The sequence below is a fragment of the Phyllobates terribilis genome, unplaced genomic scaffold (assembly GCF_046119375.1).
Source record: "Phyllobates terribilis strain yellow unplaced genomic scaffold, ASM4611937v1 Scaffold_12__6_contigs__length_324123572, whole genome shotgun sequence".
Lineage (NCBI taxonomy): Eukaryota > Metazoa > Chordata > Amphibia > Anura > Dendrobatidae > Phyllobates > Phyllobates terribilis.
In genome coordinates this window covers 242,806,029-242,865,232 of record NW_027362772.1, presented here as the reverse complement: position 1 = coordinate 242,865,232, position 59,204 = coordinate 242,806,029, and the positions used below count along the sequence as shown (strand labels likewise).

At 45.8% G+C, this 59,204-nt stretch overlaps 2 protein-coding genes across 2 annotated transcripts; both read right to left on the bottom strand.

Moving 5' to 3' along the window:
• Positions 1-5,317: 5,317 nt before the first annotated feature.
• Positions 5,318-13,814, bottom strand: LOC141171769 (arylacetamide deacetylase-like 4). Its single transcript, XM_073655413.1, has 5 exons — positions 13,617-13,814; positions 11,723-11,942; positions 11,250-11,381; positions 8,980-9,052; positions 5,318-6,408 (listed from the first exon to the last, which is right to left on the bottom strand). Exons 1-5 carry the CDS (start codon positions 13,791-13,793, stop codon positions 5,661-5,663), a joined length of 1,350 nt encoding a protein of 449 aa, XP_073511514.1. The 5' UTR covers positions 13,794-13,814; the 3' UTR covers positions 5,318-5,660.
• A 7,655-nt stretch (positions 13,815-21,469) lies between these two features.
• LOC141172486 (arylacetamide deacetylase-like 4) lies at positions 21,470-41,036 on the bottom strand. The gene is made up of 4 exons (XM_073656748.1): positions 40,780-41,036; positions 38,718-38,940; positions 36,277-36,340; positions 21,470-22,458 (listed from the first exon to the last, which is right to left on the bottom strand). The coding sequence occupies exons 1-4, from the start codon at positions 40,954-40,956 to the stop codon at positions 21,702-21,704; spliced, it is 1,221 nt and encodes a 406-aa protein (XP_073512849.1). The 5' UTR covers positions 40,957-41,036; the 3' UTR covers positions 21,470-21,701.
• Positions 41,037-59,204: the final 18,168 nt, after the last annotated feature.

Genomic DNA, 59,204 nt, shown 5'->3' with positions numbered 1-59,204 from the left:
CCGACTACGCCACCCGTGGATTGCGGTTATTAGGAACTGCCGCTGCATGCAGACCGCTGGGGCTGATGAGGTGTGCAGCTAGGGTAGTGTGACTCCCCACGGGAAGAGTGCGGCCCCAGGGCAGTATAATGGATGGTGGGAGTGATGGTAGTGAGAGTCCCAGTGCTGATAGTGCTGGAGGAGCAAGGAGCACACAGACAACAGGTTGCAGTCCAGGGTCTTTACTAGAACAGGTAAATTGACCCACAAACAGTCCCAGCTAGGAGGGAACCTGGATGTCTGAGAGCAACGGGGAAATTGGCCCTGGTCAGGGTGAGGGTGTAGGCCTACCGTGCTTTCTGTGCTCCTTCTGGCTATCTCCTCCTTATAGGGTAACAGCCCACGTTTTCGAGCTTTCCGTGTATTCTCGCCTGTATGGCCTGCGACGTGGGTTCCTTTCTGCTCCCAGCCTGGTACGGCTTTACTGGTCCCTTCTGTTGTGGCAGGGCCTCCAGGCTTCTTAGGCCAAGGAATATGCAGTCCCTTGCGGACTGGTTCTCTGCTGGGGGATGTAGAATCCTCCCAGCCTCAGACACCAAAGTCTGGTAAAGTAAGTCTTTTATCTGCCAAGACAGGCTCTTTTCGCCTCTTGTCTCTGGCTTGTCGCTCTCCTCCTGCCACACTTCCTCTTAGGTGCAGTGCAACTGTCTGTCCCTGCTCTGCTCTGGGACAAGTCTCAGTGCTGAGACAGGCCATCAAGTTCTCTCTAACCCTGCCCCCAGCACCAGCTTTTATAGGGGCAGCCAGCTCCCCCTACTGGCCTGAGACAGGAGGCATTGCATGCTAATGTTCCCCTGACCAGAGAACCTCCCCCTTGCTCTCAGACACAGCTTTAATACATTTTGTGGCATCCAGGCCAGGGTGACACAATATAACTGCAGCTTGTGCAATGTCAGGTAAGATAAATCCTTCTGAACAATAAATGTAAGGTGTGAGGCACGACCCGGATCGTATACGAGGGACGTTATATATCCCCCAGAATGTGTACAGAGACCTATTAAAACCATTGGAGTGCATTGCAGTCACAAACTCACCTGCGGCTGCAATGCAGGAATGAAGGTGAGCATTGACCTGGTCAGGCTATCTGGCTAAGGCAGATTAAGTAAAACCCGGCAGGGCCTTCATTTCTTGGAGGAGGCTACAGGAAGGTAGTGGGGCGGCCTCCTCCCTCCAACCCGGGTTTTCCAGTGGCTCTTGCCACAGGTCCTTTAAAAACCCTGCAGTAAGGATTAGTGTTGTTCAGTGTTGAGACCTGCTAGGAGCATAGCAGGAAAGCTCAGCAGGATTGAGTGTGGCTGAACCCACGCCTGGGAAGGCTCTGCACCTGTCAGGCTCTGAGCGGCCCAGCTCGGCCGTTACCCACAGCAACCATTGTTATGGACTTATGTTAACCCGGCTTTGAAACTTTCTGTTTACCCGTAAGTTGCTGAATAAAAGCTGTTTATGTTGGACTTGCTTGGGTTACTGCCTCAGTTACTGCACGGTGTGAACACCGCCGCCTTACAAAGGTCAAATTTTAGCAAAGAGGGATCTGCGTAAGCCCCATCTTACCACTATTGCAGCATAATTAACAAGCGGTGCTGGTAAAATGCCTCCAAGCTAAGTCACTGAGAGAAGGCGGCAGAAAGATTGCCCAAAGCGTGTTGCCAACAAGTGGCTTCCTCAGGGGCTTGTCACATGGTTCTGATGTCCAAGTTATTTATATGGTGATCCCTGTTTCCATGTTTTCTTTTTTCTTCTGTTTGAAGCTGCTTAGCACTGCTTTCAGATCACTGCTCTTTTTATTCAATTGTCGTCTCTTGACGTGTTACCTCGTTTAAGATTCATCAGGGGAGGATAACTTCTTAGGCTTTATCATGAGCTTACATAGTACTAGCCTAGGTCCAGGCAGTACCATACTTTTTTCCTCCCCTGATGAATCTTAACCTAGGAAACACATCAGCAGACGACAATTAGACCCTCGGATATAAGGGAACTTTGGGTTTGGACTTGCCCCTTCCTCTATGCACATGAGAGATTGCCAGGGAACAACCCAGGATGTATCTTCATATTCTGGTGAGATTATTACTTATCTATACTGAATAATATAATGATATTTATTTGAGTTATCCTCTTTATATGCACACCTTCCCTATTTAGCTTAAGCATTAATACACTGACTGGCGTTTTGTGACTTTGGGGTGCAGCTTAACAGGGTGTTTTTACTATTTATAGGTTGTATGTTAGTTTATGGTGTGTTTTAGTTCTTGGCCAGTACCTCTTATATTTATTTTAGACTTTACCTAATAAAGTTTGTTTTTATCCCACTATTTGCTACTACTGCAATTTATTGACAGTAGGAATACCAAAAAAATGGTATCATGCACAGATTTAAGAAAATATTCTCCAGAGTTGGACTTAAGTACAATACAAGTATTTACTAACACAGACATGTCAGCAAAGCCGACACATCCGCTTTAAACAGGCAAAATTATTGTCACATGAATCTACATTATGGACCCATGGCAGGTGGTATAAGACCCTACTACATGAGTATGATATGCTGATAAGGAGGGGAGATATCCCTGGATATATGGGCTGCCAATTAAATGTTAATTTTCCTAGAAATATGTAAAAATATTGACATCTACAGTGCTGCTCACCATTATTGGCACCCCTTTATTTTTTTCATAGACTGTACGATATCTTCATAAATAAATGGAAATGTACCAAAGTTACATATAGCCTGATGAATTTTAAATTGTTAGTCCAAAGTAATACAACAATAAAACATTGTTTTTCAACTTCCATGTTGCAATTTCAAAGAAAAAACAGAATAAACAGCATGTGCAGCCATAACGGCACCCCTAATTAATACTTGGTTGCATACCCTTTGGCATTGATGGCAGCCTCCAAACATATCTTGTAGCCGTCTATAAGCTTCTTGCACTTTTCAGCTGGAATTTTCTCCCACTCTTCCTTTGCAGTTTGTTCAAGCTCTTGAATGTTTGCAGGTTCTTTTGCTCAATGGCAGATTTCAGCTCACCCCAAAGATTTTCAATGGGATGGAGGTCAGGACTCATTGCTGGCCATTTTAAAACAGCCCATTATTTCCTTTTTCAACCATTCCTGTGTACTTTTGAATGTGTGGTTTGGGTCATTGTCTTGCTGGATGAACCATGACCTTCAACTCAAACCAAGCTTTCTTACACTGGGTAGGACATTTCGCTATAAAATCTCTTCATAATTCTCTGATTTCATGATTCCTGTGATACGATCAAGGCCTCCACTACCAGACGCAGCAAAGCAACCCCACAGCATTATTGATCCTCCATCATGCTTAACTGTTGGTAAGGTGTTCTTTTCCTTATAAGCTTTATTGCGCTGTCTGTAAACAAACTGTTGCTTTGCATTGCCAAAAAGCTCTATTTTTGTTTCATCTGTCCACAGAACATCTTCCCAGAAGGATTGTGGTTTGTCAATATACTCTTTGGCAAAGATCAAAGGTTCCTTTTAATGTCTTTTCTTTAGCAATGGCTTCTTCATTGGCCTTCGCCCATAAAGCTCTGCTTGGTTAAGTGTGCGGCACATGGTACTTGTTCAAACCATGACCCCAGTCTGTTCCAGGTTGGCCTTCAGGTCTTTGGATGTTTGACGTGTTATTTTTTCCACCATTCGCACCAACCTTCAAAGACATCTCTTGTCAATTTTCCTTTTTCCATGGAGGTTCTTGATGGTTACATGCTTGGCAAACTTCTTAATAACATTGCGCACTGTTGAAACTGGGATACCAAGGTCTTTGGAGATGGCATTATACCGTTTGGAAGTCTTGTGTTTGCTAATAATAGCAGGATAAAGACTCCAGGCGGCAGAAGAACAGTAAAGTTACAGGACCTGCAACTAGGACATGTTATCTGTATGGATAACAATTGAATTAGATGTCAGCCCATTCCTTTAAGCCTCTTAATGAACCTAAAATGACTGAGGGGAAAAGCATTGAGGTCATTCAGACAGTACAGGACACAGATGAGTGCACAGCTTCATAATATGCTTTATGATTCGGCATTTCTTGATATCTGCTAAGTGGTATGCACTTTTTCATCTGGCGGTTATGCACCATTTGGCGTTTGACCTCCATTTTGGGTAAATAGGGAGAAATAACTTTATCGTTCTTCGACCGCCTGGAGCCTTTATCCTGTAAGGACTGTTTCGTCCACTAAATTTGCTAATTATTAGTCATAAGCGTACATCTGTGATATGCTGTGTGCACGTGCTAAGGTCTGTACTCTCTGTCCCATGTATCTGCAACACTGAGTTAATGATTAACATCTTAACTGGATATCTGTTGAATTAGATTGCATTTTCATGGACAACCTTGTGTATACTCCTTTGGAATTAACTTTGTTTGGCTATACTCTGGTATGTTATTAACTAGATTTGGTTTTGTCTATCATTGTTGTGTGTCATCACCTTAGCTAACGGTCAACAGATTCAGGTAGGGCAAGCCATCATGGAGGGGGGGGGGCACCGTTTGCGATTATCAATAGGGTGCCAACCTCCGCTATGAGATATCATCCAGCCTGTCAGGGATACATAGGGAGAGCTAGCTACACACAAATATATACTTAACTGTTTGATTATAAAAGCTAAATGTTATAAGGGTAATTTTTTTTTCTTTTTTGTAAACGCAGGTTCCTTTAAACTTTGGCTTGGAGGATTATTGTGTTGGGGCAGGTATCCCTGTTTCATAGAGTGGAAGTTAACAAAGATCTGTTCCATCCTGTCTTCTATTGATGCCCAGTTTCCTATCAATCAGTAATAGGGTTTCAACCCTATGGGCATTATAAAAGTCCCCCTCCCATTGGGGGACAGTTGTACTAAAATAACGGATTTGAGGGCCCCATAGAATTTACTTATGTATATAAGACCGTAAGAAAGCTCTATAAGATCAAAGACCATATTAATGAATCACCTATGGTGAACACTATCACACCTGAAAGATCACTTAATTGTGAGTAACTGAACACAAACTAATCAGTAGTTCAGAGAAATTCCTTTTATTAGGCGTTTACAGGCTTCAACTGTAGTGGGTTATCAAATGTTCTGGATTAATAGACAGTTGGGGAATGCAGTAAGGCTCTATGGTATGAAGAATCCAAAAAATACATGCCCCATATGAGGAAATCATAACTAAATGCATGATAGATAGTGGCTCTAGTACAGATTTTTATTGCTGATAAATTCATAATGGTTCAGATGTCAAGAACTTTTCTAGTTCTCCTCCTTTAAGTACTGTGCCAAACATTGACATATCAAATGAAGAGGTATAGACGTATAATACAGGTGTTGGGGAAAAGTAATTCCATACTCTTGGAGAATTTCAAGTAGTTTTTTATTGCCGCATTTCAGATTTGGATCAAACCCTTTTTCAAAACATACTACAGATTACATAACATTGACACATGTCATCATGTATGGACCTCATCTATCAAAACTTTAGTGAGATAAACGCCTTAGTAAAAGGTTACAATTTTGTAATTGGCCTGAAAACAAACTAAAGTCCATCTTTTGATACAGAATATGATTTTGGGTTATCTTATCTAAAACACCAATTTTTCACTTGTACAAATTTTCAAAGGTTTTTAATTATAAGTAATAACATTATCCATAGCTAGCTTTTCGGCCACACCATCAGGTTGGTCAAAAAAGCTGATAACTCCATGGTAGCCATTTTTAACATGATACCATGTGACTGGGACTCCATTGTCCTCCAGCCGTTTCTTGTAGAGTATCCCATCGTCGCGGAGAACATCAAACTCACATGTTAGTATGTAGGCCTGTGGCAGCTGCCGAATCAGAGCATCATCAGAGAACAATGGAGAACATGGACCATCAAGAACTTTCCTAACTTTCTCATAAACGTCTTTATTAAAAGGCGCCATGATGTGAGGTTTGTAGCCTTTGACCTTAAATTCTTCAGAACTCAACCATTTACTTAATTTTTGTCTTACTTCGGGAGGAACATGGCTGCCCTTCATCATTTCTTTTGATAAAGAGAGATCACCACCTATATAGGTCAGTGAGTAGTATAACGCATCTTCTCGGAGTAACAATGGGACCATCTTGTTTTGTTGGTATGAAGGTAAATTGAAGTCCGCCATCTGGACCGCTGGGTATATCATCACCTGGGCAAGTGGCTTTGGAACATTTGATCTACCCACAAGAGCTTGACAAACCCCAGCTGTAAGATTGCTCCCGGCACTGTCTCCACATATTATAACAGAAGAAGGATCGACTCCAAGTTCTTCTGCCATCGTCAGAAAGTGAACTGTGGCCAAGACACAGTCATCTAATGCAGCTGGGCATTTGTGTTTTGGTGCCAGACGGTACCTAAAATTATTAATCAAAATTTTTTATTGAAACAAGGATAAATGCCTAAATATTATAACATACTCACAGGAATTGATTGCTACCTCTACCAAGTCTGAAGGTACTATGCTTAATGTATTATTAATTACCCCTGAATTGGTACACCATGACTGTTGACAAAAAGCCATGGTCAGCCTATTTCCTCCAGAGAGAGATATTTCAGCTAATCTGAGCCCTAAGAATTAGAGTTGGGTCCCCAGTTGCGGACCCTCTCAATGATCAAAATGTTTCCGCCACCTGGACAGAAGTTGGATTAAGCATATTACAACTTTAATACCATTATTTTATGGAATTTTCAGGACATTGATTATGCAACAAATCATGTAGCAGCCTCTTTTTTCAAAAATAAGAGTTAATAGATAAGTGATTGCCATGGGCAGCTTCTCCTCCCCAACTTGTGCTATAGCCAACACCTACCTGTAACTGCAGTGATCAGAGCTAGATCCAATCATTACAGTTTACATCCACCATCTTCCACCCATTTGCCTCCCCCTTTTTATTTAACATTTCATGGTAAATTATATGATGGCATTCAAAACTGTAATTAATTTATGGCCTTTGGAAAAGTGGAATGAAAAACGATCGAAAAAAACCCCAGAAAATTGTTGCAAAGAAAAAGCAGTTATAGAGAATTTGTCAGCAGGATTTTACACCCCAAAACTATTTATAAGCACATGTAGCTCTTTCAAAGAGAAGTCCAGCAATACCTTAACATGGCCGGTCCGTTCCTCCGTTATTAAGAAATCAGCGTTCGAATTGATATGCAAATGAGGCTGAAGAGCTATAGTAGAAGAGCTACTGGAGGAGAAAGGACCCTGCCCCTTGAGGGCCCACAATCTAGAAGGGGGGGGGGTGAGGATACAGTAGGTGAGGGAACAGCTGGTTGTGCAGCGGTATGGTGGAGAGAGGGTTACTGTAGATTGTAGGCTTGTCGGAAGAGGTGGGTCTTCAGGTTCTTTTTGAAGGTTTCCACGGTAGGCGAGAGTCTCACGTGTTGGGGTAGAGAGTTCCAGAGTTAGGGGGGATGCACGGGAGAAATCTGGTATGCGATTGTGGGAAGAGGAGATAAGAGGGGAGTAGAGAGGGAGATCCTGTGAGGATCGGAGGTTGCGTGCAGGTAGGTACCGTGAGACTAGATCACAGATGTATGGAGGAGACAGTTTGTGGATGGCTTTGTATGTCAAGGTTAGGGCCTTGAACTTAAGTCTCTGGGCAATGGGAAGCCAGGGATTGACAGAGGGGAGAGGCCGGGGAATAGCGGGGGGACAGGTGGATTAGTCGGGCAGCAGAGTTTAGGATAGATTGCAGGGGTGCGAGAGTGTTAGAGGGGAGGCCACAGAGCATGAGGCTGCAGTAGTCGAGGCGAGAGATGAGGAGGGAATGCACTAGTGTTTTTGCGCATTCATGCTTGAGGAATGTACGGATCCGGGAAATATTTTTGAGTTGGAGTCGGCATGAAGTGTAAAGGGCTTGAATATAAGGTTTGAAGGAGAGATCAGAGTCAAGGATTACCCAGAGGCAGCGAGTTTGTGGGACTGAGGAGAGTGGACAGCCATTGACTTTGATAGATAGGTCAAGTGGGGGGGTTGAATGAGATGGTGGAAAGATGATGAATTCAGTTTTATCCATATTAAGCTTTAGGAATCTAGCAGAGAAGAAAGATGAACTAGCGGGCAGACATTGTGGGATTCTGGTTAGTAAGGAGGTGATATCAGGTCCAAGAGAGGTAGATCTGTGTGTTATCAGCATACAGGTGATACTGAAAGCTGTGAGACTCTATGAGCTGTCCCAGGCCGAAAGTGTAGATGGAGAAGAAAAGGGTCCTAGAACTGAACCTTTGGGGACACCAAAATATAGGGGGCGAGATAAGGAGGTGGTGTGTGAGTGGGAGACGCTGAATGTCTGGTCTGTTAGGTATGAGGAGATCCAAGATAGGGCCAAGTCTGTGATGATGAGAGAGTCTGTAGTAAGAGGGAATGGTCCACTGTGTCAAAAGCAGAGGACAGGTCCAGGAGGAGGAGGACAGAGTAGTGTGGTTTGGATTTAGTGGTCAGTAGGTCGTTGGTGACTTTAGTCAGGGCAGTTTCAGTGGAGGGATGCGGTCAGAAGCCAGATTGTAAGCGGTCAAAGAGGGAGTAGGAGGACAGGTGGGAGGACAGTTCAAAATGGACGTGTTGTTCCAGTAGTTTTGAGGCATAGGGAAGAAGTGAGATGGGGCGATAACTAGACAGAGAGGATGGGTCAAGGGAGGGCTTTTTGAGGATGGGTGTGATCAAGGCATGTTTGAAGCATGAGGGGAAGATGCCAGTTGTTAGTGACAGGTTTAAGAGGTGGGCTGGGGTTGGGATGAAAACTGCTGTGAGGTTTAAGATGATGTGGGACAGGATTGGGTCAAGTTCACCGGTGGTGAGATGTGACTTGGAGAGTAAAGAGGAAAGTTGATCTTCTGTGATGGCGGGAAAGCTGGTTTTGGAGGCGGAGAGATGAGTAGTTATGAGAAGGGGCTATGGGGACTTATGGCCAAAGCTTTGCCTTATGTTGTCAATCATCTGCTTCAAGAATGAGGCAAAGTCTTCAGCTGAAATGAGTGGGGAGGGCGGGGGAGCTGGGGGACGGAGGAGAATTGAAAGTACTGAATAGCTGTTTAGGGTTGTGAGACATGGAGGATATTAGCGATGAGAAGTAGGTTTGTTTTGCTGCAGTTAGTGTGGACTTGAAAGTAGTGAGGGACTGTTTGAATGCGATGAAGTGCTCGTTGGAGTGGGATCTTTTCCATCTCCGTTCAGCAACTCTGGAAGCCCGTCTCAGTTCTTTAGTCAGGCTGGTGTGCCAGGGTTGCCTGTTGATTGTGCGAGCTTTGGTATGTGTGAGGGGGGCGACCAGATTGAGAGCTGCAGCTGTCGTGGTGTTATATAAAGCAGCAGCATCTGCATCGTGTAAGGAATTTATGTCTGTAAGAGGAAGAAGGGATTCAGAGAGTGAGTGTAGGTCAAAGTGTTTGAGATTTCTGCGAGGGCGTGTAAGTTTCTGGATGGGGGACTGTGGACCTGGAGAGATGAGGGAAGAGAATGTGAATAAGTTGTGATCAGAAAGAGGGAGAGGTGAGTTAGAGAGGTTAGATAGGGAACAGAGGTGGATGAAGATGAGGTCCAATGTGTGTCCATCTTTGTGAGTGGCTGCGGAAGACCATTGAGCGAGGCCAAAGGAGGAAGTGAGGGATAGAAGCTTAGGGACAGATGAATGGGAAGTGTCAATGGGTATGTTGAAGTCACCCATGATGGTGGTGGGGATGTCAGCGGAAAGGAAATGGAGTAGCCAGATGGTGAAGTGGTCTAAGAAGGTGGTAGCTGGCCCTGGGGGTCGGTAAATGACAGCCAGTTGGAGGGGAGTATGTGCGCACACAGTGCACTTCAAAAGAGGGGAGGGGTGTGTGGGGCAGGTGGAATCTGCCATATAAAAGTGCAGCTGGAGAGGCTGTGTCAGAAGGAGTGAGCCAGGTTTCGGTGATGCCGAGGAAGGAAAGTTTGTTAGTAATGAAAAGATCATGGATGTAGGAAAGTTTGTTGCAGGCAGAGCGCACGTTCCATAGAGCTCCTGTTAGTGGGATTGGAGAAGCGGGTGCTGGGCGGATGTGTATAAGGTTAGAAAGGTTGCGGAAATGTGTGATCGATCTAGGATGAGAGATAGATGTGAATGTGGGGATGTGGTGGGGGGGATTTGGAGAGACATCGCTAGCAGTGAGGAGGAGCAGAGAAAGTGTTAGTAGGTGGGAGCAGGAGAGAGCATGAGGTGGCTGTCTGTGCTTAGAGACACAGGATTTTATGTTGAGGATCAGTTCTGAGGAGGCGGTGAGATGGATGGGGAAAATGGAGGGAGAGATGACCAGTTCCTTACTAGGAGTAGGGATTAGATGGGTTAGTAGAAAGTGAAGGACTATAGAGGAGAGAGTGAAAACAAGCAGGAACATTGTTTACTGTGATTAAGTATCCAGTTGCCTTCAGTTCCATTCAGGTTCAATTCAGGTATAATTCTTAGCTGAATATTTCTTAGTACAGTTCTATGTTACACTTGTATGTTACGCTGGCAGACGACGTCCTGCAGATTTATTCTGCTCTCCCATAAAAATGACCAAAACAGAATAAAAACACGTTTAAAAATTGGGTGCGTTGCTGGAAAAGAAGTCTCTTGCTGCGATATTCATTAAAAGGTTCTTTATTGTCCACTACGCGTTTCAATGCCGTACTGGCATCTTTATCAAGTGTAAAAAACAACAACAGGTTCCACAGACTGGTACATGGAGATATTTATAGACCAAAATGGGAGGCAAAAAGCCTAGGGTACCACCCACTAATGGGATGGTTGGGAGTTCAAATTCAAGAGGAGGCCTGGAAGACAGAAAAAGGAGGAAGAGAAAGAAACAAAAAACAACCTGCTCTGAGGGTTTGGAATTCAAAGTCAAAGGGAGGCCTGGAAGACAGAAGGAAAGAGGAAGAAAAAAAAATGTGCGCAAAGTACAACAAGTACTACCATAAAGAGTTGATAGGACAAATATGGAAGCAGAGAGAGAGAGAGTGTAACTATAAAAAAAATTAAGAATTAGCAATACCAGTTATGGAAAATTGCTCAAACATGAATAAAGAATATGTATAGGAGAGGACTAGAACCTGACAGAAGGAGAACATATAAAATATGGAAGACAACGGGAGAACTAATAAAAATTAACTTGTACACCTGAGCTTATCGTGCATGTTTATAGTGGAGGTGGGAGACATAGCTGTCGGTTGAGTGCAGCCAGCATCTACCCCATATAGTGGCCAGCTTTGATCTTCTAGGTCTCTTACACCTTAAAGTGCAAGGAGTCTCCAATGGACTCAGTATGTAAAGAGAAATCCTCTCATAGACAACTTCATATAGAAAAAGCTTCCACATGAAATCTGAGACATATAGACATATAGTAGAGGACTCATGCATCTCCAAGACATCTCTATTACTGCACCTTACAAAGCAGAGTCTACTACTTGGACAACCCTTCTTAAATACTGTATTCCCCAGTGTAAAATAAAAATTACAGATACTCATCTCCTGTACTGTAATGGCATAGAGTCTCTTAACGCTCGCGTGACATTGTTATGCAACCACTAATGGACTGCCTCGCTAGGAAGAAACTTGGACATCTGAAGGATGTGTGAGAGCTGCAGCCCATCAGTGGACAATCCCTTTAATACAGCTGTGTGCATGATCCCTTAGGCAAATTAATAGCTAAGGATTTGCTTACCAATACTTGCCAACAAGAACCCTGATCCATGAAAGAACAGGACTCCTTTTCTGCCATGAGCTGAATGAGATCGGGGATGGTAGACTCTCAGAACTCCTCCAAATTGTAAGTCTTTTGTGAAGATCTCTGGATCATCTTTCGGCTTAGGTACTGATATTTTTTGTAAATAATTAAAAGTGTCTGTAACGTTCCCTACTCCGAGTTTATCAAGAGCCTTTCCCTATGAAAATGAATAAATAAATAAATAAAATAATGTCATATTGCAGGTCCCCCAAAAACATTCCGGTGAATTATTAACAAACATCATGATAAATGCTTGATTTTGCAAGTTAAAATTGGTGGAGGTCTTTAGGCAAAAACTGATATTTTGTGGGGACCCCCTCCACTGACCCAGACCATCTGACCCCTAACAACAGCCACATATTGGACAGCTGTGTGTGTGTGGTTCTCTCCACTAAATTTTGGGGGAACAAGTCTCAGATCACACTGCATTTGAGGCTTCAGTTGTATTTCTCTACACATGCCTCAGACACATCAGAGGGTTGTATTATATAGTGGCATATATCTCCTATAGATTCACATTTAAATACTATATTCCATGTGATAAACAAGATGTCGCTGTAATAAAAAGCATGGCAGACTGTCAACATAAACCGGATCTCTGGATTTCAAAAGTTTGTCACCCGAGATGTCAATTGTGGTTACGTTTAGAGCATGTACCATGTCTAAGTACTCAATTAGACATCTATGTGTTCCATGGCTAGAACCGCACCCATGATAGTTTATGGGCTTTTTTTGGGGGGAGGGGGTGGGTGATTGCCTACCAAAAAGAAGAAAAAAAAAGTCATGTCCATTTTTAACTGCATTTTTAGATCAAACTCGCCCATGTGAATGGGTCCGTGAAAGAAATGGATAGCACTTAGATGCCATTCACGTGTCATCCAAGTGCTGCCAATTTTTATCGTTTAACGGGTAAGAGAAGCTTGGAAAAATTGTATATATAATATGTATATTTTTTTATTTAGACTCAAGAAAAAAAGATTGATGATAAAAACAGACACATGGACCCAAAATAGCTGAAAATTGGATCCAGCATACGGATAAAAAATGGTCCGTTTTTTTCTTGTACACAAGACATGAAGATAGCCAAGTCAATAACTCCTTTAAGAAAGTGTCACACGACCGGAAATTCTCTCATCTGACATGTTTATTATGCTAATGACACTCTGATCACATACTGTCAGGATAGTGTGATCCGATTCTCTCGGATGCGATAATTGGAGCACACTGTGAGGAGAACATGGAGAACAGGATTCCTCCATTCTGTGAGTCAGCGGAAATCAGACTGAAATCAGATGTCATCCGAGTTCAGTCCGATGATTTCTACGCACTCATAGACTTGAATCGGTGAGTCTCATCTGATTTATGCCTTAAATAGCAGCATGATTTATTGGATGCACTGAATAAAATGCCCATATCTCTAGAACAGCATAGCCGATTTAAAAAGAAAAAACAAATTCATGGGAAGCAGCGGCAATAAAAAAAGATAGGAAATATAAAGGAACAAAAACTGTAAACTTTTGACTGATTATGGGGTAAATTGTTACAAAACCACAGCAAACTAAGACTTGCCCTCTCTATTCCAACCCCCACCTTCACTCCTCTCCTCCACTCCGCTTCCCCCCAAAAAAAGTTCAAAATGCAAGTTCTTCACCCACAATTAGGGTGTAGGTGTAATTTTATATACTCCCAATCACTGCATTGATCCCAGCAGCTGACCCGTTGTGCGCTCACACAGCCAGACTTAGGATTCTGAAATTTGTAAGAAAACAAAATTATAGAAAAAAAACACAACACGGATCAGAAATTCTTTAGGTTCAGACTATGGACTCACCAGGATGAATGCACCAGTGGAAAATGTATGAATTCTCCGAGGTAAATTAGGATTTGCAACCCCTGATGGTATCTCAACTTTTGAGGATTCATACCAAGATACTGCCAGAAATATCAAAAGGCACAAGACAAGGAAAGCGCAGATTACACAGAGCGGAGCAGACAATGCGCAGAGCATTCTTGCAGTTTTTTTATTGCTTGTTTTTTCTCTTACTTCCTGGTTAGCCTCAATAGTTATTGCAGGTAGTAAATGCAGAGAAGCTGAGTGATGGGCCCCCTGGGCCGTGTGTGTGTGGGGATACCCGGAACCGGACCTTTTGTGGATGCTGGGGGTTGTAGTCCTTGCGTGGCGGGGATCCGGTCCCGTGGCTCAGGGTGGTCAACTGAAATGGCAGTCTATTTGTGTGGTTTTATGATATTTAAATGTCCGACTACGCCACCCGTGGATTGCGGTCAGAGAGTACCGCCGCTGCAGGGCAGACCGCTGAGGCTGGTGTTGGGAATGCAGCAGAGAATAGTGTAACTCCCCACGGGAGGAGTATAGCCTCAGGGCAGTAAATAGGGATGTTGGTGGTGATGGTGCGCGGGAGCAGCAGTAACCACATGGAGTCTGTCATGCAAGTCAGGGTCTTTACTGTTGGTGGTATTAAAGGACCCGTCCGGAATACAGGTTGACAATGGAGGCCTGGTCAGTCTGCGAGCAACTGGGAAATCCCGCTGGTCAGGGGGAGTTTGTAGGCCTACCGTGCTGACTTCACTCTTTCTTGGCTATCCTGCTGTAGTGTAGTGGTAGCCCACGTCTCTGAGTGTACCGTGTTGTTCTCACCCGTATGACTGGCGACTCGGGCCTTCCGTGCTTCTCACCCCTCCAGGGCAGTAGTGGTCCCTCTCGTGTGGCTGAGCCTCCGGGCTTCCTTGGGCCAAAGGACTTGAAGTCCCCTGCGTGGTGGTTTTCTGCTGCTGGGCTTATAACCCTCACAGCCTCGGACTCCAGTGTCCGGCTTAGTAAGTCTCTGGTCAGGACGAACTCTGCTAGTTCCCCTCCTGGCCTCGTGTTCCTCCTCTGCCTACAGGGACTCCTCAGCCTGCTGCTGACCTGTCCCTATCTGCAACTCATCTGGAACTTATCTGGCACTTCACTCTGTCTGGACTCTGTCTAACCCCGCCCCAGATCCAGTTTATAAAGGGCAGGTTTCTCCCCTCCCTGGACTGAGGCAGGAGGTGCTGCATGCTAATTGTCCCCAACCAGGGAACCTCCCACCTGCTCTCAGACATGACATTGCTGTCACTGTGGCGACCAGACCTGGGGTGCCACATGAGTATATCTGACACTAAAAGGAGAAGTGGCACACGATCTTTATAAGGCTATGTGCACAATGTCTGGAGGCTCCTGCAAACCCAATACAGTGGAATAGCCGCCGGTGACTGGTACAGAGGGAAGAGGACCCTGCCGTTGCAGGCTTACATTCTACAGGATGATGGGGAAGGAGACAGTAGGTTGGGGGTTGCAGTACTTCTGGTGGTGGTGAGGTAGCGACGTGGTCATTGCAGGTTACAAGCTTTCTTGAAGAGATGGGTTTTCAGGTTTCATCTGAAGAATCCGAGTGTGGTGGATAATCGGACGTGTTGAGGCACTGAGTTCCAGAGGATGGGGGATATTCGTGAGAAGTCTTGGAGGCAATAAGTGTGGAGAGAAGGAGGTCTTGGGAGTGCCGGACATTACGTGAGGGAACATATTGGGAGAATATTTCGGAGACGTACGGAGGAAAAAAGTTATGGATGGCTTTGTAGGTCAGTGTTAGTAGTTAGAACTGGATACGTTTGGAAATTGGGAGTCACTGAAGGAATTTTAAAGGGGGGAAGCAGAGGAGTAGTGAGGAGAGAGATGAGTTAGTTGGGCAGCAGAGTTAAGGACGGATTGGAGAGGTGCGAGAGTGTTAGCAGGTAGGCCCCAGAGGAGGATGTTGCAGTAGTCGAGGCGGGAGATGATGAAGGCAAGCACAAGCATTTTAGTAGATTGACATGTTTTGCAATTTGGCGTGGACTTGATCCGCATTAAAAAAAAAAAATAAAATCGGACATGTGAAGAGCATAGGATCTGTGCACTTTCCATTTGTTGAATCGACAACAAACTCCTGTACACTGTGTGCAGAATTATTAGGCAAGTTGTATTTTAGAGGATTATTTTTATTATTGATCAACAACTATGTTCTCAATCAACCCAAAAGACTCATAAATATCCAAGCTTAATATTTTTGGAAGTTGGAGTGTTTTTTTTTAGATTTGGCTATTTTAGGAAGATATCTGTTTGTTCAGGTAACTATTACTGTGCAGAATTATTAGGCAACTTAATAAAAACCAAATCTAATCCCATCTCACTTGTTTATTTTCACCAGGTAAACCAATATCAGTGCACAAAATTTAGAAATAAACATTTTTGACATGCAAAAACAAAAAGATTATTTATCAGTATAGCCACCTTTCTTTATGATGACACTCAACAGCCTTCCATCCATAGATTCTGTCAGTTGCTTGATCTGTTTTCAATCAACATTGCGTGCAGCAGCCACCGCAGCCTCCCAGACACTGTTCCGAGAGGTGTACTGTTTTCCCTCCCTGTAGATCTCACATTTTATGATGGACCACAGGTTCTCTATGGGGTTCAGATCAGGTGAACAAGGGGGCCATGTCATTATTTTTTCTTCTTTTAGACCTCTATTGGCCAGCCATGCTGGGAGTAGTTGGATGCATGTGATGGAGCATTGTCCTGCATGAAAATCGTGTTTTTCTTGAACAATACCGACTTCTTCCTGTACCGCTGCTTGAAGAAGTTGTCGTCCAGAAACTGGCAGTAGGTCTGGGAGTTGAGCTTTACTCCTTCCTCAACCCAAAAAGGTCACACAAGTTCATTTTTGATGATACCAACCCATACCAGTACCCCACTTCCACCTTGCTGGCGTCTGAGTCGGAGTGGAGCTCTCTGCCCTTTACTGATCCAGCCTCTGGCCCATCCATCTGGCGCATCAAGAGTCACTCTCATTTCATCAGTCCATAAAACCTTTGAAAAATCAGTCTTAAGATATTTCTTGGCCCATTCTTGACGTTTTATCTTATGTTTCTTTTTCAAAGGTGGTCGTTTTTCAGCCTTCCTTACCTTGGCCATGTCCCTGAGTATCGCACACCTTGTGCTTTTTGATACTCCAGTAACGTTGCAGCTCTAAAATATGGCAAAACTGGTGGCGAATGGCATCTTGGCAGCTTCACGCTTGATTTTCCTCAATTCATGGGCAGTTATTTTGCGCCTTTTTTGGCCAACACGCTTCTTGCGACCCTTTTGGCTATTTGCCATGAAACGCTTAATTGTTCGGTGATTACGCTTCAAAAGTTTGGAAATTTCAAGACTGCTACATCCCTCTGCAAGACATCTCACAATTTTGTACTTTTCAGAGCCTGTCAAATCTCTCTTCTGACCCATTTTGCCAAAGGAAAGGAAGTTGCCTAATAATTAAGCACACCTTATATAGGGTGTTGATGTCATTAGTCAACATCCCTCCTCATTACAGAGATGCACATCACCAGATTTACTTAATTGGTATTTGGCTCTCAAGCCTATGCAGCTTGGAGTAGGACATGTATAGAAAGTATCATGTGTTCAAAATACTCATTTACCTAATAATTCTGCACACAGTGTATATACCAAAGTATTTTATAGTGAGATGCAAGACCATTAGTGATGAGCGAGCTCTAAAATGCTCTGTTGCTCCTCGAGCAAATCTTAATGCTCGGGTGCTCGAACTGAGTAAGAAGTATAATGGAAGTCAATGGAAAACTCAAGTATTTTTCCGCCCCTCCACCCCCCAGGAGGTCTGGAGGGGTCTAAAATTGCTCAAATTGATGGAAACAGTGCTGAAATGGCATGGGAACAGCATGGGGAAGACCCCCTGGGAGCATCTCTGACAATATTGCTCCCAGTAGCGATCTAGAATTCAGAGTATTACGTCACTTTTACGGACTGTCAATAAAACATACAATACCGAAGCTAAAATGAATTTCACTGGAAAAACTGTTAAGAAACATTCTTTCCAGGATAATGACTTGTATCTAAGGCAAAATAAATAAGAGGAAAAAAAATGCTCATCCACACCTTGGGCCATGTTCACACGTAGTGTTTTTACACATTCGCAATGCTTTCAATGGTGAAAAAAACATTCACCAGAAAATGTAATTTTAACATTTTACTACCTTATCTGGCCATGTATCGTGTGAGACATGATCACACACATCCTGTTAAAATTTGGGAAGGAGGGACTCTGAAAGTCACAAAGCCTATTTTTTCTGTGCCATCGGGAGGCCTTCACTATTTGTAGAGGGCCATCAGGGGGCCCTTAATATTATTAGAGGGCCAGCAGTTGTCCCTCACTAAACAGTTTTACAGGGTCAGCAGCCAGCCCTCAAAAAGCATTTTTGGAGGGCCAGCAGCCGGCTATGCTTTGTATAGCCGTATATTGCTGCTGCAATATGTTGTATCCGTCAGGGGTGGTCAAATTTTCTTTTTCGTATTAATACTGTAAAGTTTGAAACTTGGAGGGCCAGCAGGCGGCCCCCACTATTTTTAGAGTACCAACAGGCGTCTTGTGGACAGATGAGACCAAGATAGAGCTTTTTGATAAAGCACATCATTCAACTGTTTATTGTAAGCGGAATTAGGCCTACAAATAACAGAACACAGTACTTACAGTCAAATAAGGTGGAGCTTGAAAGATATTTTGGGGTTGTTTTGTTGACTGTGGCACTGGGTGTCTTAACTGTGTGCAAAGCATCATGAAATCTGAAGATTCCCAAAGGATTTTGGGTCACAATGTAGTGCCCAGTGCCAGAAAGCTGGGTTTGCATCCTAGGTCATGGGTCTTCCAGCAGGACAATGACCCCAAACATACTTCAAGAAGCACCCAGAAATAGATGGTAACAAAGCACTGGAGAGCTCTGAAGTGGTAACTCCAGCTCCAGTAGCGTAAAGTCTCCCATCACTGCCTCTTACATGCAAATGCTACAGAGAACCTTCTAATGGGCACATTAAATCAGTTAATTTTCCTTGCTTCGATAAATGTCTGAGTAATGATCACCATAAAAATCATGAATCTGTCAATGAGTGTATGTCACGGGTGTGTCACAGGTGACAGACAGTCGCCCTGCAATTGGTTGCAGGAGATCTCTATGTTTGGCATTACAGACATCTTCTTAGATGAGAGGCTGTCTTTAGGACCCAGCAGCTACCTCCCTCTGGCTAATTAGCTCTCTGGCCTGGGTGTATAAATACCTGGTGTGTCTGAGTGGGAGGTGCCGGCTATATTCATTTCTACTTGTGAGGCTTAGCAAGAGCAGTACTTCGTCCTCTCTGCAGCTTGAGGCCGTGTGCACTTTTGGAGTCGTCTAAAGCTACACAATTCCCCCGTTTGTCTACCCTTATTGTCTATAGAGATTAGTGGAGATCGACTAGTGCTTATCTCCTCCCATCCCTAGCCTTAGCTATACACCAGGGAAAGTCAGAGCGAGGCACTCTTGCGACGATTGATGAAGAGGCAATATAGGGACGGTAGTTGAGACAGGGTGACACTAGACCAGACTAGAAGGTCTCCACTTCCCCCTTTCCCTTGTGTCTGGGCTCCCTTTCCCTCTTCCCTCTGTGTTGCACTAAGTCTTTCCCACACCTGGCGTGACAGTGTATGGACAGTGGAAGAGGTGTATGTCACTAGAATGAAAAATAATTTTTAGCACCTATCCCTATACTAAATGAAGCTAACAGTGGTATTAATAGGGAATTGAATACATGTTACCTTAATATTTTTTTTTCGGTTTCAGCGGCAAGGACTATAAGGCAATTATCCCTGAATAGATGCCTGTAATACGATATCTCTACTGCAACAGTTCACCCGTATACGAATCACAGATAAGAGCAGCATTATTAGAGAACAGAATCTATTTGAATTAGCCCTGAAAAAACTATTAGCTTAACGTAGCAGCATCAAGGACTGTTATTTCATCAACCCTGCTGGGGAATATAGTGGAGCATTTCGCATCTACTCAGCCTGATATGGAGGAGACCAGGATCTTCTGTACTTACTGTACAAAGTCTCCTGTCCCAGCTGTGAAATCCTGTGGCAATGTGAGAATTCACTATGTGACGACCACCTGACAGGCCACAACAAGGCACTGGATCATATACTAATAGAAACCACCAGCTCTTTTGGTTTCCAAAAATGTTCCCTCAACTAGAAGATGGAGCCTCACAAAAGCATTTTTCCCATTACTAAGGAGTGGGTCTCCAAGACTGGTAAAGCATATGTACTAAGTGAAAGGGATGCCAAAAATTAGAAGGAGGCACTCCAATACCCCTTTGAAGAAATGTAGTAGAAGGCCTTAGAAAACATTTTTTTCCCATTTTTAAAGGAGTGGGTATCCTAGACTGATAACGCGCATGCACTAAGTGCATGGGCTGGAAAACATTTACCCCTGGGGGGTATACTTTTATATCAAAGAATGTTAGAGGTAGGCCTCTAAAAATTCTTAATGTGGGCATCATAAACACTCTTAAAAAAAATTAATGGGGGGTTGCATGATCACCCTGTTAATATGGTGGTGGAGGAGAAGGAGGACGACGACATAAAAAAGACAAAATCCTGAAGCGTATACTCATGTTTAGATGGGAAGGGGTGCATGGGAATAGACCAGAAAAAAAACCACTGGATTTGATTATATGCTCCTCTGCTATCACCCGGTGGTGTCGAGAATTCTGGGCCAATCTAGCCCTTGTTCATTTTGATAAGAGTCAGCCTGTCAGCATTTTGAGTTGACAGGCGGATGCGCCTATCAGTTATAATTCCACCAGCGGCACTAAAAACCCGCTCTGACAAAATGCTAGCAGCAGGGCAGGCCAGGACCCCCAAGGCGTAGAGAAATAGTTCATGCCACGTGTCCAGCTTGTAGGTAGATAATTAGCGTGCACTTTGTCTATACTAAAGGAGGTGCTGATGAAACGGACTTGTGATGCCCGGAAAATGCATAAACGTTAATTCATCGCACACTCAAACTGCTATTACAGTGTATATTTATTTACAGGCAAAAAATCAAAACAATGGTAAAAGGCGGCAGTAGACGTTTCGGCCACAGAAAGGCCTTATTCATTACGTCGCTACTGCAAGAAAAATACATAACATCAGAATAAGAACAAAGCCGTAAATTAATGAATTACAAAAAGTACAAAAATTTCCAAATAGTGGGAAATGGAGGATAATTATGACGGAGAAAGGGAGGTGGTTAGTAAATGGGGGAAGACAAGGAAGAACAGGGGTACATTTGTAGCATAAATACAAATATTCATATATACACTTATACGCCTTCAGGATTGCTTTGATTTTTTGCCTGTAAATAAATATACACTGTATTAATGTTTATACGTGTCCAGCTTAGATACCCAATAGTTCTAAGGCACAGAGGAATCACGGAGGACGCTGGTACGGTCGGCAAGGTACTCCTTCAGCATCTTCCAAAAGTTTTCCCTCCTTGTCTGAGTACCCCGCACATCAGGGCCTGGGCGGTGGGAGGGTCTGAGAAAACTGTCCCAGACCTTTGATAGTGTTCCCCTGCCTCTGCTGCATCTGGAGTGTGTCTCCCTTGTGTCTACTCCTCGGTTATCCAAGGAACTGTGACCTCTGGCGCCAGCTACTTCTCCTCCTTTAAGCACTGTGCCAAGCATTTAAACATTAAGTGAACAGGTATATACGTATAATACAGACAGCGCTGCTGTTGGGAAACAGTAGTTCCATACTCATGGAAAAGGTCAAGTAGATTTTTATTGATGCGTTTCAGGTTTGGACAGAACCCTTTTTCAAAACAAACTACAGATTACATAACATTAACACATCATCATCATGTATGGACTTCGACTATCGATACTTTATTGAGATAACCCTTCAATAAAAGGTTACAATTTTGTAATTGGTCTGAAAATAAAAAGCTGAAGTCCATCATTTGATACAGAATAAAATTTTGGGTTATCTAAACACCAATTTTTCACTTGTACAAGTTATCAAAGTTTTTTTATATAAGTAATAACATTATCCAGAGCCAGCTTTCCAGCCACCCCATCAGGTTGATCAAAAAAGCTGACAATTCCATGGAAGCCATCTTTAACATGATACCATGTGACCGGGACTCCATTGTCCTCCAGCCTTTTCTTGTATAGTATCCCATCATCGCGGAGAACATCAAACTCGCATGTTAGTATGTAGGCCTGTGGCAGTTGCCGGATCACAGCATCATCAGACAACAAAGGAGAACATGGACGGTCAAGAACTTTCCTAACTTTCTCATAAACATCTTTACTAAAGGGTGCCATGATGTGAGGTTTGTAGCCTTTGACCTTAAATTCTTCAGAACTCAACCACTTACTTAATTTTTGTCTTATCTCAGGAGGTACATGGCTGCCCTTCATCATTTCTTTTGATAAAGAGAGATCACTACCTATGTAGGTCAGTGAGTAGTATAAAGCATTTTCTCGGAGTAATAATGGGACCATCTTGTTTTGTTGGTAAGATGGTACATTGAAGTCCGCCTTCTGGACCGAAGGGTATATCATCACCTGGGCAAGCGGCTTTGGAATATCTGATCTGCCCACAAGAGCTTGACAAACCCCAGCTGTAAGATTGCCCCCGGCACTGTCTCCACATATTATAACAGAAGAAGGATTGACTCCATAATCTTGTGCCGTCTTCAGAAAGTGAACTGTAGCCAACATACAGTCATCCAATGCAGCTGGACATCTGTGTTTTGGTGCCAGACGGTACCTAAAATTATTAATCAAAATGTTTTTAGGAAACAAGGGTAAATGCCTAAATATTATAAGATACTCACAGGCATTGTTGGCTACAACGTGCTTGGAAAACGTGTTATCCAAGCATGTTTGGGTTATATCTAACAAATAGGCAATCCTCACATGTGTTGCGGCCATCTACTACCGCAAAACATGCAGTCACAGGGACTCAAACATATCAGAACACGCCCAAGATACTCGGATATCACCCGAGCATGCTCGGATAACACGTTCGCTCATCACTTTTTCCTACCTCTACCAAGTCTGAAGGCACTCTGCTTAAGGTATTATTAATTACTCCTGCATTGTTATACCATGCCCATTGACAACAATTCATGGTCAGGCTTTTTTCTCCAGAGAGAGAGAGATTTCTGCAGTTAATCTAAGCCCAAATGATTAGAGTTGGGTCCCGAGGTGGGGACCCCCGCAATGATCAAAATGTTTACGCCACATGGACAGAAGTTGTATTAAAGGGGTTGTCCACTATTAGGACAACCCCTTCTTAAACTAAATGTCCGGCCCCAATAAATTAAAAACACCTATACCAGGGGTCCTCAAACTACGGCCCGCGGGCCACATGCGGCCCGCGGAGGACATTTATCCGGCCCGTCGGGCTATGGGCGGAGGAGAGGAGAGCGGTGTCAGCGCCCGCCCTTCTCCCACCGCTTGCTCAGGGCCCCGGCAGGCGGATACTTACCTCTCCCCGTGCCTCTGCAGATCCGCTGTCTTCCTGCTCTGCGCTTCCTGTGACGTCTCAGGTCAGAGGGTGCAGTGACGTCTTTACACCGAGTCCTCCCGAGTGCCGTCACAGGCAGCGCAGAGCGGAACGCCGCCGCCGCGACGCTGGAGTCTACACCAGAGTAGAGTAGAGCAGCGGCAGCAAGTGAGAAGTGAGGTGAGTATTGGATTTTTTTTTTTTTTTTAATGTATGGAGGCATAGGTCATTATATGGGGGGTGACATCCTGCAAGGGGTATAATATGGGGGGGTGACATCCTGCATGGGGCATGATATGGGGGGTGACATCCTGCATGGGGCATTATATGGGGGGGTGACATCCTACAAGGGGTATAATATGGGGGGTGACATCCTGCATGGAGCATTATATGGGGGGTTGATATGCTGCATGGGGCATTATATGGGGGGGTGACATACTGCATGGGGCATTATATGGGGGGGGTGACATGCTGCATGGGGCATTATATGGGGTGGGTGACATGCTGCATGGGGCATTATATGGGGGGGTGACATGCTGCATGGGGCATTATATGGGGGGGTGACATGCTGCATGGGGCATTATATGGGGGGGTGACATGCTGCATGGGGCATTATATGGGGGGGTGACATGCTGCATGGGGCATTATATGGGGGGGTGACATGCTGCATGGGGCATTATATGGGGGGGTGACATGCTGCATGGGGCATTATATGGGGGGGTGTGACATGCTGCATGGGGCATTATATGGGGGGGGTGACATCCTGCATGGGGCATTCTAAAGACAAGAGAGTGATATCCTGCATGGGGCATTATATGGGGGGGTGACATGCTGCATGGGGCATTATATGGGGGGGTGACATGCTGCATGGGGCATTATATGGGGGGGTGACATGCTGCATGGGGCATTATATGGGGGGGTGACATGCTGCATGGGGCATTATATGGGGGGGTGACATGCTGCATGGGGCATTATAAAGACAGGGGAGTGATATCCTGCATGGGGCATTATATGGGGGGTGACATACTGCATGGAGCATTATATGGGGGGTGACATCCTGCATGGGGCATTATATGGGGGGAAAGGGACATCCTGCATGGGGCATAATATGAGGGGGTGACATGCTGCATGGGTCATAATATGGGGGGGGTGACATGCTGCATCGGGCATTATATGGGGTGTGGCATCCAGCATGGGGCATTATAAGGGGTGGAACAGCCTGCATATGGCATTATAAGGGGGAAACAGCCTGCCTATTGGGAACATTTATCTGCCCATTGAGGACCTATGCTGCCTATTGGGGATATTTACCTGCCTATTGGGGATATTTACCTGCCTATTGGGGACCTATGCTGCCTAATGGGGACCTATGCTGCCTATTGGGTACATTTACCTGCCTATTGGGGACCTATGCTGCCTATTGGGGATATTTACCTGCCTATTGGGGACATTTACCTGCCTATTGGGGATATTTACCTGCCTATTGAGGACCGATGCTGCGTATTGGGGACATTTACCTGCCTATTGAGGACCTATGCTGCCTATTGGGTACAGTTACCTACCTATTGAAATACCGGTTGATTTAACTTTACTTGTTCTTCATTTTAAATATTGTATTTGTTCCTGTATTGTTTTTTTTTTTACTACAAAATAAGATATGTGCAGTGTGCATAGGAATTTGTTCATAGTTTTTTTTAAAAACTATATTCCGGCCCTCCAATGGTCTGAGGGACCGTGAACTGGCCCCCTGTTTAAAAAGTTTGAGGACCCCTGACCTATACTGTCCTCCCGTACCTGCTCCGTTCCAGCGGTGTCAGCACACGCGGTCCCGGGGCTGTGATGCGGTGGAATGACACGTGATGCCCAGCACCCAATCAGTGCTGGCGTCACTGTCCCCGCCTTCGGACAAACTGAACATGAAGAGGAAGTCCAGAATCGGCTGCAGCCCTGGCTTCCTCTTCATGTTCAGTTTGTCCAAAGGTGGGGACAGTGATGCCAGCACTGATTGGACGCTGGGCATCACGTGTCATTCCACTGCATCACAGCTCCGTTGTAACAGGCCAGATTAACCCCCCGCCCAGAATATACCCGGGGTTAAAGTGGCCTAGGCCAGATTATACCCCGGGTATATTCTGGTCTAGGCAAAACTATACCCCGGGGTATAAATTGGCCTAGGCTAGTTTATACCCCTCTGGGCCAGAATATACCCCGGGTATATTCTGGCCTAGGCCAAACTATACCCCGGGGTATAAATTGGCCAAGGCCAGATTATACCCCTCCGGGTCAGAATATGCCCCAGCTGCTGTAGATCAGATTTTTCAGGCTTTTGAGAACCATTGAGTGATATACTCAATAACGGGGCCCCAGGCAGAGCATGGGGCCCCAGGCAGAACACGGGGGCAGAGACAGCGCACAGGGGGGCAGAGACAGCGAACAGGGCCCTTGTGCGCTGTCTCTGCCCCGCTGTGTGCTGTCTCTGCTCCCCTGTTCGCTGTCTCTGCCCCCCTGTGCGCTGTTTAGGACCCACTGTGCGATGTCTGGGGCCCCATTCTGGAGTATATCACTCAAGCCTGTGCGATGTCTGGAGCCCCTGTGCGATGTGTGATGTCTGGGGCCCCTGTGTGACGTCTGTGGCCCCGTTCTTGAGTATATTAAAGATTAAAGTATGTTAAAGATCAGATTTTTCACATTTATGAGCACCAATGAGTGATATACTCAAGAATTACATAATTTTTCAACATTTTATTGTTTAAAACTCTAAACACACAGACTTTTTTTTACTTCATCCAGAAAACCTTGACGGTTCATAAAAAAACTTGACTGTTCAGGATATAATAAAAGTCATAACATTCTGAAACCTTGAACTTATAAAGGTACCTTTACATGGGGCGATTATTGGTTCCAGAGAGGCTTTCGGCCAATAATCGTACACATGGCTGGTGACAGGACACTACAATATAAACGTTCAAAGGTAAACACTGATAATAACATTAAAATGAACATGCTTGTTTTCAAGATAAAGTGCATGTTCTGTTGTTGACTGCAGATTGAAGCTTGCGGGATAGGTCAATCAATCCATGGTGTCACCGACTTTTGTGTGGATGATGATGTCACAACTCAACAGATTTGCTGTGGCCATGATTTCTGCATCAGTTACCCAGACTCCATCATGAGAGATGCCAGAGGTGTTCACATATTCATTCACATCTTGATTAAAGTAGCCCTGTAGTTTTTTGGACAAGTCAGTTTTCATGTGGTGGATGACTTTAGCTCTGAGAAGGGAGTAGCTGTCCTCTGTTCCTGTCAGGATATAGCTGATGGCCCGAAAGTAGCAGTTCCCATCACCTTTGGTTTTATGTGTACGCCATGGTTGTCCAAGATCTCTTGTGCATCCAAAGTACACAACCCTACTAAACGTAAGGTCAAGAGTTGTGGTAAGATACTTCCTTCCTGAACTTGGTAGTGGGTTGAAAGTCTTGCTTTGCTTCTGTTTCTGTGTGGCAGAGTCACTGGGACAGTCATCAGGGGACTGGGGTGGTAGGGAAGTCTCTTCATCCTGGTAAATCTTAAGGTTGCTCACATGGTAGGTGTTGCATAGTATCTTGCCAGTCTTATTGTTCTTAAGTTTGGTTAAGGATTCTACAAATAAGTAGAGTCCAACCTAGCGTGGTTCTGTTAGAAGTCTCCTGTTAGTTTTTTTCTATTTTGGTCACGTGACCTGCTACCTATTTATTCTAGCTCCGCCCTTCTGGCTTTGCTGGACTTCAGTGTTATTTGACTTTCTATCTAGCCAGGTGCTTTTGTACCTATCTCTCTAGTTCGTTTGGTCCTTTGGACCTCTAAGTACTTTTTGTCTGTTTGTCTTTTTGCTCCGCTACAACATCTGCTAGGAGGTGTCCAATTTTGTCCCAGTCCTTAGTACTTTTAGGGACCCCTCCCTTTATTCTATAGGTCTGCGTTCAGACTAGCTGAGGACGAAGGCAGGTCTGTTCACAAGGAACAGGTCGCCCGCTGCAACGTAGGGAATTAGCTTAGTCTTATTGTAGGGACAGATTCCCTTTCTTTCCTTAGTTCTTGTAGCAGATCATAACAGGTTCCATCTTTGAACCCATGCGATGAATATAACATTGATTCTTGATATAAACAATGGTGCCAGCAGTGATTTCTTTGTTGCTGTTGTGTCGGCGATCAAAGGCACACTTTTGGTGTTCCTGAGCAGAATGGATGTTAGTACTTACAGTTTAGTGGATCCTGTTATGAATGGTTGTGAGTGTATTTAGCATGTTTGAAAGAAACATGACATCCACAGTGCTGTCTCTGCCCCCCTGTGACCGGCCTGCGGAACCTGTGTGTTGCCTGGGGCCCCTGTGCACTGACTGGGCCCCCGTTATTAACTAAATCACTCAATGGTTCTCAAAAGCGTGAAAAATCTGATCTACAGCAGCTGGGGTATATTCTGACCTGGAGGGGTATAATCTGGCCTAGGCCAATTTATACCCCAGGGTATAGCAGAATATACCTGGGGTATAATCTGGCCTAGGCCACTTTAACCCCGGGTATATTCTGGGCGGGGGGGGGGGTTATCTGGCCTGTTACACCGGGACCGCGTGTGCTGACACCGCTGGAACGGAGCAGGTACGGGAGGACAGTATAGGTGTTTTTATTTTATCGGGGCTGAACAATTACTTTAAGAAGGGGTTGCCCTAGTAGTGGACAACCCCTTAAAGCGGATCACAACTTTAATACCATTATTTTAAAGTAATACGCAGGCCATTGATTATGCAGTAAATCATGTAGCAGCCTCCTTTTTCAAAAATAAGAGTTAATAGATACCTATCTTGTGATATAGCCAGCACCTACCTGTAACTGCAGTGATCAGAGCTAGATCCAATCATTGCAGTTTACACCCACCATCTGCCACCCTGTGCCCCCCTTTTATTTCACATTTCATGGTATATTATATAGAAGCATTCAAAACTGCAACTTATTTATGGCCCTTGGAAAAATGGAATGAAAAACGATCGAAATGAAAAAAAACAAAACAGAACATTTCTGCAAAGAAAAAGCAATTATAGAGATTCTGTCAGCAGGATATCACACCCCTAAACTATTTATGAGCACATGTAGCACTTTCAAAGACAAGTCCAGCAATACCTTTACATGGCCAGTCCACTCCTCTGTTACTAAGAAATCAACGTTAGAATTGATATGCAAATGAGGCTGATCTTAAGCCTCTGTCACTCCAGCTCTATTCCCTGCCCAGCGCCACCTTCTTCTTCTTGAATGACAGCCTCTATATTGTGTGACTTTAAGCAAAGGAGTCCGTCAGTCAAGCAGGAGGAAGCAATGCTGTGTCTGGAATAGAGCTGGAGTGACAGAGGCTTCAGATCTACCATAGCTCTTCAGCCTCATTTCAATATCAATTCAAATGGTGATTTCTCAGTAGCGGACTGGTCATGTTAAGGTATTGCTGAACATGTCTTTAGAAGAAATACAGTGGGTACGGAAAGTATTCAGACCCCTTTAAATTTTTCACTCTTTGTTTCATTGCAGCCATTTGGTAAATTCTAAAAAAGTTAATTTTTTTTCTCATTAAAGTACACTCTGCACCCCATCTTGACTGAAAAAAAAAACAAATATAGAATTTTTTGCAAATTTATTAAAAAAGAAAAACTGAAATATCACATGGTCATAAGTATTCAGACCCTTTACTCAGTATTGAGTAGAAGCACCCTTTTGAGCTAGTACAGCCATGAGTCTTCTTGGGAATGATGCAACAAGTTTTTCACACCTGGATTTGGGGATCCTCTGCCATTCTTCCTTGCAGATCCTCTCCAGTTCCGTCAGGTTGGATGGTGAACGTTGGTGGACAGCCATTTTCAGGTCTCTCCAGAGATGTTCAATTGGGTTTAGGTCAGGGCTCTGGCTTGGCCAGTCAAGAATGGTCACAGAGTTGTTCTGATGCCACTCCTTTGTTATTTTGGTTGTGTGCTTAGGTCATTGTCTTGTTGGAAGGTGAACCTTCGGCCAAGTATGAGGTCCAGAGAACTCTGGAAGAGGTTTTCATCCAGGATATCTCTGTACTTGGCAACATTCATGTTTCCTTCAATTGCAACCAGTCGTCCCTGCAGCTGAAAAACACCCCCATAGCATGATGCTGCCACCACCATGTTTCACTGTTGGGATTTTATTGGGCAGGTGATGAGCAGTGCTGTTACGGATCCGGGTGGTGGAACCTCTGTGCTGGGATGCAAGGAGGGACCAGAGGGGCGTAACTAAGTGCCTACTCGGACCGACCCTGGTCGCACGGCGGCTTAGTCGACTCCATGAACCAAGGAGGGACCGGGCAGGCGGACCAGGTGCCACTCTGGGACTGACCTTGTGTGAGAGCAGGCGACTCCCACGGGTCAGATGGCTGAAGCTGACAGGTACAGTGGGAGAGCATGGCAGGTAGCCTGATGGGTGATTCGAGTTGGCAAGCAGGCGGGCACGGCAGGTAGCCAGGCGGGTGATTCGGGTTGGCAAGCAGGCGGACACAGCAGGTGGCCTGACAGGTGATCCGGGTAGGCAAGCAGGCGGACACAGCAGGTGGCCTGACAGGTGATCCGGGTAGACAGGCAGGCTGGTGGGCATGGCTGATAGACAGGCTGGCAGGCACGGCTAACAGGCAGGCTGGCAGGCACGGCTAACAGGCAGGCTGGTGGACACTGGAACCTGAGGGCTGAGGAGAGTGTTAGCACACAAACAACAACCTTGCACATGCACCTCCATTTTGGAGGAGGTGCTTAATATAGGAGTGGTCCTCCGGCCATTGGCTGAGGACTCTTTAGGACGGCGCGCGCGGCCCCTTTAAGAAGGAGGGAGCGCGCGCGCACACGCCCTAAGCACAGTCCCCCGGGAAGCTGTGCGTGGTGCGCGCAACAGCAGCAGCAGGAGCAGGGGAGCTGGAGGACGCCGGACCGGGGAATGGCGTCTCTGCCCGGCAGGAGGCAGAGACGCCGACGCTACAGTACCCCAACCTTTACGCCCCCTCTTCTTTAGGCCCGCAAGAAATTTTTCAAGAAGACGAGGGGCATGAATGTTCTCCCTGTGCTTCCAAGATCTTTCCTCAGGACCAAACCCCTTCCAATCCACAAGAAAGAAAGTCTTTCCTCTTACCCTCTTGATGGCCAAAATGTTCTCTACCTCAAAGACGTCCTCAGCGGAGACTGGAGCTGGAGCGGTACCTGGATCGTCAGAGAAAGAATTAAGGACAACACTTTTGAGGAGAGACATGTGAAAGGAGTTGGGAATCCGTAAGGAGGCCGGGAGTTTCAGCTTGTAAGCCACTGGATTTATTTGGTTCAGAATCTCTAACGGACCGATGAACCACAGACCCAACTTATATGATGGTATCTTGAGACGGACATATTTGGAGGAAAGCCAGACCTTGTCTCCCGGATTGAATTGAGGCGGATCCAGACGTCTCTTATCAGCATGCTTCTTCATATGCTCGGAGGACTGAAGAAGCGCAGATCTAGTGTCCTCCCAAATCGCAGAAAATTCACTGACGAGAGACTCCACAGCAGGATTGTCCACTGAAGCGGAGACGGGAAACGGAATCCAGGGGTGCTGACCGTAGACCACAAAAAACGGAGACTTAGCAGAGGACTCACTCACATGGTTGTTATAGGAAAACTCTGCCCAGGGCAGGAGCTCAACCCAATCGCTATGGTGAGCATTGACAAAGTGCCGAAGAAAGCTGGTAAGGATCTGATTGATACATTCCACTTGACCATTGGACTGATGATGATAGGCATAAGAGAAATCCAAAGAGACATCCAGCAGCTTGCACGTGGCTCTCCAAAAGCGAGAAGAGAACTGAACTCCTCGGTCCGAGACAATGTGGAGGGGTAAGCCATGGAGAGGGAAGATGTGACGGATAAAGTCCTTAGCCAGCACAGGTGCAGGCGGAAGACCAGGTAGAGGAGTGAAGTGAGCCATCTTGGAGAAGCGGTCGGCGACCACCCAAATGACAGTAGAACCGGCCGATACTGGAAGATCCGTGATGAAATCCATTGCAATATGTTGCCACGGAGTGGAAGGCACAGGAAGAGGAAGGAGACGACTTTGTGCAGGGTGGGCCAGCAATAGTGCTGGGCAATGAGCAGAAGTGTCTTCCTCTGGCCGGCATGGCCAGCCAGTTTGGACGAATGGCCCCAGAGTAAGACCCTCTTCCGATCCTGAGCCGCTACAAAGGTCTTACCAGGAGGTAGATGAGACAGGTCAAATGGAGCAACAGTCATTATTCTGGAGGGATCAATGATGTGTAGAGGCTCCTCCTCCGGGTCGGAAGACAGAAAAGAGCGGGATAGAGCATCGGCTTTAATGTTCTTGTCTGCCAGGCAGTAATGGAGATTGAAGCAGAATCGAGCCAAGAACAAAGACCGTCTTGCCTGATGCGGGTTTAGTCTCTGGGCGGTCTGCAAATACGCAAGGTTTTTATGGTCAGTGTAGATGACCACCCGGTGCAGAGTCCCCTCAAGCCACTCCTCCAGCGCTAATTTGATAGCCAGCAGTTCTCGATCTCCTATGGAGTAATTACGCTTGGCCAGAGAGAAGAGTTTGGAGAAGAAGCCGCAGGTCGCCATTCGCCCGGACTAGGATTTCTGCGCGAGCACTGCTCCGACTCCGGAGGAAGAGGCATCAACCTCCAGGAAGAACTGTTTATTGCCATCAGGATAGTGTAGCACTGGAGCGGAGGAGAAGGCTTATTTAAGAGAGATAAAGGCATTCTCTGCCTCGGGAGACTACTCCCTGGGATTTGCTCAGTTACGGGTAAGAGCAGAGATGGGAGCTGTCCGGGAGGAGAAATGAGGAATGAAAAGACGGTAATAGTTAGCGAATCCCAGAAACCGCTGAATAGCCTTCAACCCCTCAGGTTGGGCCACTTTAAGACGGCAGACACCTTCTCGGAATCCATCTGCAGTCCGGTCTCAGAGATGATATACCCCAGAAATGGCAGGGAGGTCTGCTCAAAAAGGCATTTCTCGTACTTCGCGTACAGGCGATTCTTCCGGAGCCTTAGCAGTACCTGACGAACATCCCTCCGGTGAGAGGGCAGATCAGGGGAGAACACCAAGATATCGTTCAGGTACACCACCACGCAGGAATACAGGAGATCTCAAAAGCTATTGATCACCAACTCCTGGAAGACTGCTGTAGGATTACAGAGACCGAAGGGCATCACGCGGTACTCGTAGTGACCATCCCGGGTGTTGAATGCCATCTTCCACTCGTCTCCCTGGCGGATCCGGGCCAGATTGTACGCCACACGCAGGTCAAGCTTAGTGAAGACCTTTGCTCCTTTTAGGCGGTCAAACAGCTCCAAGATGAGAGGCAGGGGGTACTTATTCTTGATGGTAATCTGGTTTAGGCCTCTATAGTCGATACAAGGATGAAGAGAGCCGTTCTTCTTGACGAAGAAGAATCCTGCTCCAGCCAGAGAGGTGGATTTCTGGATAAATCCCTTAGCAAGATTTTCTTCAATATATTCAGACATGACACGGGTCTCGGCCAGCAACAAAGGGTAGTTTCGCCCGCGAGGAGGTGAAGCACCAGGTATTAGGTCGATGGGGCAATCATACAGCCTATGAGGTGGTAGTGTTTCTGCCTCCTTTTTATCAAAAACGTCCGCATAGGACCAGTAGGGTGCTGGCAGGCCAGGTAGATTAGCTGGAGTAGACGGGGGTCGAGCAGGACGAACTGGAAACAGACAGGTCTATTGGCATTCCTGACCCCAACGGAGCACCACTCCCGAGCTCCAATTCAGGACGGGCTCATGTCTCTGTAACCAAGGCAGGCCAAGCAAGATGGGATGAGAGAGACCGGACAGTACGTAAAAGGAGATCTTCTCCGAGTGCAGCATTCCCACCTGAAGAGTTACCGGCTCAGTGACCAACAAGATGGTTTCAGGGAGAAGCTTTCCATCCATAGAGGAAACTGCTAAAGGTTCCGCCAGACGTATGGTAGGAATCTGAAAATGCTCCACGACGGCCTGTTGGATGAGATTCCCAGCGGCTCTGGAATCCAGATGGGCAGTCTCGAAGAAGCGGGTCTCACCACTGGTAACGGAAACTGACAGAGTCAAGGGTGGAGAGGAAGAACTCTTGCCTAGGACGACCTCTCCGAGAGGTCCTAGACACTGGAGTCTCCCGGTCAAGAGCGGATCTGATGCTCAATATTGCCACAATAGAAGAAACTCCCCTCGGTACGACGGGTCTCCTGGTGAGACTTGACCATTTTGACTTGGTCAATTTGCATCGGCTCTGGAGAAGACACCCAGGGGAGTGCAGGTTGCGAGACTGGACTTTGGAGGATGGGAGCGAGGTGCAGAGGTTTCCTCTCATGGGTCATCTCCTTAGCGCGTTCCAGGAAACAGATGTCAATCCGGGTAGTTAATGATTCCAGGTCGTCCAGGGAGGGAGGTATGTCACGACCGGCTAGCTCATCCTTGATCCGTCCTGAAAGGCTCCCCCAAAAGGTAGACACCAGGGCCTCATTGTTCCAGGCAAGTTCAGATGTGAGTGTTCGGAAACATACGGCATACTGGCCCACAGTGAGACTACCTTGGCGGAGTCGGAGAAGTGAGGAGGCAGTAGAAGATTTTCGTCCGGGCTCATCGAAGGCCACGAGGAAAGCCTGAAGATCGGACACCAGAGGATCCCCTCTCTCCCACAGAGAGTTAGGCCACGCCAATGCCTCTCCGGTGAGGTGAGACATGAACGCCACCTTGGCCCGGTCGGAGGTGAACTGGTGTGCCAGGAGTTCAAAGTGCAGCGTGCACTGATTTATGAAGCCCCGACATAGGACGGGGTCACCACCAAAACGTGGAGGCGCAGAGAGCCGGGGTCCAAAGCCGGGTGCCACAGCGCCACTCGGTTGAGGTGCCGCTCGGTTAGAGGCGGACACAGTCGGGGTGGACAGCGCGTCCAGGTGGGAGTTGACTGCCCGCAGATAGGACAGGATAGTATCCTGTTGGGATCTCTGGTGAGAGACCTCTTGGTACAGGTCAGAGAACGAAGGAGCCTGGGAGTCACCGGGCTCCATGGCCTGTGCAAACTGTTACGGATCTGGGTGGTGGAACCTCTGTGCTGGGATGCAAGGAGGGACCAGAGGGGCATAACTAAGTGCCTTCTCGGACCGACCCTGGTCGCACGGTGGTTTAGTCGACTCCGTGAACCAAGGAGGGACCGGGCAGGTGGACCAGGTGCCACTCTGGGACTGACCTTGTGTGAGAGCAGGCGACTCCCACGGGTCAGATGGCTGAAGCTGACAGGTACAGCGGGAGAGCACGGCAGGTAGCCTGACGGGTGATCCGGGTTGGCAAGCACGGCAGGTAGCCAGGCGGGTGATCCGGGTTGGCAAGAAGGCGGACACGGCAGGTAGCCAGACGGGTGATCCGGGTTGGCAAGCAGGCGGACACGGCAGGTGGCCTGACAGGTGAACTGGGCAGACAGGGAGGCAGCACGGCTGACAGACAGGCTGGCGGGCACGGCTAACCGACAGGCTGGGGGACACTGGAACCTGAGGGCTGAGGAGAGTGTTAGCACACAAACAACAACCTTGCACGGGCACTTCCATTTTGGAGGGGGTGCTTTATATAGGAATGGTCCTCCGGCCATTGGCCGGGGACTCTTTAGGACGGCGCGTGCGGCCCCTTTAAGAGGGAGTGAGCGCGCGCATGCGCCCTAAGCACAGTGCCCGGGAAGCTGCGCGCGGTGCGCGCAAAAGCAGGAGCTGGAGGTCGCCGGAGCAGGACCGCTGTGGTGAGGGGAACGGCGTCTCTGCCTGGCAGGAGGCAGAGACGCCGACGCTACAAGTGCCTGTTTTCTCCACACATTCCGCTTAGAATTGTCACCAAAAAGTTCTATCTTCATCTCATCAGACCAGAAAATCTTCTTATTTCTCTTAGTCTGGGAGTTCTTCATGTGTTTTTGAGGAAACTCTATGCGGGCTTTCATATGTCTTGCACTGAGGAGAGGCTTCCGTCGGGCCACTCTGCCATAGCGGCCCGACTGGTGGAGGGCTGCAGTGATAGTTGACTTTGTGGAACTTTCACCCATCTCCTTACTGCATCTCTGGAGCTCAGCCACAGTGATCATGGGGTTCTTCTTTACCTCTCTCACCAAGGCTCTTCTCCCACGATTGGTCAGTTTGGCTGGACGGCCAGGTGTAGAAAGACTTCTGGTGGTCCCAAACCTCTTCCATTTAAGGATTATGGAGACCACTGTGCTCTTAGGAACCTTGAGTAATGCAGAAATTCTTTTGTAACCTTGGCCAGATCTGTGCCTTGCCACAATTCTGTCTCTGAGCTCCTTGGGCAGTTCCTTTGAGCTCATGATTCTCATTTGGTCTGACATACACTGTGAGCTGTGAGGTCTTATATAAACAGGTTTGTGCCTTTCCAGATCAAGTCCTATCAGTTTAATTAAACACAGCTGGACTCCAATGAAGGAGTAGAACCATCTCAAGGAGGATCACAAGGAAATGAACAGCATGTGACTTAAATATGAGTGTCTGAGCAAAGGGTCTAAATACTTATGCTCATGTGATATTTCAGTTTTCCTTTTTTAATAAATTTGCAAAAATGTCTACATTTCTGTTTTTTTCAGTCAAGATGGAGTGCAGAGTGTACTTTAATGAGAAAAAAAATGAACTTTTTAGAATTTACCAAATGGCTGCAATGAAACAAAGAGTGAAAAATGTAAAGGGGTCTGAATACTTTCCGTACCCACTGTACATGCACATATAAATAATTTGGGGGGCGAAATACTGCTGACAGATTTTCTTTAATTTACTTCCCCATTAGGCCTTGTGTATACAAACTACTAAAGAGAAAAATTTGGACAGTTGCCCCAAACAACCAAATGGACTTCACCTTTATAATTAGATTGATTGCTTGGGACAACACTCTTGGAAATTAGTTGTCACAATACTTGAAGGCTGAAGTGATGAACATTACACATAATTCATCATAACTACAGTATTAGTTTAATTATAACGTAAGGAAATGTTAGCGGAAAGATACCCCCTTACCCAACAGAGACAACCACTGCTCCAGAATATTTTGTTAGGTATCGGCAGAGAGAGTCGTAGGTGTCTAAAACCAAACAAGATATTAGTTATCAGATCTGTTCCATCAATAAAAAAAACAATTCTCTGTTGCATATAGTAACCAGTCATGTTTATATATAGAGAGGATACTAGATGCTACACGGAAGAGAGCCAGATGTATGAGGTACAATTGGCGGCCCCCTGCTTCTACTGCAAATGGAGTTCACAATACCGCTCGTCTTCCAATAGATGACACCACCACTCCTTCCCGCTCAGTATGACTATTATTATTATGCGTTGCATATATAGCGCCATCATTTTCTTCTGCGCTTTACATACATTATAATCACTGTCCCCATTGGGGCTCTCAATCTAAGTTCCCTATCAGTATGTTGTTAGGACAGCGCCGGCACCCCTGCACATGTCCTCTCCCTCCCCCTTGCAGGGACACCGGCGTGTTTACTTACTCACCCGCACTCCCTCGGCGTCTGTTTGCTCCAAGGACCTGTGCACGGCACACGCGTACCCTGACTCTTAAAGGACGAGCGTGTTCTATTGCTAAAGTCGTCCCCAGCCAGCCTATTGGGAGATGCCTTAGCAACTTCAGCTGTCAGTATTGATCCTGCTTCCTAGTTGTAAGGTCCCTTACCTGTGCACTCTGCATCTGATCCTGTCCGTCCCGTCTACCAATCCTGTCAGCCTTGTCTGCACCTGTTCCGGTACGTCCTGCTTTACCTATACCCGAACCCGTCCTGCCTGATCCTACGTCCTGTTCCCAGAACCAGCACCCCTGTACCTGCACCTGTGATCCCATATCTGTGGTCGTCCCGTGTTTCTGTACCAGTACTACCTGTTCCTGATCCTGCATCCGCCTACCAGTTGCGTCTCTCCTGCTATCCAGTTCCTGGCCAGTCCCGCTTCTCTGCCCGTTTGGGGGTCAGCTGCCACGGCTCCGGGATCCGTCCTGGAGTAGCACCTATTATACATCTGGAGCCAAGTCTATCCCCACCATCAGGGACTCTAGTGAAGAGTCAGGTGTTCACCTAGTTACACCCCTCCAGGCTCTCCCTGGACCGTGACACAGTGGTCCCACAACCACGTGCGTAACATATGTCTTTGGAGTGTGGGAGAAAACCAGAGAACCTGTAGGACAACCAAGCAAACACAGGGAGAACATACAAACTCCTTGCAGATGTTTTCCATGCTGGGATTTTAACCCAGTACCCTAGCGCTGCAAAGCAACAGTGCTAACCACTTTATTAAAAAAAAAATGACAAACAAGCAATCTGAACTCCGCTATCTGTGCGCCTACCTGCTGAGCTTTGCACTAATCAGGGGTCTAGGGTCTTAGAACCTGAACCCCACTGATCTACCGGCCATTAAAGTGCCCGGCAAAATTGAAAAAAACAGCTTCATAGTTTAGTTACTCTTTAACCCATAAATCCACTGTAGATTTTTTTATACAGAAGAACATAGGAAGAAAGGAGGAAGCAAAGGTGTGATTGATGATGGAGAGCCAGAGACCGGCATCTGGATCTTTCCATACACAGCAGTGCAGAGAAATCACATCCATGTGGGGAAGAAGAAGAAGGGAGGCAAAGGGCTGGCTGGGGCAGGCAATGTGAGTGGTTCTGCTGTTTGGTAGTTTTAGAGGCCAGCTCTTATATTTTGCCCTATCACAAATAGTGGGCTTATTCTTTCTACCAGATTGAAACCATAAGAGTTTGGGACCCTGTTGCAGGAGTTTCAGTCTTGACCAAGAACAAAAAGATGGTGACCCAGATGACACATGTACAAAATGAACTGAAATGTTCCAGTGAAGAAATAACAGAGCTTAACTTGTACACCTGAGCTTATCGTGCATGTTTATGGTGGAGGTGGGAGAAATAGAGGTCGGTTGAGTTCGTCATCAGCCAGCATCTACCCAATATATATGACCGGCTTTCGTCTTCTTTGGATTAGGGTTCTTACACCTTACATTGCATGGAGTCTTCAACGGACTCAGTTTGTAAAGAGTAATCCTCCCATAGACCACTTCATACAGAAAAAGCTTCTACACGAAATCTGAGATATATAGACATACAGTAGAGGACTCATGCATCTCCAAGACATCTCTATTACTGCACCTTACAAAACGGAATCTACTACTTGGACAGCCCCTTCTTAAATACTGTATTCCCCAGTGTAAAATAAAAATAACAGATACTCATCTCCCAAATGGCACAGAGTCTCTCAAAGCCCGTGTGACATTGTTATGCTACCATTAATGGACTTGCCTCACTCACACTTCCCTCAGGCGAAACTTGGACATCTGAAGGATGTGTCAGAGCTGCAGCCCATCAGTGGACAACCCTTTTAATACAGCTGTGTGCATTCTCCCTTAGACAAATGAATAGCTAAGGATCAACCACTGATTTTCTTACCAATACTTCCAAACATGAATCCTCCTCCATGAAAGAACATGACTCCTTTTCTGCCACGAGCTGAAGTAGATCGGGGCTGGTAGACTCTCACCGGCACTCCTCCAAATTGTAAATCTTTCTTGAAGATCTCTGGATCATCCTTCGGCTTAGGTACTGATATTTTTTGTAAATAATTAATAAGGCGAGGAACGTTCCCTACTCCGAGTTTATCAAGAGCCTTTCCCTACAAAAAAAACTCATATTGCATTTCCCCCAAAAACATTCCGGTGAATTATTAACAAACAACATGATAAATGCTTGATTTTGCAAGTTAAAATTGGTAAAGGTCTTTAGGCACAAAATGATATTTGGTAGGGACCCCCCACTTACCCAGACCATCTGAGCCCTAACGGCAACCACATATTGGACAGCTGTGTGCGTGTGGTTCTCTCCACTGAATTCTGGTGGAACAAGTCTCAGATCACACTGCATTTGAGGCTTCAGTTGTATTTCTCTACTCATGCCTCAGATACATCGGAGTGTTGTATTATATAGTGGCATACATCTCCTATAGGTTCACATTTAAAAACCATATTCCATGTGATAAACAAGATGTCGCTGTAATAAAAAGCATGGCAGACTGTCAACATAAACTGGATCTCTGGATTTCAAAAGTTTGTCACCCAATATGTGAATTGTGGTTATGTTTAGAGCATGTACCATGTCTAAGTACTCAAGTAGACATCTATGTGTTCCATGGCTAGAACCACACCCATGATGGTGTATGGGCTTTTTTTAAGAGAGGAGAGGTGGAGGGATTGCCTACAAAACCCCCCCAAAAAACAGTCATGTACGTATTTTGATTGGATTTGCAGATCAAAATCGCCCATGTGAATTGGTGTGTGAAAGAAATGGATAGCACTTGGATGCTATTCACGTGTCTTCTGAGTGCTGCCAATTTTTATGGTTTAATGGGTAAGAGAAGCTTGAAAATTTTTATATATAATTTTTAAGTCTGACACATGGTTGCAGAGATATGGGCCTCTTTATTTAGTTCTAGTTTTTACGGCCTTTACCAAGATAGCGTGGTTTACAGGGTAATAATGCAGAACAGCCTAAAGACATGTTGTCATGATGCCGTTGTCTGACAACCCAGGACCAAGGGCTCATACCCTGTCCCTAACACTATGGGTGCCCTATCTATCCCTGTTCCCCAGGTGACTTCTAATGGTGAAGATGCTGGGGCCACGTACCTTGCTGTTCTACTGAATCAGCCCTTATCTGTCCCTCCCTCACTCAGGGAAGTCAGGAAGAATAGTCTATGAATATACACAAACCAGACAAACAAGGAAAAACGTACAGGGACAAATGAAAGTACCAACCACACAAAATATTCACTCATAGACAATAGAGGGAAACACCGAAGGAATTAGGAAGGTAAACAAAAATAGAAGAGGATGGGACTATGCACACAACCAAATCTCCAAGCAACAGTCAAAGAAAAACTCTCCTTAATCGACTCGACTGCACTCGTAGATTGCCAGAGCAGAGACGATATAGGAGAGGGGAGTGGCTGATGCTGCACACCTGAGAACTTCCATAAAAATTAGCTTATTGGAAGCACTGAATAAACAGGCAATTATCTCTAGAACAGTATAGCGTTTTTTTAAAAAAAAGAAAAAACAGATTTACGAGAAGCAGCGGCAAAAAAAAAAAAGAATAGGAAATTAAAAAGAACAAAAACTGACCACTTTTGAGCGTTTTTGGGGTAAACTGTTGCAAAACCACAGCAAACTAAGATTTGTCCTCTCTATTTCCTCCTCCCCCTCTCACTCCTCACCTCCCCACACCCTCAAGAAAAAAAAGAACAGAATAGCATAGAAAATGCACGTTTTTCAACCATAAAAAGAGTGTTAATGTAGTCTTATGAAATCCCAATCACTGCATTGATCCCAGCAGCTGACCCGTTGTGCGCTCAGACAGCCAGAATTAAGATTCTGAACTTTGTAAGAAAATAAAATTATAGAAAAAAAACAACAACAACACGGATCAGAAATTCTTTGGGTTCAGGTTATGGACTCACCAGGATGAATGCACCAGTGGAAAATGTATGAATTCTCCGAAGTAAATTAGGATTTGCAACCCCTGATGGGATCTCAACTTTTGAGGATTCATACCAAGTTACTCCCAGAAATATCAAAAGGCACAAGACAAGGAAAGCGCAGATTACACAGAGCGGAGCAGACAATGCGCAGAGCATTCTTGCAGCTTTTTGCTGTTTGTTTCTTCCCCTCACTTCCTGGTTAGCCTCAATCCTTATTGCCAGAAGTAAATGCAGAGAAGCTGAGTATATATGACACTTAAAGGAGCAGTAACACAAGATCTTCATATTCGAAGGGGCAGCTATTCCTTTTACTCCACTTTTTTTTTTGCATAATTTGCGCTTTTATTTTTTCTTTCTTGCATGAACCATGTTAAAGGCTTATTCAAACATCGTATGAGAAAAACAGTCCTAGATTTTATCATTTTATTTTGGTCCGACTTTCATCAGTTTTTCTCACAAGAGAAACAAAAAAAAAAGTTTCTCCACTTTCTCCTATCTAGCAGTCAATGAAAAACAGACAACACTTGGATAATGTCTGAGTGTGGTCCGATTTTTTTTCCCGGACACACAGACTTGCCTTGCAGATCTTGATCTGACACTTGGATCAGTATCGGGCATGTCTTTGCAATTTGGTGTGGACTTCATCCGCAAAAAAAAAAAATTGGACATGTGAACAGTCCCATTGGCTATACCAGACATCAGTGCTATCCATGAAAAACCAGATAGAACTCCTATGTGAAAAGTGAACAACTTCTTAGCATTTAGATGTACCATTTTGCAAATTGTCTGTTCAGAGAGGAAGAGGGCTAGAACTCTAGCGCCACCTATAGGAAGTAGCAATCCTAATAGTCAATATTGACTCTCTAGCAAGCCTTTTCACATGAATTAGTATTAAAGCCAAAATCTCAATTTGCAGACGCTGTGTTTCGGGGTACTGCCCCTCATCCGTGCAAAGAGTGAGATCTGGTCGGGCTGGGTGAGAGGCGTCTGACCGGGATCCAAGGGGTAACGTTTCTCCTTGCGGAGACTGACATGTCAAACCTGACATGCCGAGGTGAGGAGACATTTATGCCATAATGCTCGTCTGGGAAATATGCAAATTGTCTCTTCAGAGAGGAATAGGACTAGAACTCTAGCGCCACCTATAGGAAGTACACTAGAGTTCTAGTCCTCTTCCTTTCTGAAGAGACAATTTGCATATTTCCAAGACAAGCATTACGTCTTAAATGTCTCCTCACCTCGGCATGTCAGTCTTGACAAGTCAGTCTCCGCAAGGAGAAACATTACCCCTTGGATCTATGTACCATTTTAAAATACTTTGCACCAAAATCTCAGGTTTTTGTCAATGAATAGGGGCTGATTTTGCTTTGACTATTTAGACACATTTATAAATTGTGACTTTCTAAAAAGATGCAACATGCTACCACCCATGTTTGGGTGACATAGCTAAGGCTTCATTCAGATGTCGATTTTTTTTTTCTAGCACATTAAAAAAGGTCCGATTTCCATCAGTGTGCCTGATCAGATTTTCATTAGTGGTTGGTCAGTGGGGCCTATTTAAGGCCGCAGCCCCACTATCAGTATTTGGTCAGTATTTTTTCTCAGGAGTGGGAGCCAAAACCAGGTGAGGAACGATCAGAGAAAAGATATAATAGAAACAAGTCACCAATTCTGTATTTATCACCCACTCCAGGTTTTGGCTCCCACTCCTGCGAAAAAATACTGACCGAATACTGATAGTGGGGCCAAGACCTAATAGTGATTTGATTATATGCAAAAAAAAAATTGCAAGATTTCTCCTACCAATTACAATGTTAAAAATGGGCAGCAGACAGATTGCACCACAAGGATGGCATCACTAGACCCATGGAACATGAAAGGGTGATTTTGATCTGTGACTCGTATTAAAATCGGACTTTTCTTCGTGATTTTATTAGAACATGTGAACAGCCCTATAGACTATAATGAGTAGGTGTTCCATGTGTGAGGAACATAGATGGAACACATTTGTAAAAAAAACTGACGTGTGAATGAGGCCTAACTATGGTAGAATAAGGTAACATTTGCCTTGTGTCTGAAAATATTCTATTTTTTTTTTCTTCTCAACCAATTTTTGTTTTTGCCCCTTTTTTTCCTCCCCTCCTTTCAAGGACGATCACTTTTTTTTATTTTGCCTTTGACATAGTCGTATAATGGCTTGTTCTTTTTTGAGAGAGAAAGAGTCAAATCGTAGTTCAGAATTCCGCCATTCCCTTTACTAAATAGTACACTGATAAATGAGAAAAAAATTCTATATGTGGTGAAATTCTGAAAAAAAATAATGAAATTGAGGCCACAATTGCTTATTTTTAGGATGTTCATTGTGTAGTAAAAATGTAGTAAGGGCAGGTGCAAACGAGCGTATTTAAGGTCCGAGTGCAATCCAACAAAACATTGGATCGCACTGGGACCAATGTTAGTCTATGGGGCAGTGCACATGTCAGTTTTTTTCCTTGGACCATGTTGGTGTGAGGAAAAAATCGCTGTATGCCCGAGTTTGATCCGATGTTCAGATCACACTTGGCCATGCAAGTCAATGAGATGGATGACATCTGAGCGCAATCCAATTTCCACAGACTCACAGGATAGAGAAGATGGAGACATTTGTTTCTTCATCTTCTCCGCATCCGAGAGAATCGGATCCCACTATGATTCCACTCTGATCAAACTCTGATCAGAGTTTGATCAGAGTGTCATTTGCATCATTTTCTCGGATGAAAGAATCTACGGTCATCTGAACCTGCCTTAAGGTTGGGTTCAGATGGCCATACAAAAACTAGGGAAAGCCAAGTCTAGAAATTATGCCGGCCAGCATAATAAGGCTGTGTTCACACGATGCGTATTTCATGCGTTTCCACGGCGTTTTTGCAGTTGCGTAAACGCCGCGGAAACGCATGAAAAACGCATGGTAGAAGGGCAGCAATGTTCCCCAATGGAAATCCGCATGTGCTGTGCCCATGATGCGGATTTTTCCGCAGCGTTAACGCTGCGGTCAAAAATCCGCAGCATGTCAATTAATTTTGCGGAAACGCGGCGATTTCGCCGCCATTGACTTGCATTAGAACGCGCCAATTCCGCAAGACTGCATCTGTACTTGCGTAATTGGTGCGTTCTAATGTGCGGATGGTACCCGGGTGTGGAGGAGAGGAGAGTCTCATCCACACCCAGGTACCATTAAAAAAGCTGTAAAAAGAAGAATAAAATAAAAAATAATGTATTCTTACCTTCTGTCGGCCCGCGCAGCGCTCCCGCTTGGTTCCCGGCACTTGCAGTGAGTTGTAGGACCTGCGGTGACGTCAGAGTCATGTGACGGGTCACGTGACGCTGACGTCGGCAGGTCTTTCAATTCAAAGTTGCCGGCAGCCGGGAGAACGGAGTGAGCAGGACAGCGCGGGCCATCGGAGGTAAGTATATACACTCTCTCGGTTCACACTGTATGAATCCATGCTGTTTGCATGGATTTATATAGTGTGACCTAGTTATCAAGCACTTTCCAGGTGATGCTAACATCGCCTGGAAAGCGCTTGTCAATCTGCATGCGGAAACGCATGTGAATCTGCATGTGGATCCGCATGTATTCTGCAGGAAAAACGCATGCACAATCTGCATGCGTTTTTTCTGCCAGGGAGATGCAGAAATGATGCAGAAATTTTCTGCTTCATTTCTGCATCGTGTGCACATACCCTAACGCTATTAACCTGCAGATTAACCTCATATCTGCACGTTAATAGTGGTTTTTTTGTGACAGGTTCCCTTTAAGAGGGTGAGTAACAACCAGGTGCTGCTAAATAAATCCCCTTGATTAAAGGGGTTGTCCACTACTAGGACAACCTCTTCTCATTCCCCGTGTTTGGCCCCAATAAAATGAAAAAAGCTTATACTCACCTCCAGTGCCAGCGCCATTCCAGCATTGTCAGCACTCGCGTTCCTGGGTCTCACGTGAGGTTGCTATGACACGTGAGCCCTGCGCCCAATCCGCGCTGGCGTCACTGTCCTCACCTTCAAACGTATAAGTAATCAGGAAGAAGTGGAGGCTGCAGCCGCCCTTTCACTTCCTCTTGATTACTAATACATCTAAAGGCGAGGACAGTGACACCAGCGCTGATTGGGCTCAGGGCTCATGTGTCATAACAACCTCACATGAGCCGCAGGAACGCGAGTGCCGACAGTGCTGGAACGGCGCCGGCACGGGAGGTGAGTATAAGCTTTTTAATTTATTTGGGGCCAAATATGAGGTATGAGAAGGGGTTGTCTTAATAGTGGACAACTTCTTTAATAATTCACCAGCAAGTTTGACCACCACTATAAAAGCAAAAGTTTGGGCAGTTTGCTGGTCTGGATCATGCAGATGTATTAACACAATGCCAATGGGAAAAGACGGAAGTGGAGATGTTTGGCCCTAACGCACAACGCCACATTTGTAAAAATCAAATGCTGCGTACCAACACCTCCTACCAGCTGTCAAGCATGCTGGTGGAAGGGTGATGATTTGGGCTTGTTTTGCAGCTATAGCATCTGGGCACTTTCCATTTGTTGAGTCGACCATGAACTCCTCTGCAGTATACACCAAAGTATTTTAGAGTCAGATGTAAGGTCATCATTGCAAAAGCTTGGCCGAAACTTGGTCATGCAATGGGACATTGATCCCAAGTACACCACCAAATCTAAATCATAATAGCTGATAAAGAACCAAGATGTTGCAGTGGCCCAGTCACAGTCCAGACCTCAACCCAATAGAAATGCTGTGGAGGAACCTTAAGAAAGCTGTACAGAAACAAATGCCCCAAACCTCAATGAACCGAAGCAACATTGTAAAGGAAAATAGGACAAAATTCCACCAGAATGATGTAAGACTGAAGAAGACGTCATGGAGAAATCGAAAAAACAATTGTATCAAGTTGTTGATTCATGGGGTGTATTTCATTTTTCAATTCTTCTGCATTTTAGCCCAGTTTTGGTACATAACCACTGCATTTATCGTTTGTTGCTCATCTGAGGTTGTATTATATGCTGCATTTTAAGACCTACAAAGGTCTAGATTGTTTTACTGTGTCCTGATACGTAAAGCCATAGAATTCAATGAGGGTGTAGTTAGTTTTTCTCATAACAGTATATGATGAGAAAAGAGGAAAATTCTAGCTGTATGGGGACATAGTCCATATTAATGGATAACTTGTAGTGACCGCTAACACACAGAATAACTAGACAGTAGAGTTTATTTTATCAGTGTAACGTGAAGGGTGCCGGATTATTAAAAGTTCTGGATTATCAGACGGGCCTAGAAAGTATATAAAGCTAATGAAAGTGTGGAGAAGAAAGCAGAAGAATTTATGGTCACGTCAAAATGTGCTGCAAACCCAAGCATCTGATTATCCAAAATCTGATATTCTGCCATTTGTTTTTAATATGGTAATCCAGCGTTACTCCCTTCTGCATGGTGAAATGAGCGACGCTGGATTACCCTTGTAATTAAATGCATAATCCAATGCTAAAAACAGATTGGTACAGCACTTTTTTCATCTGAAAATGATGGAGGATGAACAGGGGCAGAACTAAATGGGGCAGAGATAGAGAGCGCACACAGGCCCTGGAGTCTGGAGGGTCCAGAAAGTCTATGTCCTGATAGTGGAGGCCGACACTATGCATGTGGCCCTGGTGCCGGTCTTGGATTGGGGCCCAGGAGCTTCACGTTATGCCTTTCATGATGAGATTGGTGATGGCCCTACTGTCAAGCGCCTTTCCCCTTCTTCACCACTTTGCCCAACGCCATCACGCACAGGCCTCATCTATCCATTTCTTCTGTTTTGCTGACATAAAAATTGTCATAGCAAATTGTCCATAGCAACCAATCAAAAAGCCCAGCCTTTATTTCCTAAACTTGCCCTTGAATAGGTTGCTATGGGAAACTAGGCCCAGGTTTTCTGCTGGATGGTTTTGCTATCATAGAGAAGAATGGCTGCTGGTTGCTATGGATAAGGTATATGTTATATGCACATCCTTAGCAACAAGTCCAGACTGTCTCTTGTATCTCCCACCATACATCTCCTGCTATTTCACTACGACATATAGAAATGTAGAACTTCCTAAAAATGAGACTCCAGGCAAAAATGGAATACATTTAAAAAAACCTTTATTTAAAAAAATAATGGCAATATGACAATATTAGATTGCTTTAAAATAGTAATTTCATATTTCCAAGTGACCACTAAATTGTTTTATTTTTTTATTCATTTTTAATGCGTAACCATATTTACACACACCTACATGAACCATGTGAAAAAGTAATTGACCCCTCTCAGAATGCTGTCACAGCGGTTCCTGCTATCCCTGGCCTTTTGTTGGACGAGGCCTCATTTGGCCAGACATTTCCACTGCATGCAGGGCAGATATACTATTGTCAGCGCATTTCGTCTTTAAAGGGGTAGTCCGGTCTAAGGCTACAAGTTTGCAGTCACGCTATGTAAATTTTGTGAGATTGTTGTGCCAGGGTTGTCTATTGATTTGTAGCACTCTGCCATGCACGAGAGGGGAGACCGAGTCACTAGCTGATGTGAGTGTGGCATTGTAGACGATATGGTGGAAAACGGTAGAATAGAGTCAGAGAGTGTGTGTGAATGTCTTGATGTGCATGGTTTCTGCAGTAGTGAGCTAGTTGGTGGACATAGTGGCAGGTGAGGAGGACAGGGATGAGAAAGTGATAGGGATGAGTAGATAGTGGTCAGATAGAGGGAGAGTTGAGGTTGTGAGGTTAGATAAGTGTTACACTTACGTCACTAGGTTCAGATAGGGGTGAGACAGGTTACATGAATTCTTTGGAATCCTGGGGGAACCGTTACTCAGGGTGACCATAGACCATGTGCTGCAGCTTCTCTCAGGCACACAGGGGTATTGACCCTCAGGCACAGACATGTAGGTTGTTTCACTTGCTGACCAGATACACTTGACAAGAGTCCTCATAAACGGTAGAACAGTAGCATTTAATAAGAAGCCATGCAGCCAGCGCAAGTTAAGTCTTATGAGCAAGAGGCTCCAGTGACAAACAGTACAGTTTCCTTAGCAGCACAACAGTTCACAGTCTTCCCAGTAGTACAGGACAGCACAGTTCTAATGCAAAGGCACATTAATGAACACAGCATTCTTTACAGCACAGTGAGATGAAGGAGGGGGGGAGGTTTTGATGAGGGAGATGATCCCTGTGACACCATTTCTTCCAGTCCTTATCTTTCTGCTTGACAATACTCTGCACTGCTAGTTCAGGAACTCTACCTGACCTGTGCTTAGCTTCACTCCTTACTTGAATCCTTTTCACTTGCAGGGGTGCTTCTGTGAGATGCAGAACACACACACCACCTTTCTCTTCGGCTCCAGCCAGACAGTAAACTTCCCCACAATCCCCCTGGGGCTCTGCTAAAACACTCCCCTTTTACTGTGACTGTGTTAACCCCTCTAGTTGCTGGATGCTTCTGGAGCACAACACTTCCTGTTTCATGTGCTTGTGTTACTGCTAATAGTTGCTGAATGCTTTTAAAGCAACAGCACTACATCTGCATGTCACACTCTTCCCTCCTTTTTGAATGTCGTCCTCGACATTCATCTTAATTGGTCAATCTGACCAATTCTGAGACAGTGGTGAAAGTTGGATAGCTTTATATACAAATTGGCATTGCCAAAATTGTATAACGTTCATAAACATTGATAACAACCTATTCTTACGACCTTTTTCTTGTAGGATGCCAGTAAGAAATAAACAATTAACACAATTAAAACAATCAGCATCTCTTCAGCTGGAACTTTTCGTACATTTTCAACCAGCTCTATACTTTAACAGTTCTTTGTTTCTACAAAGTCATTTAAGAAAAATCAAAGCATGAAAACAAGTCTTTTCAGTAAGCAACATCTTCCATACTGCCCCTCGGTGGTGAATACCACTCAAGTGGGCTTACCTGGTCCGCAGGCAGAGATACCTGTTTCCAGTCGATAGTCCTTGGAACTTGACTCGGTTCACCAAGTGTCTCATACGTTAGCATCACGGGCCTCCTCACTTCTCGAGTCGACATCCTGCTGGTGGGTTGTTCCTCAGAGACCACGGGTTCTTCGGTCATAGCAGTTTCTTCTGCCGCACTCATTTCCCATGCTCCCTCAGATGCTCTTGGAGCTGCCTCTGTAAGTTCATGTACTTCTCCTGAGTCACCTGTTTCCACATGGTCTGGTAATTCCGCTCCTACTGAGTGTTGATCGGTCTCTTCAAGGACCGGTGTTCGATCATCAGATCTGAATTGGACTTCATCTGTACTCCTTGGTAGGAACTCTGGAGCCTCTGGACTTAGTTCACCTCCTGAGGAAGGTACATCCCTCTCCTTGCCGGTCCGAGAAATACAACGGTGTGTTCTTCTCCATTGGAACTTTCAAGGTCACTATCCACCTCCAGAGCTTCAGTCTGTGGTGGTCCCACGGTCAATCTCAGACCATGTCGGTCTACTTCTGGGAAGTCTTGTTGTGGTGGGAGATAATCACAGGGTAGTAGTAAATTCCGATGGACTGTTCTGGTTTTCTTGTCTCCCATTTCCAATCGGATTTCATACACTGGGCTGTCATCAGCTTTCCTCCATACAACCATATACACCTTGTCTTCCCAGTATGAACGAAGTTCTCCTGGACCGCCTTTCTCATGTACATTCTTGACTAGCATCCGGCTTCCCGGTGCCAATTCTGCTCCATAATATTTTCGATCATAGTACTCCTTACTTTTGCTCTGTCCTTGCGTAATCACTTTGGACGCTATGCTTGTATGCCTCTGCCATTCGTTCCTTCCATTTCTGAACGTACTCCGGATACATTCTGTAAGTCTCAGACACCGGAGTATCAAACATGATGTCTATTGGCAGTCTTGGCGATCGTCCATACAACAGGAAAAAGGGTGAGTAACCCGTTGCATCGCTCTTTGTACAGTTATAGGCATGTACCACTTTTGACAGAGAACTCTTCCAGTCATTCTTCTCATCAGCTGTTAAAGTGTGCAACATCGACAATAATGTCCGGTTAAAACGTTCCACTTGTCCATTAGCCCCTGGGTGACAGGGCGTTGTGTGGGATCTCTGAATTCTACAGTACTTTCCTAGCTTGGCAAAGAGTTGGTTCTCAAATTCTCTTCCTTGGTCATGGTGTAACCTCGTAGGGAACCCAAACCTCAAAGCAAAATTATTGAAGATCTTCTCTGCCGCTGTTCGACCTGATTTATTGGTGGTAGCATAGGCTTGAGCAAATCAAGTGAAATGGTCCATCACCACCAAGATGTATTCGTAACCACCCTTGCACGTCTCGAGATGTAGAAAGTCTATTGAGACAATCTCAAACGGATACGTAGTTTGGATGTTGCCCATAGGTGCCCGGGTTGATGTGTTGGGACGTTTATCTTTCAGACACCCACACTCCCTGGTCACGTACCTCTCAATATCTCTCTGCATGTACGACCAGAAGAAACGTTCATGGATCAAGTTGGTTGTCCTTTCCACTCCCAGGTGTCCCATGTTTTCATGGAGTTCTTTGAAAACCAACCTACGGAATACTCTGGGTAGTACCAACTTCCGGTTTTGTCCTCCTTTACGATACAGGATACCATCTTCACTGAGGTAGAGCTTTGTCCATTCTTTAATTAAAACAGATACTGCTGGTGACTCATTGTCTCTCTCTCGTTTACTTGGAAACCGATTTTGGTCCACATAAAGTAGCATTCTACCAATTATCTGATCTTCCCGTTGTGCTCTATGAATTTTCCCTTTTGGTAGTTGTTGAATAGACCGAGGGTGATCTTGTTCTCTCGTTTTTATGGTGGTTCCCACTGTCAACGGACACCACAATGGTGTGTCTTCCTCCTGATAAGCTTGTACTGCTTGGGTAGTGCTCTCAATTGCTTCCAGACTGACTTCCTCCGAGCATTCTTGCATGAACTTCTCAGACTCTAGTGGCATTCTTGACAATCCATCAGCATCCACATTGCATTTTCCTGGCCTGTACTTGATGCTGAAATTGAAGTCAGCTAGTTCAGCGACACATCTCTGACCCGTTGCATTCAGTTTGGCTGTAGTAAGGACATAGGTCAAACGGTTGTTGTCAGTATATACCTCAAACTCTTTTCTGTAGTACAGATAATCTCTAGTGATGAGCGAGCACTAAAATGCTCGGGTACTCATTGCTCGGGTCGAGCAAATTGGAATACTCGGGTGCTCAACCCGAGCAGCGAGCCCAATGTAAGTCTATGGGAAACTCGAGGATTTTTCAGGCGGCTCCCCCTGGCTGTCTGCAGAGGGCCTAAAAATTGCCCAAATCGATGGGAACAGTGCTCAAATGACATGGGGACAGCATGGGGAAGACCCCTGGAAGCATTTCTGACTCCCAGGTCACTTCTGTCAACAATGTTGTCAGAGGTATTACGCCACTTTTATGGATTCACAATAAAACACACCAAAACAAAGCCAAAATGGATTTTCCTGGGAAATATGTTAAGGAACATCCTGTCGATGACTTGTACAATGTATATAAAGCAAAATAAATAACCAAAAACAAAAATACTCCTCCACACGTTGGGCTGTGTTCACACGAAGCGCTTTTGCTGCGTTTTTGCACTTTTGCATTGCTTTCAACCAAGACAAATGCATTCACCAGGAAATTTCATTTTAACATTTTACAACCTTATCTGGCCATGTGGTGTGTGACACATCATCAGACACATGCATACAGTGCTGAAAAGTCATGGGAACAGCATGGGGAAGACCTCTGGAAGTATCTCTGACTCCCAGGTCACTGCCTAAAAGTGTGCCCATCATAAGTGATCCTTGGTGCATGCGAAGATGCCTCCCGCCATGAACTTATCGTTGCAGACTTGCAACAATCACCGTCCACGTCCTTGTCCCACTGCAGCGTTCAGTTGTCCCTCCCCCATTCCTTGGAATGCAAGCGCAAGTATGCAGGCTGCCAGCCACCCACCCATCCACAGGCTGCAATACTATACTGCCAAATTTGTGACAGCTGCTTGCACTTGAAATGTGGCCTTTTAGGCTCGTGGAGGCGAAAGATTTTCACAACCTCATGCTGGAGGGAGCCGGGTGTCCATACTCAGTCCACAGCCGCCACTATATTTCCCGGTATCGCCTCCGCCTTCCACAAGCACGGGTCGCACATTACCCCTGCCCTCCCCAGTGCACTTACTGGGAAGGACCGCCTAACCACAAACACGTGAACAGGTGAATGTTGCCAGGGACGGTACGGAGCCAGTCCACAACTTTTTTTTGCTGACAGTTGTATTTAGCTCGGTGAAAGGACTGGCATAGAGGGAAACCGTATCTACTCTGCATGTCATTTCTCACAGGAAGTCCTGTAATGCAGCTTGTTGCAGAAGCAATGGCAGCCCGTCCAACATCAACTCGCCCTTGTCGGTGGTGCTTTGACACACACACATCTTTCTTTGCGCATTTAATTTCTTTAATAGAGAGTTGGACAATGACCTGATCTGTAATGCATTTTGAGAAATAATATGCATAAGCATGGCCGATCCACATTAAAAAAGCAGCCAGAGTGTCCGGGAACCTTCCCCCACACTTTTCTTAGGCAGGGCCGCTTTTCGGCAGGTTTGGACGGGCCCACCAGAGAACCAGAGACTCCTCCGGCGGGCCCTGGCTTCTCCTTCAGGAGAGTTCATAGTGCCGAGGTGAGGCCATGATGATGATAGAGGCCACCATCTGCTTAGTTTTCTTTTACTTGGAATCCAAGTGCAAGTATGCAGCCAGCCACCCACCCACCCACAGGCCGCAACACTAAACTGCCAGATTTCTGGGTAGCTTTTTGCACTTGAAATATGGCCTTTTAAGCTCGTGGAGGCGGAAGCTTTTCACAACCTCATGCCGGCGGTGGCCGGGTGTCCATACTCGGTCCCCAGCCGCCACTATATTTCCTGGTATCGCCTCTGCCTTCCACAAGCACGGGTCCCACAACATTACCCGTGCCCTCCCAAGAGCACTTACTGGAAGGACCGCCTAACCACAAACACGTGGACAGGTGAATGTGGCCAGGGACAGTACGGAGCCAGTCCACAACTTTTTTTGCTGACAGTTGTATTTAGCTCAGTGAAAGGACAGCATAGAGGGAAACCCTATCTACCCTGCGTGTCATTTCTCACAGGAAGTCCTGTAAAGCTGCTTTCACTTGAAATGTGGCCTTTTAGGCTTGTGGAGGCGGAAGCTTTTCACAACCACATGCCTCATGCCTCGTGTCCATACTCGGTCCCCAGCCGTCACTATTTCTCCCGGTGTTGTCTCCGTCTTCTACAATCGCGGGTCCCTGAACATTACTGCTGGTACTTTTCTGTGGGAATTTGCTTGCCTCCTACTAGCCTGGAATATTTCCAGCAAACTATGGTACGACGCCATGGTATTAGCACTGCCCCCAGTACCAGTAGCAAAGCCATCCCCAATTTCCTTCTCAGGAATTTTATTTGGTAAACTGAGTGGCTGCCCAAATACATTTTCTCACAAAGGAGCTGAAGATAAAGTGGCAGTAGGTGCAAGTTTCTCCAGCCTGTTAGATATTAGAGGGTGAACGGCAGCACATTGGATCAGTGGTTAGCACTGAAGACTTGCAGCGCTGGGATCCTGGATTCAAATACCAGCAAGGACAACATCTGCAAGGACTTTGTATGTTCTCCCCGTGTTTGCGTGTGTTTCCTCCTCAGTTAAAAAGCAGCCATAGAGTGTCCGGGAACCTTCCCACACACTTTTCTTAGCCAGGACTGCTTCTCGGCAGGGTTGGACGGTCCCACCAGAGAATCCTCTGGTGTGCCTTGGCTTCTACCTCAGGAGAGTTCATGATAGCGCTAACTTTGCAGCTGCTATGGGGCTCTTGAGCGGGGGAGAAAGGTTAGCCCTCAGAATCAAATCCTCTGGTGGGCACAATGTTTTTCAATCTGAAACAGCTTCTCAGTGGGAGTTGTATTTCACCACAGCCATATTCTTTAGCTCGGTGAAAGGACTGGCATAGAGGGAAACCGTATCTACCCCGGCTGTCATTTCTCCGTCACCAGGTTCCGTCCATTGTCACACACGACCATGCCTGGCTGTATGTTCAGTGGTGAGAGCCAGAGATCAGGCTGCTGTGTTACAGCTTTCAACAACTCTGCAGCGTTGGGCGGTTTGTCAATTAAGCATTAAGCATGTTATCCTCAGCACAGCCTGTTGCCACTTGGCCAAGGCAGTGCTGCAGTGCTGTCAGCTTGTGACTGATGTGGTCATTTCGGAGATGGAGGAGGAGGTGCATGAGCTGAACAATGTGATTACATTGTTGTTAAATTGGTGACGCTGTTTTTTATACTAAAGAAAGATCCTATTGTTTTGTTTTTTTTACGTTTTTTTTTTAAGACAAATGCATTCACCGGGAAATGTCATTTTAACATTTTACAACCTTATTTGGCAATGTTGTGTGTGACACATCATCAGACACATCCTGTTTTATTTATGATGGAGGGACTCTGAAAGTCATAAAGCCTATTTTTATAGGGACATCAGACGGCCCTTACTATTCTTAAAAGGCCAGTAGTCGGCCCTAGCTATTGTTAGAGAGCCATCAGCCGGTTATGCTTTGTTGTTCGCATTATTAACAAGTGGGTCTCCTATACTGTTATTGCGTATCCAGTGACTGCAAGGGCTGCCAAAAATTTGGACGCAACCCAATACCCCTTTGAAGAGACATAGAGGAGGGTCTCAGTAAAAAAAATGTTCCAATTATAAAGGAGCGGGTCTCCTATAGTTGTAATGCCCATGCTGTGACTGCAAGGGATGCGAAAATTTGGGAAAAACCCACTAAGAATTTAAAGACACATAGAGCAGGGCCACAGTAACAAGGTACGACATGTTCCCATTAGAAAGGAGAGGGTCTGCTCTACAGTTATAGGGTATGCAGTGAGTCCAACGGCTGACAATTTTAGGAAAAACCCCACTAAGAATTTAAAGACACACAGAGCAGGGCCATAGTAACAAGGTATGACATGTTCCCATTAGAAAGGAGAGGGTCTGCTATACAGTTATAGGGTATGCAGTGAGTCCAACGGCTGACAATTTTAGGAAAAACCCCACTAAGAATTGAAAGACACACGGTGCAGGGCCACAGTAACAAAGTACGACATGTTCCCATTATAAAGGAGAGGGTCTGCTTACAGTTATAGGGTATGCAGTGAGTCCAACGGCTGACCAATTTTAGGAAAAACCCCACTAAGAATTTAAAGACACACAGAGCAGGGCCACAGTAACGACAAATTCCCATTAGAAAGGAGAGAGTCTCCCATAGAGTTCGCCTATGCAGTGAATGAAAGGGCTGCCAAAAATTTGGAGGCACTTCAATGCCCCTTGGAAGAAACGTGGAGGAGGGCATCATAAAAAAATGTTCCCATTAGAAAGGAGCGGGCCTCCTATACTTGTAATGCCCATGCACTAAGTGTATGGGCTGACAAACATTTACCCCTGGGGGGTATACATGAACATACAGTATAAAAAATTTTTTTTACGGGCATTATAAACACCCTTTAAAAAAATTAGGTCGGTGTTGCATCACGGACCACAGTCACCCTGGTGATATGGTGGTGGAGGATGAGGAGAAGGAGGAGGACAAAAGCAAATAGCCAAAATCAGGAAGCGTATACCCATGTGTGGGTGTGAAAAGGTGCATGGGAATACACCTCCCAAGAAAAGACACTGGATTGGAGTTTATGTTACGCTGCTATCTTTCGGTGGTGTTGAGAAGTCTGGCCCAATCCAGCCCTTGTTCATTTTTATAAGAGTCAGCCTGTCAGCATTTTCAGTTGACAGGTGGATGCGCTTATCAGTTATAATTCCACCAGCGGCACTAAAACCCCGCTCTGATAAAACGCTGGCGACAGGGCAGGCCAGGGCCTCCAAGGCATAGAGAGCCAGTTCATTCCACGTATCCAGCTTGGATACCCAATAATTATAAGGCACAGCGGAATCACGGAGGACGTTGGTATGGTCGGCAAGGTACTCCCTCAGCATCTTCCCAAACTTTGCACTCCTTGTGAGAGTACCCCGCGCCTCAGGGCCTGTCTGATGGGAGGGTCTGAGAAAACTCTCCCAGAACTTTGACAGTATTCCCGTGCCTCTGTTGGATTGAAGTTGTGTCTCTCTCGCCTGTACTCCTTGGTTGTTCAACGAACTGTGACCTCTGCCACCAGCGTTTTCAGATGGAAATTTTTTTAATAGTTCCGCAACAAGGGCCTTCTGGTACAGCCCCATTTTTGTAGACCTGTCCGCCTCAGGAATAAGAGATATAAAGTTCTCCTTGTAGCGTGGGTCTAGAAGTGTCACCAACCAGTAATGACTGTCACCCAAAATTTTGAGAACGCGAGGGACATGGGAAAGGCAGCGTAGCATAAAATCGGCCATGCGTGCCAGACTACTAACAGGCAAGACTTCTGTTTCCTCACCAAGAGGATGACTGACCATGCGCTCCTCCTCTCTGTCCTCTGGCCATCCACGCTAAACAGACGGTATGACAGCTGTGCAGGTAGTACCGTCTATAGTGCATGAAACTAGCTCCTTTCCTTCCTCCTCCTCCTCCTCTTCCTCATTGTCACCCAATCCAGGTTGGGATGAGATGAGGCTTGGCTGTGTGTAATCACCCTGTATGGTTCCTTGCTCCATCTCATCGTGCTCCGCCTGCAATGCATCCTCTTTGATTGTGAGCAGAGAGCGTTTCAGAAGACAGAAAAGTGGGATGGTGACGCTAATTATGGTGTCATCGCCGCTCACCATCTTGGTGGAGTCCTCAAAGTTTTGGAGGATGGTACATATGTCTGACATCCATGTCCACTCCTGAGGTCTTATGTGTGGAGTCTGAACTGAATACCGACGGCCTTGTTGATGCTGGAACTCAACAACTGGCAGCTCCGGGTAGGATTTGAGAAACCGCTGAACCACGAGGTTAAGCACATGGGCCAGGTATGGTACGTGTGTGAGCTCGCCTCAGAGCCGCCACCAAGTTCCGGCCATTGTCACACACGACCATGCCTGGCTGTAGGTTCAGCGGTGTGAGCCACAGATCTGCCTGCTCTTTCAGAGCTGTCCACAGCTCTTCAGCATTGGGCGGTTTTTCACCTAAGCATATTAGCTTCAGCACAGCCTGGCAGTGCTGCAGTGCTTCCAGCTTGTGACTGATGTGGTCATTTCGGAGATGGAGGCTGAAGAGGAGCAGGTGGCTGAGGAGGATGAGGTGCAGCAGCTGTAGACCGTGGGAGCAACCCTGATTGACCTAGGGCCCGCAATCCTTAGCGTCGGGAGGACGTGTTCCGTCCCAAGGTCTGACTGGGTCCCGGCTTCCACTATGTTAAACCATTGTGCCGTCAGCGACATGTACCGTCCCTGCCCACAAGCACTTGTCCACGTGTCCGTAGTTAGGTGGACTTTACCGGTAACTGTGTTGTTGAGAGCACGGCTAATGTTTTGGGACACGTGCTTGTGTAATGCGGGGACGGCACAACGGGAGAAATAGTGGCGGCTGGGGACCGAGTACCGAGGGACGGCCGCCACCATCAGGTTGCGGAATGCTTCCGTCTCCACGAGCCTAAAAGGCAACATTTTGAGCGCAAGCAGTCGTGAAATGTGAGAATTTAGTAGTGTGGCCTGTGGGGCGTTGGCTGCATATTTGCGCTTGCGTTCCAAGGACTGGGGTATGGACAACTGAACGCTGCACTGGGAAAAGGACATGGACGTGCTTCCTGATGCTGCTACTTCAGAGTGTGCAATGACAGGTGCAGGGCAGGAGGCATCTTCGCATGCACCATGGACAGGTGATTGGCTTGCATGCAGAACAGAGGAAGAAGCAATGTTGGTTCGGCCCATAAAGTCGGGTGCTTTGCTGCCATGTGCCTGATCATGCTGGTGGTGGTCAGGCTGGTCGTTTTGCCACCCCTGTTGATGCTGGCCTGGCAGGTGTTGCAAATGGCCTTTTTGGGGTTATCGGCAGAGTCTTTAAAAAACAAACAGACTCGGGAAGACCTAAGACCTAACAGTTGTACTGGCAACTTCCTTCATGTTGGTGTTACGGGGAACGGTTACCTGCCTTCTGTCTGCGGCCACCACACTGCTTCTTCCTGCCTGTTGGGGTGCTCTGCCTCCCTCCCCCTGTGTGCTGCTGTCCTCGCTCTGCATGTCTTCCTGCCAGATTGGGTCAGTTACTATATCATCCACCACCTCGTCTTCCACTTCCGCACCCTGGTCCTCCTCCTGACTTTCTGGCAATTGTGTTTCATCAACGTCCACCTCTTGTGACACTTTCCCACCGTCGCTTTCTTGTGACCGTGGCTGCTCAAATATTTGGGCATCGCTATACGCGATCTCCTCTTGCCCCGCTTCAAGTGGACCGGGAGAGAGGCCCGAATCTATAAATGGAAAAGTGAACAGCTCTTCATAGTGTCCAAGTGTGGGATCAGTTGTCTCTGGGCACTCGGCATGGTGGGAGGAAGGAGGATCAGGGTGAGGAATATGCGGTCCAGACTCACGGCTACTGAGACTTGACCGTGTGGAAGACAGGGTGGTGGTGGTGGCTAAGTGACTGGAAGCATTATCCGCTATCCAACCAACAACCTTTTGACACTGCTCTGTGTTCAATAGTGGTGTGCTGCGGTCCCCTAGAAATTGGGACAGGAAGGTCAGGCGAGATGTGGGTGTTTGTTGTGGCAAAATTTCGGCTTGCCCACGGCCTTGTCCTCGGCCTCTGCATGCACCATTACCATCACGTCCAGTTCCCCGTCCCTTGCCACGTGCCTTGCCCATTTTAAATGGAGGAAAGTATCTTCCACGCTCACTACAAATGACTGAGTTTGGAGCGAATTTATATGTGATCGGTGTGACGGAGAAAACACAGTTTTAAATACCTGGCCTGTAGGTTTGACCAGCAAACTGCTGTGAATTGCTTCACTGACACACTAAAAGAAATTTTTAATGGAGGCCAGAAATGGCAGTATTTTCTGACAACGTATATGTGAGCCGCGTGACGGAGAAAACACAGTTTTAAATACCTGGCCTGTAGCTCACTATTTTGAACAGCAATCTGGTGTCAATTGCTTCACTGACACACTGAAATTTTTTTTTAATGGAGGCCAGAAATTACAGTATTTTCTGAAAACGTGTATGTAATCCGTGTGACGGAGAAAACACAGTTTTAAATACCTGGCCTGTAGGTAACTGTTTTGAACAGCAAACCAGTGTCAAAAACTTTGCTGACACACTGAAAAAAAAATTTAATGGAGGCCAGAAATGGCAGTATTTTCTGACAACGTATATGTGATCCGTGTAACGGAGAAAACAATG

Bases quoted from the DNA above. Each gene is read 5' to 3' on its own strand.
- LOC141171769 (XM_073655413.1), bottom strand. From the start codon at position 13,793: ATGCTCTGCGCATTGTCTGCTCCGCTCTGTGTAATCTGCGCTTTCCTT. The intron at 9,053-11,249 runs GTAGATGCTGGC...TCCGTCCCCCAG, and splicing joins AAAGCTGGCCACTATATGGG to CTCCCCCGCCCTCCCCACTC. The intron at 6,409-8,979 runs GCAAAGCTTTGG...TAATAATTTTAG, and splicing joins CAGATGATTGACAACATAAG to GTACCGTCTGGCACCAAAAC.
- LOC141172486 (XM_073656748.1), bottom strand. From the start codon at position 40,956: ATGCTCTGCGCATTGTCTGCTCCGCTCTGTGTAATCTGCGCTTTCCTT. The intron at 36,341-38,717 runs GTAAGAAAATCA...GTTTGGTTTTAG, and splicing joins ATTCATGTTTGGAAGTATTG to ACACCTACGACTCTCTCTGC. The intron at 22,459-36,276 runs GTAAGGGGGTAT...TAATAATTTTAG, and splicing joins GCAGTGGTTGTCTCTGTTGG to GTACCGTCTGGCACCAAAAC.